This window comes from Capsicum annuum, chromosome 2 (genome assembly GCF_002878395.1).
Source record: "Capsicum annuum cultivar UCD-10X-F1 chromosome 2, UCD10Xv1.1, whole genome shotgun sequence".
NCBI classification, from domain to species: domain Eukaryota; kingdom Viridiplantae; phylum Streptophyta; class Magnoliopsida; order Solanales; family Solanaceae; genus Capsicum; species Capsicum annuum.
The window spans coordinates 138,596,579-138,659,034 of NC_061112.1; the positions used below are offsets into that span (position 1 = coordinate 138,596,579).

The 62,456-nt window shown below is 33.8% G+C and overlaps 7 protein-coding genes and 1 long non-coding RNA gene across 11 annotated transcripts in view; 1 reads left to right on the forward strand and 7 right to left on the reverse strand.

Annotated features, from left to right (window-relative positions):
- Positions 1-538, forward strand: part of LOC107859875 — a 3,790-nt gene extending 3,252 nt beyond the window's left edge. For 3 of the 4 annotated variants that reach the window (XR_007052443.1, XR_007052442.1, XR_007052444.1), the window contains exon 5: positions 1-538. This exon is cut by the window's left edge and continues 773 nt beyond it. This is a non-coding gene — a long non-coding RNA (uncharacterized LOC107859875). The other variant, XR_001671452.2, reaches the window with a different exon arrangement.
- Positions 539-14,208: 13,670 nt separating this feature from the next.
- Positions 14,209-17,248, reverse strand: LOC107859873 (pathogenesis-related thaumatin-like protein 3.5). Its single transcript, XM_016705019.2, has 3 exons — positions 16,785-17,248; positions 15,889-16,597; positions 14,209-14,840 (listed from the first exon to the last, which is right to left on the reverse strand). The coding sequence occupies exons 1-3, from the start codon at positions 16,843-16,845 to the stop codon at positions 14,699-14,701; spliced, it is 912 nt and encodes a 303-aa protein (XP_016560505.2). The 5' UTR covers positions 16,846-17,248; the 3' UTR covers positions 14,209-14,698.
- A 4,365-nt stretch (positions 17,249-21,613) lies between these two features.
- On the reverse strand, positions 21,614-23,280 carry LOC107859874 (cold shock domain-containing protein 3-like). The gene has a single exon (XM_016705020.2). The coding sequence runs from the start codon at positions 22,587-22,589 to the stop codon at positions 21,807-21,809; it is 783 nt and encodes a 260-aa protein (XP_016560506.2). The 5' UTR covers positions 22,590-23,280; the 3' UTR covers positions 21,614-21,806.
- Positions 23,281-23,894: 614 nt separating this feature from the next.
- LOC107859876 (ferredoxin--NADP reductase, leaf-type isozyme, chloroplastic) lies at positions 23,895-26,741 on the reverse strand. Its single transcript, NM_001324773.1, is given in 9 exon segments — positions 23,895-23,962; positions 24,169-24,403; positions 24,494-24,556; positions 24,958-25,035; positions 25,133-25,224; positions 25,363-25,441; positions 25,771-25,904; positions 26,323-26,557; positions 26,637-26,741. Coding segments are annotated over 9 exon segments (1,089 nt in total).
- A 3,177-nt stretch (positions 26,742-29,918) lies between these two features.
- LOC107859877 lies at positions 29,919-32,828 on the reverse strand. The gene has a single exon (XM_016705022.2). It carries the CDS (start codon positions 32,155-32,157, stop codon positions 30,181-30,183), a length of 1,977 nt encoding a protein of 658 aa, XP_016560508.2. The 5' UTR covers positions 32,158-32,828; the 3' UTR covers positions 29,919-30,180.
- Positions 32,829-48,504: 15,676 nt separating this feature from the next.
- On the reverse strand, positions 48,505-50,477 carry LOC107861312 (pectinesterase). Its single transcript, XM_016706655.2, has 3 exons — positions 50,361-50,477; positions 49,552-49,881; positions 48,505-49,391 (listed from the first exon to the last, which is right to left on the reverse strand). The coding sequence occupies exons 2-3, from the start codon at positions 49,874-49,876 to the stop codon at positions 48,700-48,702; spliced, it is 1,017 nt and encodes a 338-aa protein (XP_016562141.1). The 5' UTR covers positions 49,877-49,881; positions 50,361-50,477; the 3' UTR covers positions 48,505-48,699.
- Positions 50,478-51,444: 967 nt separating this feature from the next.
- On the reverse strand, positions 51,445-53,192 carry LOC107858277 (probable pectinesterase/pectinesterase inhibitor 58). Its single transcript, XM_016702957.2, has 2 exons — positions 52,907-53,192; positions 51,445-52,112 (listed from the first exon to the last, which is right to left on the reverse strand). Exons 1-2 carry the CDS (start codon positions 53,190-53,192, stop codon positions 51,445-51,447), a joined length of 954 nt encoding a protein of 317 aa, XP_016558443.1.
- A 3,058-nt stretch (positions 53,193-56,250) lies between these two features.
- On the reverse strand, positions 56,251-57,905 carry LOC107858278 (probable pectinesterase/pectinesterase inhibitor 46). The gene is made up of 2 exons (XM_047407842.1): positions 57,865-57,905; positions 56,251-56,764 (listed from the first exon to the last, which is right to left on the reverse strand). Exons 1-2 carry the CDS (start codon positions 57,903-57,905, stop codon positions 56,251-56,253), a joined length of 555 nt encoding a protein of 184 aa, XP_047263798.1.
- Positions 57,906-62,456: the final 4,551 nt, after the last annotated feature.

Consider the following 62,456-nt stretch of genomic DNA (forward strand, 5'->3'; position numbering starts at 1 on the left):
TAATCTCTTTTCGTTTTCTATTTCCATTATAACTGGGGCAGGAGGGTTCTATTTTGGCAGGAATGTTATATTTCCTCTAATTTTTACTAGTACATATTCCTTTAATTGCTTAGGATATGTGTATTAATCCTAGCTAAATGATCAAAGTAACACGAGTTACAGCAACTACAGTTTTACGTTTTCTTTTTACCATAGTAAACGACTGAGTTTGTTTGTACACTTTGTATTCCAATTTGATTTCTATGATCAGATAACCACTCATAATCTTATGCTAAAAAGGTATTCCTAAGATATTTGATCAACGATATCGGCTATGGAAGAGGCAAAAGGTATGGTGAATTTCTTTAGTTATGCATCATCTCCGGCCAGCAGTGGAGCTACTTTTGGTATCACTCTTCGCTGAATTTTATGTTTTTTTTTTTTTTTAATCTCCTTACTAAATTTCTGTCTCCGCTACTGACATCCTAGTGGCTAGCAATATATATAAAAACTTGAACTTAATGCACACTGATCTACAATATATGTAGCTTTTCTCTATCTTGTTTTTCTTGATTTGTTTATTTTGTTATTTGATACAGTTCATGAATGCTTGGAGCCCGTTTGGATAGGCTGAAAAAAAATGACTTTTAAATTTTATTTTTTTAAAAGTGCTGAAACTGAAAAAAAAAATTGTTGATGTGTTTGGTAAACAATTGCTATTAAGCATTTTTTTTTTGTCAAAATGTCTGAAATATCCTTAAAGTTGTTAATAATATGTAGAGTTGATTATTAGTATTAATTTTTATTTCTAAAATGATTTAAATTAAAATTAATATAGATTTTTAATTTAGTTTCAATATATATATATATATTCATGAATGACTATTAAATTTGTGCGCCAAAAAACTTTTTTTCTTGGTTAAAAGAGTTTAAATTATCAAGCAAAATATATATTACTAATCGTTATAATTACATTAATAAATAAATAGTTTGTCACAAATGATACTATTTGTTTGATACTAATCAAGCCAAGGATACACTTATTTCGGGTTATTTTTTAGAGGAAAAAAAATGTGTTGTGTAATAAAAGCGAACTAGGCTATAAGGATAAATTTGAAATAATGGACAATTATAAAGGATAGAATTGTCATTTGCTTGATCAACTATAATGACTTATAAGCCTACCAAAAAAAAATAAGGGAATGATAGCTTGTGGCTTTTGACTTTTAAAAAGTCAAAATTGACTTTTTTTAAGCAATTTAAAAAATTACCAAACAAGAAAATAAATTTATTCAAACACCCTCTTTCTTCAGAGTTGAGAAAAAGTTTCAACTCCCAATAGGAATTTCAGCCAGTGGCTGAAGCAATTTTGCCTTGTAATTAAACAATAGCGCTTTGGTGTTATATTTTTAAATTAAATTCTGATATCTGGATAAAAAGGTTCCTTGTTTGAATTGTTATCACTAATAATATTACCACTAAAGTGTTTCGTCAAGACGTCAACTAGGCAATCATAGCTAACACGAAATCGTTCTATCTCCAATTAATTAGTCCGATGCCATATTTTGAAAGGAATTGAAGTATTTTAAAAAATATAGTCCGGTGCATTAAAATTTTACTTAGCCTTCTCTTGTATATATGAAAAAAACTTGTTTCCAAGATTTGAACCTGTGATCTTCTGATCACATGACAACAGCTTTATCAGTTACTTCATTTCTTCTCTTCAACTGGAGGACAACAGCTTTATCAGTTACTTCATTTCTTCTCTTCAACTGGAGGCAATTTTTTTATGGCTAGTTTCACACTCTTTTTTTTTTTTTTTTTTGTAAAATAGCTTCTAGTCACCTTGCCTTTTCGTAGTACCGTACTACTAGTGTACGCAAATGGGAGAACAGGTGATTAGAACTCCTTTGAATGCTTATTAAACGCATTCGAACCTTGAAAACTGGACATGGGAGTCACATCCTCAAGCCATTGCATCCAACCATATGTTTGTTCTCTAGGTGCTTTTTAATAAATTATACCATTTATTCTGTGTTTCTTATATAATTATACCTAATCTACGTCGAATTCAGTGGGTGCCGAAGCACCCCAAAATAACACATGGGTTTGCCCCTGAATACAATAATACAATAGCTACTCTTATTAGACTGACTTGATTTAATTTCAGTTATGTCATCCACCCCCTTGTTTATTATCCTTTATCTTGAGTCGGGGTCTATCGGAAACACTCTCTCTACTTCTTCGGAGGTAGCGGTATGAACTGCGTACATTTTACCCTCCCCAAACCCCACGCTGTGGGATTTGTTGTTGTTGTATTCTCGAGCTAAAAATATCTTCCAATATGTGTTCTTTTGTTTTAAATGATTCAATTTCTTTCTGAAAGGGATTGATCAACTTCTTCCATTAAACTTAAATCTTGTCAAGGAACTCGTAATCCGATATTATATATCACACAAGGTCTTTTAATTTAGTCGTCTTGCAGGTTTAGGATTTGAAGAGCGCAAATCATGTTAATTTGTAGTGTAAATTTAGTTAATTCATTGCTCAAGTTAAGGGCATAATCTAACCAAAAGGAACTAAGACGACTATTCACACCCACACAGTTGGATTATAAAAAGTTTGTGGTGAAAATCACATTAATCCTCCGTAAATTACAATGAAAATTTTTTTTGTTACAGCCAAGAATGATTATTCAGACATTCGATCTTTTTCTAATTGTCATCATGACATCTATTGGCATTAGTTGCCTTGTGATTTAATATTTGGATAAAAAGGTTCCTGGTTTGAATTGTTATCACTAATAGTATTGCCATTAAAATGTTTCATCAAGACGTCAACCAGGCAATCATAGCTAACACGAATCTCCACTTAATTAAGGATGCCATATTTCGAAAGGAATTGAAGTAATTAAAAAGAAAGAAATCAACCTCGTGTATTAAAACTCCCGCTATGCGCAGAGTTCGGGGAAAGGGCTTCACTATAAGGGTATATTATACGCAACCTTACCTTGCTGCAAGAGGTTATTTTCAAGGGTTGAACCTGTGACCTCTAGATCACATGACAGTAACTTTATCGGTTATTTGAAGACTCCTCTTCAGTTGAAGTAATAAACGGAGGCCATTTTTTAAATGGCTAGTTTCACACTCATTTTTAAGTAAATTATAGCTTCTAGTCATGCCTTGCATTTTCGTAGCACGCAAATGGGAGAAAAGGTGATTAGGGACTCCTTCAAATGCTTATCAAACACACTCTCTTAACCAATACCAATTATTTAAGCAATAGCTACTCATATTAGTTTGACTTGATTTAATTTCTTTATTCTCGAGCTAAAAATATCTTTCAATTTGAGTTCTTTTGTATTAAATGGTGTTAGACGAAATAAATATTTGGGTAGAAATAAACATTTGGACAGCAACAAATAAGATCATGGGCCAACTTAGAATTAGAATAGAAGGTTCCTTATTTTTTAGCTTAGAAGAGAAGTTTCTTTTATTTTAGTATATTTAGTCTTTGTTTATCTTAGAGGAGAAGATTCTTTAGCTTGTATAAATAAAGATGATTAGCAAGGAATATACAGATAGAGAAAATTTCCATATACCGTGTCTTGTTTCCTAACATGGTATCAGAGAGGTAGGTCCTTGCATACAAATCATTTTCTCGATTATCAATTTCCTTCATCTGACCTATCTCTACAATGGCGGATGGAGTCACTACTTCTTCAGCATCTTCTGGTTCTACCACCAGACCTCTACTAACTATGGATCGCGCTCATGTTTATTATCTTTACTCTGTGGATTCACCTGGAATGCGCTTGGTTAATGCTCCATTTGATGGAAAAGGTTATCAAGCATGGAAGAGATCAGTACTTATAGCACTGTCAGCTAAGAACAAGCTTGGTTTTATCACTGGTGTTGATACTTCACCAGTTTCTCAGCTTCTCAATCTCCAGATCTGCAATTTTGAAACAGATGCAATGATATGATAATTTCTTGGCTTCTCAACTCTCTGTCCAAGGATATAGCTGACAGTGTTATCTACTTTAGGACTGCCAAAGATTTATCGCTCAGCCTAGAGCACAGATTTGGGCAGTCTAATGGAGCTAAGTTGTTTCACCTGATGAAGAAGGAACTAAACAAATTAGTTCAAGGTAACAATGATATTGTAGGGTACTTTACTAAGCTCAAAAGGCTATGAGATGAACTTGAATCCCTACATTCTAGAATAAAATACAGTTGTGTATGCACTTGTGAAGGAAAATTGAAACTAGAGAAGTCTCTAGAAGATGAAAAGCTTATACAATTCTTAATGGGTATGAATGATTTCCATGCTTAGGCAAGAGGAAGTATTTTAATGGTGAATCCTCTACCTAATATAAATTTGCTTATTTATTAGTTTTACAAGATGAGAATCAAAGAGAGACTTATATGAGTCCATTGGTGCCAACTGACTCTTCCTCTTTTATGGTAAGCAACACAAATCAATATAAGTTTGCTAGGAAAGTTTAGAAATCTCCAAATCCTATGTCAAATTATCCAAGAATTAACAACTTTACACAACAACCAAAATTCACAAAGACAAACCAGTAGGGCCAAAAGTTTAAGGTTAAGAAAAAATATAATCCTAATGTGTCTTGTGATTATTGTGGTAAGACAGGTCATGTAGATGATGATTGCTTTAGGTTACATAATTTTCCTGAAGATTTTCAGTTCACCAACAAAGAAAATCAACCACAAGTCAGGGGAAACAATGTGACAACGATGGAAGAAAGTGAGAATGAAAACACATTGACATAGACCTCATTAATCAACACATGACCAAGGAATAATTTAAGTACTTCATTCAGCTGGCAAAACAAAAATCCATTGAAGGAATAAGCATGAACAATCAGCTGAAAGTAATATCAATACAATGGCTGGTATTATTCTCAAATACTCAGGGTCTTGTTTTTCAGTTCTTAATACTAGTACCTGGATAATAGATTCTGGTATTTCAGAGCACATGTGTTTCAATTCTAACTCCTTTATTTCCATGACTTCTCTTAAGACTCCTATTTATATCAGTTTGCCTAATTCTCAATCAATCCTTGTCACTCGCATAGGTAGTGTTCAAATTCCTTATGATTTCACACTACAATGTTCTCTATGTTCCAAGTTTCAAGTATAACCTGCTCTCTGTTCATAAATTCAGTGTTCAATACAAAAGCACTTTGTCCTTTAAATCAGACGCTTGTCTATTACAGAGCCCTTTAATGAAGAGGCCACAAGATTTTGGTGAAGTAAAAGAAGGTCTCTACATCCTCCAATTCATCCCTAAGAAGTCTAGTGCTATCCAAGATGCTCACAAAGTTTCCCAGACACTTTCTAATTTTAGTAGTTCTATGTTTAGTCCTGCTTCTGCTTCTTATCCTATGTGTTTCAATGCTATTTCTGATGTAAGGCTATGGCATGTAAAACTTGGAAATTTGCCTTATTCATCAATGAAAAATGTCAATTTTCTCAATATTTCTTCTAATTGTGATTGTCATTGTGAAATTTGTCCCTCAGACAAGCTAGGCTATCTTTTCCTATCAGTCATATCAGTTCCAAACGCATCATTGACTTGATTCACATAGATACACGAGGGCCTTATAAATCAACTACTTATAATAATTACAAGTATTTCTTGACTATAGTGGATGATTATAGTAGAGGGACTTGGACATACTTGTTAAACACCAAAGGCAATGCATTCTTAATCATTCAATGTTTCCTACATATGATTGAGAGACAAATTGGAAAGAAGGTGAATATTATTAGATCTGATAATGCCATGAAATTAGGAAAAAGTCTTACTGCTTTTGATTTTTTTAGCTCTCAAGGAATTTTACACCAAACTTCAAGTGTTGCAACCCCACAACAAAATGGAGTTGTTGAAAGAAAACATAGACATTTGCTTGAAACTGCAAGAGCTCTAATGTTTTAGTCCAAGGTTCCTATGATTTATTGGGGTGAGTGCCTTACTGCCACCTACTTAATCAAAAGATTACCTTCTAAGGTTCTTCAAGGTAAAATACCCTATGAATTTTTGTTTGGAAAACCATCATCTTATCAGTTGTTAAAATGTTTTGGTTGTTTGTGCTTTGAAAACACCTTGTCACATGGGAGAGGAAAATTTGATCCTAGAGCCACTAGGCGTGTATTCTTAGGGTATCCCAATGATCAAAGGGTATACAAACTCTTTCACCTATCTTCTAAGAAGTTTTTTATGTCCAGAGATGTCCATTTCTTTGAAGATGTTTTTCCTTTTGCTGAAGATTGTTCACATGTCCCCTCTTCTGTTTTTCCTATTCCTACAGGGGAAGATTATTCTTTCATTCCCTCTCCTTCTAGTGATTCCACTCCACCACCTTCTAATTCTCAAGACCTATCCAGTTCTCCTGTTAGTTCATCGTCTGATTCATCCATACCAATACCTTTCAGTTCTGATTCTATTGCTTTACAACCTTCACCACCTCTTAGGAGATCTCAGAGAACAAATATTGAAAATTTACCTTCTCACTTAAGAGATTACATTTGCAACACTGTTTATCTGAGTGATGTTACTGACTCATGTTTTGCTATTCCTGGTGCCCCTGTTTGTCTGTCTGTCTCTGCCCTATAAGCTTCCAATCGGGTTGTTCTCAAATCTATTCCCTTTATTATTGAACCTAGCATATATTCACAAGCTTGCACTCATCCTAGTTGGGTACAAGCAATAAAGAATAAGATTGATGCCCTATTACTTAATCAAACCTGGGAAGTTGTTCATTTACCACAAAACAGATAAACACTATCTTGCAAATGGGTGTACAAAGTTAAACAACATGCAGATGGTACACTTGAGAGATTAAACGCTAAATTGGTGATTCTAGGTGATATTCAAAAGGAAGGGGTTGATTTCAATGAAACCTTCTCCCTAGTGGTCAAAATGACCACTATCAGATGTCTTTTGGCAATTGCAGCCAAAAAAGGTGGGATATTTCCCAATTTAATGTGAACAATGCCTTTTTGCAAGAAAATTTACAAGAAGAGGTCTATATGAAGTTTCCACCTAGTCTAGATCCACCTAAGCCTAACATGGTTTGTCACCTCAAGAAGTCTCTCTATGGGTTGAAGCAAGCTTTCAGACAATGGTACCGGCTGGCAGGGGCTTTGAATTTCAAAGGTTATACAGCTTCACTTAATGATTACTCCTTATTCTTTAAATGCTCAAGGGATTCCATTTCAATTGTTGAAGTATACGTTGATGACATCTTACTTACAAGAGATGCTATTGATGAAATAAAAAAACTCAAGGCTTTCCTTCAAACTGAGTTCAAGATTAAAAATCTAGGTCCTTTGCATTATTTTTTAGGAATGGAAGTTTTAAGAGAGGACCAAGAAATTATTCTGAGCCAACGGAAGTATACCTTATACTTGCTTAATGAGTTTGATGTTTCCCATTTTCCTCCAGCCTCCTCTCCGATGGATCCTACAGTGAAATTCCCTGCAAAATCAACCAATCTCATGTCAGATCCCAGTCTTTATAGACATCTCATTAGAAAGATCAATTATTTAACTCATACAAGATCAGATCTATGCTTTGTTGTATTGACCCTTAGTCAGTATATGCAACAGTCTAGTCTTGACCATTACAAAGCAGGCCTGAGAGTGCTCAGTTACTTGAGAACTTGCCCAAATCAAGGGATATTCCTTAATGCTTCTTCATCCTTTTCTCTTCATGCCTACTGCGATGCCAACTGGGCTTCTTGCCGGACTATACGCTGATCGGTTAGTGGGTTTTTCATCAGCTTGGGTGGTTCACCAATTTCTTGAAAGTCGAAGAAGCAATCCTCCGTCTCTCTTTCATCTGCAGAAGCAGAATATCGCTTAATGCGGCGATTGGTTTCTGAATTGACTTGGTTAACAAGATTACTCACTGATCTGGCAATCCCTCCACCAATTCCTATTCCAATTCACTCCGACAGTCAAGTAGCCTTACATATACCTCGAAATTCGATTTTCCATGAGCGAATGAAGCATGTCGAACTTGACTGTCACTTTGTTCGTCAGCAATATCTCTCAGGCTCGATATCTCTTTCTTTTGTTCCGTTCAAGAATCAACTCGCTCACATCTTCACCAAATCTATTGCCGGACCTCCTCACCATCAGAATTTGTGTAAATTGGGTGTCATTTCTTTCCCCTCCAACTTGAGGGGGGTGTTAGACGAAATAAACATTTGGGCAGCGGCAAACAAGACCATGGGCCAACTTAGAATTAGAATAGAAGGTTTCTTATTTTTTAGCTTAGAAGAAAAGTTTCTTTTATTTTAGTATATTTAGTCTTTGTTTAGCTTAGAAGAGAAGATTCTTTAGCTTGTATAAATAAAGATGATTGGTAAGGAATATAAGATAGAGAAAATTTCCATATAGTCTTGTTTCCTGACAAATGGTTCAATTTCTTTTGGAAAGGGATGGATCAACCTTTCCATTAAAATTAAATCTTGTTAAGGAACTCGTAATCCGATATTATATATCACCCAAGGTTTTTAATTTAGTCATCTTGCAGGTTTAGGTTCGGAAGAGCACAAATCATGTTAATTTGTAGGTAAATTTTGTTAATTAATTGCTTAAGGTAAGGTCATAATCAAACCAAAAGGAATTATGGCGACTATTTATACTCACACAGTTAGATTATAAAATGAGCTTTGTCTAAAACTTTAATCTCAAAGCTGAGGCCGCGCAAGCAACGATGACGGCAAAGTGAGACACCACTCAATTTTTCCCATACTATTTACTTAAAGGAGTATTTCTTAATAAAAACATAATAAAATTATTTTCTCTTACCAATGTGGGAGAAGTAGATTTTTCTTTAGTGAGTATACTTTCATTTTAAGTGAGAGCTCATTTTCCCTCCAAGAATTTCCTCCATTTTTCATTCACACATCCTATTGAACCCAACAGTTATTGTCAACTTCCGTATTGTTGTCTCGATGATACAGCGACGGATTAAGGATTTAGAAGTTATGGGTGTTCGGGAAGGTTCGAACACTTATATTAACACTCAAAATTTTAAGATTCCACCTGAAAATCAAAGCACCAAGTTATTTTTTAATTTTATAAGTGCATTTTTTCATCTTATATTATTATTTATACATGTGTATAAAATTATACTTATTCTATATCAAATTTAATAAATATCGAAACACCACATATTTAAACTTAGTTCCACTCCTGAGTTGATATCTGACTGCAAACTTGTCACTTGGACTAAGGAGTATCATATATATAACAAATTAAACACCAATATAGAACAACTAATTTACTACATTTTTTGAAGGACAAGAAGCATAGGAATTAATGTGACTTAGGTATGATAGTAATGGCTGAGCATGGGCGGTGCCTTAGCATTTTAATTTGGATCTACGCAACGTGAAAATCATAGTTTTTGTTTTGTTTTGTTTTTAAGATACGACACACAACTAATCGACTAGCTATGACTTATGAGGAAGTCGAGATATTATATGTCTAATGGAAGCTAATTTTTCGTAATTGAATATTTTCTATAATAATAATAATAATATATAAGAAAAGTTGAAATAAAAAGCAATGAAGAAACTTTGCCTGCGGACAAAAACGATGCTTCCTCCATTTTAATTTGCTTCTTCTACTTTTTATTTTTATTAGTCCGTTGTTAAAAATAATCTTTCCTTTTGATAGCTCATTAATTAATTTCAACTTTTCGTAATGATAATATTCTACATATCCTTAATTTGTAGATTAATTTTTTTTTTTCTTAAACTTGGTGTCAAATTAAAATAGGAACCAACGAGTATTCCTATTGATGATGGTTATAACTGAATTTTCGTTATTGAGCCAAATAAATTTGCGTTATTGTTAAATATACTTCAAAACTAAGGCATATGAGTAATACTGTAACAGCTTATATCAGATAGATACTGCTATAAATGGCTGATTTTACTAACTGAGCAGTATACCTTTTTACCTTTTTTTTTTTAAAAAAAAAAAGAAAAATCTTTTTGCATGTTTATCTCATCAGATAACCACTTAACGGTACATGGATAAAAAACCGCTAAAGATGCAGATCAGCAATATTGCAACTTTGATGACTTTATGAACTGGCATTAATTAGCTTTTCTATCTTATTTTTCTTGATCTATTAATTCATGTCATCTTTAGCTGAGTACGTAAAGATCGAATTGGGAATGCTGACTAGTCTCCAATGGGATTTCTTCTAGTATTATATTTAGGGGACACTTTCTCGTGGTTTTTTAACCCTTAATGGGAATTTTATAATACCGTTTTAGTAGAACAAAATTTTTACTTTTTATCCACATGGTAGTGGAGTATTTCAAAGCAAATTTAATTTTTACTTATTTCAAGTAAATTTTCTCATATCATCCTTTGAATTTATAATAAATTTAGTATTTTGAAACATATACTTCCTCCGTCCCGTTCTACTTAACTTGGTAAATTGATTAAAAAAAAAATTAATAACATCGTTAGTTTACCATATTACCCCTAGTAAATGATTTTCATATTTTAATTTGAAGAAAAAGTAATTAACGCAAGGGTAAAACATAAAAAAAAAAAATTTTTTTATCTCTTCTTGTAAAAAACGATAAGTAAAATGAGAAATCAAATTAGGAAATTTGGAACAAGTAAAATGGGACGGAAGGAGTATTACGAAATGACTATATTAATTGATAATATAAATTAAGAATTACATGATAAATTATCTCTTGATTATTAAAGCGAACAAATAATAGTGTGGCATATACTAATTTTAATAAGTAAAATGGATAAATAAAAATGGAGGGAGGAAGTGATAAAATTTGTAATGGTGGTTGTTTTGAAGTTGAATAATTGGATAAGAAGGGTGATTGGTTTGAATGATTACTATTTTGGTGCTAATTTCCAGTGTTTCGGCTATGAATGATTCTGATAGATTTAGTTCATATTCTGGTGTGGATGCATAATATATATATATATATATATGTTTCATTATCAAGGCAACCCAAACTAACACGAAATCATACTAATTCTAATTCATTAATGATGTTTGAAAGGCATTTATCATAAATGGAGGCATGATTCATTATGCCTGGTTTCACACTTAATTTTAGAAGCTTATTACTCTCTTATTCCTTATATTGGGTGCTTAAAAAATTAAAAAATTAAGAAAAATTAAAAAATTATCCCAATGAGGTTTAAATTCAGGACCTCCTTTAGTAAAGGACCTTAACACCAACCTAAATATCAATGTACTCACCCAACTTTTTGTTATAATGGGTGCTTTTATATATTTTTTACTTATTTTCCTATATTTTTTTATGTAACTATATCTATTCCGCATTGAGTTCAGTGGGTGCCGAAACACCCAAAAATCCTACATAGGTCCGCCCCTGTTGATACTATACTTGAGAAAAGAATTATTTTACTAAATTAACCTTATTAGATATGTTTTGAAAATATAAATTTGTGTATTATAAATTTTATGTAGTCATTTAATGGTACAGGAGATATTGGAAGAGCGTGGACAATATAACATGGGGGCTCAACACTGATGAACAAAGATTTGGGATGGACCTGACTCTAATATCATGATAAAGAATGGATCTTGAGCCTAACTCAACCCCAAAAGTTAACTCATGAGGGCAGGATTGCTCAGGTCTATATAAGGAAATTAATTACTCATTCCTTTTCTGATGTGAGACACTCAACAATATGATAAACTTCATTTAATTTCATAAATTGAAAAAATAAATTGGAATAGCAAAAGAGCCAAGTAAAATAAAATAGAGGAGAAACTAAATTAAATTTTCTTTAAAAAATCAAAATTTGATCTATTAGTACGTTGGGTATTTATTTAAGATAACAGTTGTATCCAAAGAAAAATAATGTTTTTTTTCTTTATTTGCTAAAACAAGTGAAAAAGATATTTTTAATATAAAAATCAAATAAAATAAAATGCCCAATCCATTCTTCACCTTTCACTTTTCAGATTCAGAATAAGTGATGTTAATCCTCACAGGCACAGTCACTCCAATCTTAACTTTGTCTTATAATTAATTAGGGTTCTCACTATGTTGATAATCGAAGAGGAAAATGTTCCTGCAAGGCGGTGTAATTTTATATATGGATTGTTTTATTATGAAATTCAGAACGATCGATATTTCCAATGTTAATCGTCCTGAACACATCTCTGCCAACGAAAAAAGGTATTTCAGCTTCCACATGGGCTGCAATACTCTTGCATTCATTTCTATTTTAGTACTTTTCTTTTTCCCTATATATGTCCATGAAACCATGACTCCATCTAACAGCTTGTTTGGATGATGGTTTGCCATGATTTAATAATGTATGATATAATATGGTATGATATAGTACAATGCATTATGGTATAATATCATGTTTGAATTGACTATGTGATTCACTATGGTTTAATTATAATTTTTTTGTTTGATTTGATGGTATGCTATTGTATAATAACAGGTAAGTTTACTAAAATATCCTTATTTGATTATTGCTAAAATTGACTATTCTCTTCTTGTTCTTGTAAACTTCACCATCGGTACCCTTCCAAGTTTGAACTTTTGAACTGAAATTCGAAGCCTCTTAGATCACTAGCAGAATTAATCGGAAGGGCCAAAGTTTTTCTTTTCTTGGGCTTACTGCAAAGAAAAGTCTCGCCATTATTTTTCTTTTCTTGAGCTTTTAGCAGAAGCCTCACCATTGTTGTTGTTGAAGCTGCTGGGAGATTACTGCAAAGAGCATAAAAGAGAATAAGAAAATAGGGTTGAGGGTAAAATAAGATTAAACAAAATTATACAGAGGCATAATTGGAAGAAAAAGAGGGAAACCATGGCATACCATCAAATTGATGGTTAAGGAAAATGGGGAATTCCATGGTTCCCAAATCATGAAATAGTATCAAACCATGTAACCATACCATACCATACCATCATTTTTAGGATACCATAAAAACAAATATGATTCTCATGGTAATCATACCATACCATATCATGAGAAACAACTATCCAAACAAGCTGTAATAGAAGGTGGTCATATAATTTGAGTATAACAGTGTAAAAAAATTCCATCCCAAATTATGTGTCGTCATTTGACGGGACACGATATTTAAGAAATAAATATTGAATTTGTTAAAGTTACAAAATTATCCTTCTTAAAAAAAGGAGTAATAATATTTAAAATCAAGTGGGACTATTTTTAATTGAAAAATAAATAAAAAAGGAGTAATAATATCTAAAATTAAGTGGAACCACCAATGGTAAAATTATAATTGTATTTTTAAAAACTTATCAAATAAGAAAAAATGATATTTTTTTTGACTCGAATCAAAAAAATAACGACACATAATTTAAAATTGAGGGAGTATTATATTTTTTTAAAAAAGATGAGTTCAGAATTTTCATATTAAAATATTTGTTACAAAGTGTAAAAATAACCTGGTGGTATAAAATAAATTTAAATTTATAGAGTTTGGCGGGCATGTTGTATAGTACTTCCTCCGTTTAAAAAAGAACAATCTATTTTTTTTTAATCCGTTAAAAAAAAAATGATCCCTTTTCTTTTGTTTACAATACTTTAATTTCAACTTCTACATGATATGTTTATGATCACAAGATTAAAACATATTTTGATACATTTAACGCTACTTTAATTTAAGGCCACAAGATTCAAAAATCTTTCTTTATTTTTTTAAATTTTGTTTCAAGTTAAAATAGGCCATTCTCTTTTAAACGGAAGAAGTACTTGTTTTTCCTTTAACTGCTTATGGTGGGATCCATTTAATTACTCCCTTCTTTCCATAATAAATGAATTGTTAAAGTATTTTTTTATATTTCAAAATAAGTGAATGATTCACAATTTAAGGTAGATGTTGAAATTTTTTTTCAAATTTACCCTTCATTAAATGTGCATTGGGAGTGATTTATCATGTGTCTTTACTTTTTGAAGAGGTTAAAAATAGAAAAATATGATAAATTTATGTCTTTACTTTTTTTTCTTAATATGTATATCAAATTCAAGAATTAATTTATTGTAAAACGGAGAGAGTTTAGGATAAGATAATATGTACTGCTTACATCATCAAAGCCAACGAATTACGGCGGTCAATTTTAAACTACTCATCTAGTCCAGATTACAAATATGTCAAAATTGTGCACCCATACTGATTCACGATAAGTTAAAAAGACAAAAAACTCGAGTAGATACATTCAACCCTTTTTAATGTCATCAATAAGGCATTACTTGAATAAAACTGATCCCTCCAACTCCAAGCCACTAAACCTTGTCTACACTTTATTTATTTACAAGAACTATTCTGAATGCTAATATAATTAAACTCAACCAACCATCTTTTTTAAGTAAAACAATTCCATTACATAGGCAATTTACAACTTGGCCTGTCCTCCTTCGTTCCATTTTGTCTATTATAGCCCTCTTTCATGCTGCTGCTTCTTTTTTATCAAAACAAGAAATCAAAGATTCCAACGTCACATGGATACCACTTCTTCAAACACTCCAAAAATAGGCCGACGTTGGGCTATTGTGTTCACATGCAAAAGTTTGGTATATTCTCTGTGCCGGCAACAATACCTTTGAAGTATAGTGGGCTAAATAATTTGTCTGACTAGTGGCCCACTTCAATACTCAAATGACCAAAATTACAACATCTATTGCAAAAGGACTGCTACAATGGAGATCATCAAACTTGTTAAGAATGGTAATGGAGCAGAGGTTGAAATGCCACTGCTACTCATCAATGATGAAACATTGCTGCCACCACCAGCGTATTGTCCTCCAAGCGATTTAACACTGCAACATTAGTGTTATATTATTAGCAAATAGGAGTAATAATAATAAGAAACATAATGGTGACATGATATAACATGGATAGTAGCGCATGGACGGTGCCTTAATTAATTTGTTAAGACATAAGTAAGCAATATGAATCTAACTAACGTGAAAACCATAGATAAATTAAAATAAAATAAAAAATGTAGGACACAACAAACCGACTATTAGAAGCCAAAGATGTAAGCCCTATGTATGGTGCAACGCACATGGGTCCCAAAACTCCCAACCCCTCCTTCCTCTCAACTAATCTAGGATTTCATAGTTTGCTTCAAATGGAACCAACAATCTTTTTTGGTGTGACATGTATGTTATAGATATATATGATCAAAAGGTAATATGAGACATCACATATGCTCCCATTTCCGACACCATGATAGACAACTTCAACTTCATCATTCTCAAATATTTGCATTCCATGTTACTTGTTCAACAAATGTCTACCTAAAATAGCTTTTTTGCATGCATATTACTACATCTTTACTTAACAAAGCACATGGGCACTCCTAATACAGTAATACTTACTATAGAATAAGAAACTTTGAATAAGAAGCTTGTTATAATCGATTAAAGTTCATTGTAAAAATGTTAGTATAGTTATTGAATATAATTGAAGTCTTCAGAGTTGTTTTCTATCACACATCTCAACTCATGTCAAATATTATCATCCTTAATTAGAAGAAGAAAAAATTCCCACAGAGGAAAGGGATACTAACGAGAAAAATTGAAGAGACATATACTAAAACTAACATTTTGGTAAAACGATTTCGAAGTTAAAACTTAAAATTTGACTTCTTTGAAGTACAACAAATAGAATCCTTTTTTTTAAAACTTCTAAATGGAAGTTCCAAAAATCCTAAGAACGGGTCTATGCTAGTTTTTGAGAATTTGAAAATATTTAACAATCTTGATCAAATTTCATGTCTAAGCAAGTAAATAAAGAAAAATTTAAAAATTTATGACCAATGCTTGATTAGGAAAATTGGAGAATCATAATGTATATATGTACCTAGTTGAAGGTGCAGGACAAAATGTGATGACATAATCTGCAGAAGCACAAGTGAAGGTGCTTGTTCCATCATCATACGCATAGCTGTATGCGCGTGGGCATGAACTCTTGAAAAACTCCGAGTAATCACTCGGCTTGCATGTATCCGGCGTAGCAAATGCCCCACTACAACAATACTTCGGATCTCCAAACGCTTCACACGCGCTTTTGCACGCCACGCACTCATCACCGCCTCCGCCGGTGCCGGTACTCATCAGCTTCAGCTCCGCCGGACACGGCCCGTTAAGTTCCACAACGCAACCAGTTGCCGTACAGTTTCCGGCGCCGGTACCACCTTGTGGGGTTACCAACACGGGTAAGTTGTAACCATCCACAAGGCTAACGTCGTAGAAATCCAGTCCATCGGCGCCGTTGAGTGTGAACTCAGCTAGTGTCGCTGGCGGAGCAGCTCCGCCGGTGCATTCTAGTGCTCCGGAGCCACAATCACCTGTTACGCAGGTGAATTTACCAGTGGTGGAATCTTGGGAGCAGAAAGTCCGACCCCAAAAACGACCGGACCAACCTGCCGGAACAGAAACGGGAATGGATTGACCTGGATTCAGCTGAAATCCAGTAGGAGAAAGCTGGGTTGTTCCTGCACCAGATAATATCCCCGGCCATACAGTATAACTGCACTGGTTTACTAATGTAAATGTTGCTGACGACACCCCTGTTTTTCAAAAATAAAATGAACACCAAAACTTCAAGATTTTACGACAACAATTATTAACCAAAACAATACTTGTCACATTTTAATCATCGAAGCTAAATTGAATCAGGTAAAATCAATATAGTGTTAGTCAAAACTTGTGGTTCTCAACATGACAAATAAAACTAAACGCGAACAAAAATCTCACCTGAAATTAGGAATATGAAGCATAAACCAAGCAGGGGAAGGAAAACTTGAGCTTTCTCCATTGTAATGATGGTACTCTGTTTTGCGTAAGTTGTTTTGAAGGAGTTGGGAGCTGAATCTTACGAGGATTCAGATATTTATAGGAAAAACTTTGGACCGACGTTGAAGGGGAAATGAAGTACCGCCACAGTGTAAGGTCGGCAACTGTGTCGGCTCCGGTTAAAACGGGTTAGAGATTATTTAAGAAGGAAGAGAGTATTGGGATTAGGATAGTTAATTCGTAATTTTCAAGTATTAGTTTAAACTTTAAGGTACTAAGTGTGGATGTGTTTGGGAGCGGGATTGCGGGAGTTTAAATAGAAGTTGGATTAAGCAGAGAAATCACTAATTACTGTGCCTAAAAAGTAAAAAGTTACAGAAAGGGTTAAATTAGACAAGTGACAATGGGACTTTTGGGTATGGAGAAGGGCTGTGAGGAAGTTAAAGACGGTTGAATTTAACGGCCCTGTGGGCCTTCCCAGCAATGACGGCTGATTGATGGGACCCATGATTATGAAAAGGTCAATTAGTAGCCAAGATCCCTGACCTTTGACAGAAGCAAGTTGAAACTAGTGAACTGAATCTCGGCGGCAAAACATTAATATTGCTTTTATCTTCTCTATTCTAGATAAGTAAAATGGAATTGATATTTCTAAATTATTTCACACTTTCTGTCCCAATAATAAAAACCAAATGCAGAAGAGTCGTGTTTATGATAGCCTTCTTAGATCAAGAGTTGTTTTTAATTTTGAGTTGGCCAAATTTTGTCGCATAACTTGAATCGACAAATTAGAACATTTACCATATGAACATTAAAAAGTGATCTATTATCATTTTAATTATATATATTTTTACCGATTTAAAAAAAATATAAAAAGTAAATTATTCTAATCATTTAGTAAGAAAATATGGTACACGCATCAAGGATTAAGGAATTTGAATCAGGAATCTTTAAACAGCAGCGAAGAAAAATTTGATCTCAAAAGATGGAATAGAAATTAAAAAGATGTGCCTAAACTTCAAATTACGCGTATAATTTAAGGAGACGCAAAGGTAGGGAGTTTAATTGTGTAGGCGTTAGCTTAGCTACCTGAAACTTGAAAGCTGTAATTATTTATGAAAAAAGTAGTATTTGAAGACCCACATGTGATTCTGATTCCTCTGTGCAAGTATGGGTTAACTTTTGGGTACGATGCAAAGCAAAAAGACTGGCTATCAACACACAATACTTGCCTCACAAGTGCCAAGAGAATAATCACTATAAACCATTCAACTAAAAGTTTTACCATTATTCATTAAGAATTTCCAATGATATACTGTTACGTCAAAACTCTCTTCAAATTGGAGTGCTAGAGCAAGCTCAACGGTTCTCCGCATCTTAGTTTTCCATTTGACCATATAGTTCCACGGTGAAACTTCAAAATTTGAGTTTGAACATGCATTTTAGTTGGAAATATTTAAAGATCGCATTTTCAAAATCTAATGAAATTTCAATGGCCAAACAAAAATTTGAAGATAAATCTTCAATAATCCAAAACTTATGACCAAACGCTAGCTTAATAAAATATTGACTTTTTGAGTGCCATCATGTTTTTAACTTCTTTTCAAAAAAAATGTTAGGGAGAAACTTAAAAAGTCAATAAAGCAGCATAAGTGATCAAATAGCAAATACAGGAAAGAGGAAATTTTCGTTTGCTGCATCGTGCTTTCAACTATACCCAACTCACCTCACTCTCATACACCCCCACCCAAAAAAAAAACCACCCACGAGATGGCCTGCAGAGACGTTCAGCAGAAATGCAGAAGGATCAAAACTTTAACGTGCAAGAGTTTCAGCTTCACCTTTGTTCAGTTTCTGTAAAAAACTACCTAAAAGGGGGAAAAAGTTTCTGCTTAAGCAGATAGTTCCTTGAGTATGCTGGTAACATTAATCAGACCAATTATTAGCTCAAAGCCATACTTCTGACTTGAACAAGAAATGAACAGAATAACGAATTAGCAACATGCTTCCAGTTCAATTAACTTTCTGCTACAGTTTACTAACACAGAATTCCAATACCCACCAGCCCAACAATATCTGATCACGTTCGAGAAATATTTCAAGGATGGGAGCACCTGACAATTCAAGGATCCGAGTTGTGAGCCACCTCCCAATAAGGAACAAAGCATGGTTAGAATGCGTAATAGGAAAGGCAATCCCAAAGGAGTAGAAAGCTGAGAGGCGGTGACAAAAGGCTCATCTCATTTCCTCAAGACAGTGATCAGATGGACAATCGCTGGCGTACGAGAAGCCGGATACCACTTCCCAATTGGGAATTCTATGGAAAATAATTACAAGTTCTACACAAAATCCTTGGCATTACATCCAATTTCAGTTAGCTGTTTATCGACTAGCAAAGTTTCAAAATTTTGTTCAAAGAAACCTGGTCGGTACTAGTATTAACTAATTTCCGACTCACTATTTCATCACTAGTAGTTCAATTATTCAGTAAAGGATCCAAATTCCATGCACCATAAAGACTAGACTAAGCCCATTTTCCCATGTCAGCCATTTATTACCAGAAAATGTCAAAAAACATAACCATTTCAAATCCAGAGGACCAAACAAACAGAGCTTAAACAGCCTACAAAGATTGCAGTGTGAAATTCTTCAAGGAGAAGATGACAGACCTAGCCCAAATCAGCATTAAAGAAGTGACATGCGAAGTCAAACTCCACTCTCCCTTCTCAGAAAACAAAATTAATGGCTTCATAATACCAATGGCCAAAGATCTTGAGAATTTGCTACACTAACGAACATCATTCAGTCAACATATAGTCCTTGAACCACTATCCCCTTTATATATTTTAAGAAAAATAGGCAAAAGTAAAATACAGCAAACAAACCTAAATAAGCCAAGTGGAAAGGAAAGGGATTATAAGTAGGAAATTTCTCATTATGCAGAGAGTCATAGCACCATTTATATTACAGAATTTGAAAGACCAAGAGATTCAACGACAAAAAGAATGTTAGGATGAGCTTATCCCATGTTTAGCTGGAATAAAATGCAGGAGGTAACTCCTCACGGGATTACTTATCCCGGGATTGTAGTGTTATTTTTATACTGCCTTGAGGGTGGGATAACTTGTTTCCAACCAAATGACCCCTAAATGCTAACTTATTCAAGCAAACCATAACAATTTTTAAAAAAGATAGCAATTGCCTAAAACTCAACCAAACTGCCTCAATTACAATCTCCCACATTTTTAGTGCAGTCCAACATCACAAGTCTCTCGCAAAAAGCCTAAAAGGAGAAACATGGTTTTATTTCAAGAAGTCAATCAACTATACACCAATCACAAGCTAGCTACGATAAGATGTTATTCCATAACTAACATTCACGGAAAACTGATTACCAAGCTAACACTTGAACTGGCACCTACGATACACTGGAAAATAAAAGAAAAAATAAAGAAAAAGGATGTTCCAATTTTTTTTTTAAATGATTTCCTATAATTCCCATAACCCGGGGGTGGGGTGCCTTCCCCTGCCAATCATTCCCTACCGTACCTACCAACAATACTTGATCAAATCTATTCTTCGACATATGCCGCATTGTCAAAAGGTCATTCTTAATCATTATGTTTCCATATATTACCAGGGGCGGAGCCGCGAGGGGGTTCCGAACCCCCATCGGCGAAAAATATTGTATATATAGTTGATGTTGAACCCTCTTTGACTAGTTCGTGTGCTTACTTTTCGATTTTGAACCTCCTTCTTGAAAATTCTAGCTATGCCCCGGCATATTACCTCATCTTTCCATTTCAATCCTTTTTACTTGTTTATTTGTTCGGTATTTCAACTTTCTTTCCGAAAACAAGACGGCAATAACATGAACGGCTTCTAATTCCATTAAGAACTCTGGTTTCTTAAAGTTGGAGTAGCTAAAGAAAGTAATAAAAGAGTATGAATTGTGCAAAATATGTTCAAGTACAAGGGTCTTGAATAGGTAATAGTCGTCAGTGTAAAAGAGATTGGAGGTACAAGGAATGTGCAGCGAGAGGTGTTTGGGAACGTAATCAACTATAAGGAAGGGTGGAGTGGGACTCATGGCGTACTTTTATGAGAGGTATATCTAAAGCGAAATAAATTCTAATAAGACATTAACTTCAGCAAGAAAAATTGAATTGTTCGCTTAGGAATGCTTCTCTAGATTACCTGTTTAAAGACTAAACTCTTAATATAAACGGGAAAACCACAAGCACTTTTCTGCTAAAGCAACACAACAGATGCCAATGAAAATACAAATTTGGAAATTAAACTAGTGTTTAGCTTGGAATATGACTAGTTACATTTAATAGGAAACTATTTCTAATTAGTATCTAGAAAGCACTGGTTAGAATATTTGACAGTTGATGAGATGAACCAACAAAGCAGCTTATTCCCGACAAACAGTATTGGATGGATTGATAAGATGAACCAACAAAGCAGCTTATTCACGACAAACATATTTGACGGGTTGATAAGATGAACCAACAAAGCAGCTTATTCACGACAAACAAATCAGTGAACGACAAGCAATACAAACACAAGCGGAGACCACAATGATTTCCGAATAGAGTGCATAGTGACAGACAAACTTGCGATCAGGATCAATGAGGTCATTTAACATGATCAGGTAGAGACTCAATTTTTACCATGCAGAACAAACATATGTCTGTGTGTGTTGTGTATATCTAGTGTTACTGTATTTACTTTACGTACATATATATATAACGATACGCATAAGAGATTTGCTAAAAATGCAAGAGTTGAACTTTCAGCATTTCTATATACTCACTGCATATAAACCAATCAAACAAAACTTCGCATCCAAAGCCATGAATTCCAAAAGAACATCCAGACATATAAAGCTAATCCAAACAACTAGGAAAACATGTCCATTGCTAACAAAAATAGTACTAAGAGGATTTAGAGTAAAAAAGAGAAAGATCATGTACATGATCACTTCACGGATTGGCTACTGCATTCCCTTGCAAAGTGCCCCGGCTCTCCACAGTTGTAACACTTGTTTCCTCCACTACCAGCTCCACCATATCTCCCAAAATTACCACCTCCCTCACCGGGACATTCCCTTGCCAAGTGTCCTTGTGCACCGCAGGTATAGCAAGCCCCGCTACCTCCACCACCACGACCACCACCAATACGTCCAGCACTCGGACAATCTCGAGCCATGTGGCCAAACCCACCACAAGTGTAACAACCACCACCACCACTTCCTCCTCCTACACCACCACCAACAGCAGCACGGTCACAATCCCTAGCTAAATGTCCAGGGATGCCACAGTTATAACACGCACCACCTCTTCCACCACCACCACCTCCACTGATCTGACTACACTCCCTAGCCAAATGTCCAGTCCTTCCACAGTTATAACACTCACCAGCACCACCATTCCTCCTATAACCATAACCACCATCACCATACCCATACCCACCACCACCACCACCACGGATGTTACCGCTTCCCCTGCCGCCATTACGGCCATTACTTAAAGGAGCACCATCAGGTCCAGTAACATCAATCGCCTGATACTTATCACCCTTCACAGTCATAGTAAACTCCACCTTCTGGCCTTCGTTGAGAGAACGGTAGCCGTCAGATTTGATCTCAGATTGATGAACAAACAGATCTTCGGATCCATCATCAGGTTTGATGAAGCCGTAACCCTTTTGGTTATTGAACTTGGAAACTGTACCAGTCATTCTCGAAGCTTCCACCGCCATTGTTAACCGAATCGATTGATCTCAAAGGTCCCAAACCCTTGAGAATGTAGCGATTTCACAGAGATTTTTGTTTATATAGAGAGAAGGGGAAACCCTAAATAGCTTTTCGGCGCCTAAAGCGTTTTAAAGGGCGACGTTACCGCTTTTCGGTTTTGGATCCAAACTTGGTAAATTTTATCCAATGTTTGTAAATTTGTATTCTAGAATTCGTTTATTTTGTATTATGAATTTCTTCCTTAGAAAAATCTAAATATAGAAAATTAAGTCCAAAATCCAACATCTATAATCAAGAGTAAGCAAATACGGACTAAACAGATGTTCACATTTTAGTTTTGTCAAGTGGAGGATTACACTAAGTATGTTATTATTATTCAGATGTTGATAAGTTTAGAATAAAAGTAATATTAGATAAATAATGTATTCAATTATCATTTGAAATGAATTTAAAAAAAAAAAAGATCAAGGATTTAATCTTGACATATTTTTTGAAGGATTTAAATTTATTTACTATTCTACCCTGGCTGGCTAATAAGGAAAATCGGAATTATTTTTGGTCAAAATATATTACTCCGTAAAAAGGAATTGTAGCTCAATAAATTTCTTCCCTCAAACAGTTCTGAATAATTCTTTCGGGATTTTGGCCACTTCTTTTCGAAAGTAATGCATAACCAAGAGCCATGCCTTTCTAATTCTCCAAACACCCCCACCCCCACCCCCACCCCCCACCAGAGAAATAGTGATTCTATATTACGAAATGCTCATAAAAATATAAAGGTTAGACAAATAAGGTTTTAAGAGAAAACACATAGAGGAACTATACAAAAAATCATTTTTAATAATGGCAAATTTTTCAATTTATAGTCGTTCATAATTTGAGTAAAAGAAAAACGGTTTGGTGTATGATTTTAGATCTTTTATGCGTAAAAAGAAATACTTTTTATTCAAAGAAAAACGTAATAATGAATTTGTAAAGAGCTACAAAACTAATTGACCATACCACAACAAGGAATAGAAGGATATTGTTGTATATAAGAAAACTAAAAAAAAACAGGTTCCTTAGGGATAAAGAGACTATGATTGAGGTTGATTCAGCTATGTGTTATTGATCCAGGCCCTCAAAATTCAACTTTGAGAAGGGCAAGGCCAATACACTGATTCATTAAGAGATACAGATGAAAGATTAAAAAAGGGAAGTCCCAAAAAATGAAAATAAAATATTAAAGGAAAATTTTTACCTATCTACATGGATGCAGGGAAGAGAAGCATAAAGTTGGCTCATATTTGTACAAACAAAAGTAAAAATATTTAGTAGACTTCCACATTCCATTGCTCTGCCTTCTTCAATTGCTTCTTGTAGTCTGCCCAGTCAATACCTTCAAAAGTACAACAAAATATAAGCCTCGGATCGATTGTTATATTGCAGTAACATGTCCTAGTCCCAAGCAAGTTAGGGTCGATTATAGAAGTTCCGACTGCTCAATGGATCGATACTTATACTGGATGAGTAAAGTATGATGTCGATGAGTGTGTGTGTATATATGTGTGGAAAAAATGACGAGATAGGTTGGACATATCTTACCCTCTTTGGCAGCAAGTGAAGACATAATGTCATCAATTCCTTGCTCCATGCCCTTGAGTCCACACATGTACACAAATGTGTTGTCTTTCTTGAGCAAAGTCCATAGTTCTTCAGCATATTGAGCCATTCTGGTTTGGATGTACATCTTTTCACCCTTTTCGTTTGTTTGCTCTCTGCTCACAGCAAAGTCCAATCGGAAGTTTTCTGGGGCCTTCTCCTTCATTTTCTCGAATTCCTACAACATAGCAACATGCAAATTCCCAAGTTGAAAATCTTAATCAACTTTACTGGAATCAAAGAGTTGCGGAGAATGCTAGAAAATTACCTCCTTGTAAAGTAGGGAGCTGCTGGTGGGAACACCCAAGAAAAGCCATGCCAAACCATTGAACTACATAACACCAAATCCAAGTCATTCAGCAGATTAATCATCAGAGGTAAGAATGCCACTGCATATGACTACGATGACATTCTGCTAAACCTTTGAATAAACTAATGTTCGAAATATTAAATGTTTAGTAACCATTCATCATCGACTCAAATAGTGCTTGATAGTTCACCATTTCATCCATTTAAAACTCTTACTTTGTGCCTAACTTGATCTCATTCGATACACTTATAAGACTCATCAGAGAGGGCCATAATTTCTTGAGTTTTAGTTCCTACAAGTAAAAGCTTTTGCATATAATCAAGCAGTGATCTTCTTTGTTCGTTTCATTTCTCTAGCATGTCCATGAAGCCAATCAAATTAAGAATGAAGAGAAACAATCAAACAAATGGTATTATGTGTACCTTGTAATCGTCGTGTTTCTCAAAGAACATTTTCCACAAGAATGATCGGAAAGGAGCAATTCCAGTTCCAGTACCAAGCTGAGAGACAAATCCAAATTAGAAAAAATGCATAGTCAAATTGAAAGGCAGCAGAAATATCTTATATGACAATAATATAGCTACAAGTAAAATTCACCATTATAACAGTGGCGTTTGGATCTTTTGGCATGAGCATTTCTTTGCCAACGGGTCCAGTAATCTTGACATCTGCTCCAGGCTTCAAGTCACCTGAAATATGTAACATTTGAAGTTACATAAGTACACGCCAAGCATAATCTAGTACTCCTATATTAGGAACAGTCAAACTAAAATAAAACAGATAAAGCTTAACATTGTCTATGAAATTAGGGAGTCGTCGATTCTTACACAAGAAGTTTGAGCAAACTCCTTTAACTTCTTCCCCTTTGTCATTGGTGTACACAAGCCTTTTGACACACAGGGAAACCTGAATAAAACCTCAAGTTCAGACACTTTTGTTCGCTGCAGAACTTGCAGTCCCCTAAACTATGAATATTATTAGAAATAAGTCTAATGTATCACCCTATTGTTGTCTAATCCTCAAATTCATACAGTTAAATTTGTTGGCAAACTTGCAGGCCCAACAAGAACTATGCGTATTATTGGAATTTATAGAATGTATCACCTATAGTTGTTGGTAGAAATGATAATTGCTAATATTAATCACGTTCTCTAGACATCAGCTTATCAATCTGTTAAAGAGTGAACTGTAATATGTGATTCCTTTTTTGGGATAAATAGGAATTAAAGGCTTACGGTTTTGGAGTCGCCGAAGTCACCAAGGGCACTGCTGGCAATGGAGTATAATCGAAGCTTGTGAGGCTTCCCATTGGCATCAACACCATCAGCAATCACACCAATGGATTGGCCTTCTCTATATGGGATCTCCCCTGATCAACCCATAAAAAATAATTCAGCTCCCACAAAAATCATCAATTTATTATAGGCATAATACATATACAAGCATTCAAACTTGGTCTTAGCCGGCAAGTAAGCACTTCAACTTTGAGAGTGCGCATTTAGACACCTCAACTTGATCTCAACTTGAAACAAAACACTCCAACTTGTTCCCACTGTGTCTCGTGTTCGTGTACACCCGACACTGACATAGCACATAAATTTGGATGCGTCTAGATAATCATTTTATACGTTGGAGTGTTCACTTGAAACATTGAAAACGAGTTGAGGTGTCTAGACGTGCACTTTCACTAAGGCCAAGTTTGGGCGTCCATTTATGTATTATGCCTTTATTATACAAAAACTAAAAAGAGACCAAAAAGATCAAATTATGTTAGATTAAGAGCATACCTTCAGTGCTAAAGACCATGTGCCAAGTTTCACCAGGTGCATCATCACCAGTGATCTTAGTGTTGAGTAGACATCTACCAATGTAAGGTTCCTTTGGCCTGAACTTGTTCACAACCACACCTTCGTCCTGTTTCTTTGAAATCTTCTCAACTTTAGCAGGAGCCTCTGTGGTCACTTGGGCTCTAATGGTAACCAATCTACTACCACCGGACACATTTCTGTAGTACAAAGGCACCTGTCATGACAAAATCAATAGTCAGTGTTGCAGTATATCAAAAATTTCCAAGAAAGAGAATTGACTTATTGAATTGTACCTTGTTGAAGTTGATTTTTTCAGGGGAGATGATGGATGTTCTAGTGGGAAAAGAAGTGGACTTGGATGAAGGAAGAGAGACTGCAGCACTTACTGCAGTAGCCATGTTTATGGAACAAGAAAATGAAGAAGTTGATAGTAAGGGAATGGTGAAGAAGGAAAAAATAAGGAGGAAGGGGAATTGTGATCTTTTTGAGAGAGTGGATTAAGAATTGGGTGGAGGAGATTGGTAGGAGAAAGGCAGTGGCAGATGTGAGGATAAGAGAAGTGTATGATTCTACAGCCTCAGCTTCTTGGTCTTTTGGCACTCAGTTTGAAAGTAATCTGTGGCCAATAACGACGTGCTTGATATTTGTTGATTCTTACCAAAACCAGATATTCCTGTAGAATTGAAATTATTAAGTCATATATGCACACAATATGACACTAAATAGTACTATCTTGGATGATATAACAAGTGTCAGGTCATTTATCAATTATTTACTATTCCAAATTAGTACTATTACATGTATAATAAATAATCTGATTGTAATTTGTGGTTTTGAAATTGATGTACCATTGGCAACAACATGATGTTAAGATCATATGACCCCCGTTTACTTCTTTAGCTAAGAAGTAGAAGGAAGTAAAATCACGCATTGAATTAGGTGAAACTCTTCGTGTGTAGTTTTTTGTTTTCCTTCGTCATCGTTTTACCTATTGAGTGCAAAAAAAAAAAAAAGACACTTAAATAATCATAAAATTAAACAGGTAAATAGATGCGACCTACATGACAAATCATGTCTTGTGTCTAACGTTTCAGAAATCAAAGAGGAACAAAAATGACTCATTGGATTGGATTTTAACCTGGGTTGGACCTGTTTCTGACCCAATTTTTAGCACCATCAATTATTATGTTATTGATGGCCTAGCGGCCTATACTATTGGGGGTTTCACAGTTTTGGGCTGGTTTGTTTTCAAAGCTTCTCCAATCAAGTAATCTAAGTACTTATATATTGTTAAATTTATTTTAAACATTTTCTACTGAAATTCGAAATCTCAATTATATTTTTCTGTTACATAAAACTATCAAAGTGCATTCGACCTCAAGTCCGTCATTCGATCTCTCCCAATTTTGAGACTTCGATTGTTCCTCATCTTTTTCCAATATGTTTAATTTCTCAAGAAGCTATAAGACCTTATAATATGCTGATCGTAGTGAAGATGATGAGTTTGTTCATCTAGCCCATAACTTCATGAGGCCATCATTTTGGCCCATCAATAATCAAATGTTCCATGAGTTGCATATACATCCTGTCAAAAGTTTGTAGCTTACCACTATTTTAGCTAACATCACAAGCAAACCAAGATTTGCAAGCGAATGTCCCCATCCACTAGTCACTAACCAGTGGCGGAGCCAAAAAGCTCATTAAGGGGTTCGAAACTACATACACGAACTAGCCGAAGGGAGTTCAACATATACAATATATACATAAAAAATAATTTTAATCATGTATAAATATTGTAATTTTTCGCCGAAGGGGGTTTATGCTTGATCCGCCACTGTCACTAACCACTAGCCACTAGCCACTGTCACTAACCACTAACCAGTCAATACTAAGAGTCTGTTTGAACTGGCATAGTTTTTAAGCATTTTTATAGTTCGGATAAGATAATAAAATATTTTTAAGCATTTATTTTAAATCAAAATAACAAAAATTATGTCATTTGCCTCTTGCGTGACTAGTTTTCGCATAGAAACTTCAGGACATAGTCTGGAATTATTGCCATAAGTTATTTCATGTATACAAATACTTCCCCTAGAATATATGTACAAGTACATAGACATGGATGGACCCAGATGAGACTGCTGAATGGACACACCATTTGATTTTGTTAGAGTTGTAACCGAATTTTGTTGGTCCGGCCCTAAAAATTTTGCGGTGCAACCATGTTTGTGATTTTCAATGGGGTTTGTGGTGGTAGTGTAGGGATCGGGCCTAGGACATATTTGTATACACATATTATATAAGTGCATTTAGTGAGTTGTTTTGTGTATTCAGAAAAATACGTCATTGAGACAATTTATCTCTATGTTGTACTCTCACTCTCCATTGTAGTGAATTCCTCTGCCTCTGCCCGTGGTTTTTCCCGTAAGAATTTCCACGTAAATCTATGTGTTTTTGTTTTTCCTTTTGCCTGTGGTTTGCTTATTCTGTTCGGATCATAACAGATTTTATTATCATATTCCTTAAACTTTTCTACTGCCTCATAATTTGGAACTTTAAAAAGTTTCTCAATATGTTTTCTCTAATCAAGCGAATAAAAATAATCATGCGGGGAAGATCTTCAATGATGACAGAAGTATAGATGTTCTTTTTTAATTAGTGCGATAATTAGTTAGGAGGAAAATAATTAGACGCCGATTTTTTCAGTTGCAAATTGTTTGTGAAAGCTGGCTTTAGTACCCTTTTCATAATGTATGTAGTCGCCAACCAAAAACAACTGTATAATAAAAGGACGGATTGCAAACGTCCAGGATCCAGCCCAGCCTGGGGTCTTTGGCATCCAATCCCATTTCTCACTATGCTAGAAGAACTCATTCTGCTTTTGAGAAAAAACACACACACAAGAGAAAAAACGGCGACCGGCAAGGGCTTGTACCTCACCCTGCATTTCTACAATAGGTTGTTTGAATTTGTGACTTGTTAACATGGTCCCCTCGAAGGCTGTCATTTCTTTGTTCAAATTTCATGGGTCAAGAAAGGTGTTTCTAGGTTGGAATCAGTTTTCTAGACCAGTCCAAATATTGAGTCTTCATTTTGTCAAATTCAGGGCTGTTTAGGCTGGGTCAATCACCTTAGCAAAAGTGGGTGGGTTTCAACCAAATCAGCCTTTTCAAAAGGAACAGAAAAAGTCATGAACCGAATCTACCAAATAATTAGATTCGTATTATTTTCCAAATCAAATCATTAGTAGATGTTAGAGAGATCATAGGGAGATAATACTACACTAATATATATGTTATATTGACATATTGACTTTTGGTCTCTTTTTCCTTTTATAACCAAGAAATTCTCGAGGATCATTGCCAATTACTTGGACCTCCTCCTCGAATTAGCAACTACAGAGCAAACCACTTTCTTCATACAAAGATATTGCGTCGCAATAGCTACACACAAAGGGGAAAAAAAGGATTATGTTGGCAACGGTACGGTCTTTCCAAGACCAATAGAGACAAGAGAGTTTCCCTTGCAAAATGAGAAATGCCCTTAAGCATCATGAACTAAAAAAACCGACTGAGTTGAGAAAATGAATATCAATATAACCAAAAGAATAAGGAATTCTGTGTCCTAGATACAATAATACACCTTGTAGAACTGAACAATATTACAATGGAGCAACAATGATGTAATTTTGTATGGGGGCGAAGAGGGTGTTCCACTATATCAGGCAAAAAGACCTATCTTATGTACACTCCCAAGACCATAGTAAACTGTAAATATAAATAGAAATTTTCATCTAACAACTTACAAATTCTGTAAATTGAGTTTTGATGATTGCAATTAATGGAATCCCCTTGATCCTCTGGACTGATAGAGTTCCAGCCTGCTTTTAGCTTCCTGCAGTAAGGACTCCACATCTTCATCTTGAATCAAGTATGACTGCTTTGATGCCCATTCAAGAACTGTAAGAACCTCAGCTTGAGCAAGCTCTTCGCTATCGGGGACGTGCAATGCAATGTAGCATAGCAAAAGCAATGCAGGACTCTGAACTATTTGTTCACCAAAGTAAACAAGTTGGATCAAATGTTTTGCCCCTCCAGCATTTATGATTGCCTTGGAATGATCAAGGTGAAGGTAATTCGTTGAGCTAGCAAACTTTGTGAGGGCAATGGCAGCTTCCTTAGAAATATCTGCTTCCCGCTCATCGAGAAGTTTTACTAGTGGAGCAATCATCCTTGTCTCTGTAGCTCGAAAAGTCCTAGCCAAACTCCCAATAGCTTTAACACATGGTACAAGCAGATCTGAATCATCTTGTTCAATGATTCTCAGCAATTGATCAACAACAGCTTTGCAGGCAGGGGAATTAGGCTTGAAGGCTGACCTTCTCAACTCAGCGTCTACTTCTGCAACCGATGTTATTTCCATTATTGCCATAGCAGAATTGTACTGAACATCCTCAGGTCCTTTCTCTAACAGTACTGCAAAGCAAAGCAATGCTCTTGATTCAGTGATACTACGACAAATGGGCGAATTCCCCTTGGCAAGTTTCCATAGTGCTCTTGCAGCCATTGCCTTCATATATTCCTTGGTAGCAGGGTCCTCTAATTCTCTCCCTTTGTTACTCATCCCCGATGACGAAATACTATGCTGACTGTGGTGGTGCACTTGATTTTGCTTCAGACTGTTATTTCCATTAACCTTGGTCTGACTTGTCTGGTTTAAGCCATTGATAAGATTCTGCTGAGGCTGCTTAATTTGACCCTTCATTGCCGTAGCAACCACGCTGTGCATATGACTAGGCTTCTTATTCCCCAAGGGATGTGGAAGAATATGACTTCTGTCTTCATCCTCAATAACCTTATTCACAGTATTAGCAGCATTACCATTGTTATTACTAGCCAAGACAACAGCGTGGTGCATCGATGTGGCTTTGCTGACAATAGCATACTTGCTATGCTCCTGAACGGTCTCGAAAGCAAGATGACTAACGAGCAATCGAATAGTATTATGCTGGTGAAAAAGATCTTGACATTTGGGATAATGAGCAGCAAGCTCAGATACTGCCCAAGCCACCACTGCTTGAACCTTCATAGGACCTTCTTTGAGAATTTTAGCGAACACTGAGCAAACCCCAGCATGTATCATGTGTTCAACGCTTTCCGGGTCACGTCCAAGAAGACCAATTGCCCTGGCAGCATTCTCCTGACCCTCTGATTTCCCTTCCTTCAACAACTTCAACAACGGCCCAACTCCACCTTCTTCAATAATCAATTTCCCATAGCGGTCATTGTCTCTAGCTAAAGAAACAAGCGAATTAGCAGCATCTGATCTGTCATCAACACTACCGGTATACAAAATCGCGATCTGCTCCCAAATAAGGCATAAGATGGGCTCATTAGCAGCAATAGGAGGCAAACCCAAACAGTCATCAGCTCGTTCATCAGCTGAAGCAGATACACGGAGAAGCCAAGAAACATCACCAATGGAATTCTCCAGCTGAGAAAACATTTTACGAAACTGTGCAGCAGGGATGATGGTAAAAACTCGCTTAACAAGTCCATGACCTCTACACTTTAGCACAAGGGCTAAAGTTTTTTCAAGAACTTGTTCAGTGTCATCAATGATTCGCCGTGTTGGCCGTTCATAAAGGTCGTTACCAGCACGTGCAGCCTGACGGAGAAGGGCTACAAGTTTCTCAGTTTTGGACCTGAGATCAGTACATTCTTGCTTGAATGAACTTGCTTCATCGGCAGCCTTTATCACCTGGTCTGCTAACTGGATCGGCTTTGTCAAGATCTGCTTCACTAGGTCCGCCATAAATTAACTCCCACAAATTCAAAAAACCTCTGAACTACAACAAAACCGTAGATCACAAGTCCTAAAAATTGAGTCTTTGAATCACCCCCCACCTCAAAATCTTGAGAAAAACTGATTCTTGAAAAAACCCCACCTGAAAATCTTGAGAAAAAATGAGTCTTGAACAACACCCACCTCAAAATGTTCAGAAAAATTGAGTCTTGAATCACACCCACTTCAAAATATTGAGAAAAATTGAATCTTGAACCACACCCACTTCAAAATATCGAGGAAAATGGAGTCTTGAATAACACCCACCTCAAAATATAGAGAAAAATTGAGTCTTGAATCACACCCACTTCAAAATATTGAGGAAAATTGAGTCTTGAATAACACCCACCTCAAAATCTTGAGAAAATTCAACACAAAAATCACTGACCAGAAAAGTTACAAAACTGAATCTTGAAAATAATCTTTTGCTGTAATGAGAAATGAAAGAGAGAAAAAAGGAATGAAGAGAGGAGAATTTGGTTTTGGGGTTTGTGGGTTTAAAAGGGATTTTGTTTACATAGAAATTTGAAAAGGTGAACTGGTATTGAAGGTTTGGCAATGGAGGAGGTGGTGTTGGGTGACTGACTTGGACAGTCTTACGATTTTTACGAGGTCAAATACGTGTTTTATTACTATATTCATTTTCCTTTTAGACTTACTTTTATAATGTTTGGCTATGGATGCTGTGTTGTAATTAGCTGTCTCTATCCATTTTTTCTTTAACTAATCACCATTAGCCAAAGTAATCATCTTGCCCAACAGTTTAAGAATTTTAGTAATAAATATCTTATGGGAATAAATTTTTACGTTATAACATCCTGCAATTACTTAACCAGCCAAATATTGGGTTGGAGTAAAAGATTAAGAAAAGGCATTTGAAACTATCACAAAGTGGCCCTATCACATTATTACGGTCGTTTGATTGGGAACAAGTTATTTCGAAATTAGTTATCTTATCATGTATAGGAAAATTTATTCTATCACTAAGATATAAATAATTTCTTGATTAACTAACGACTTCAATCAAACATTAAATAACTTCAATCAAACATTAAATAATATAATCTTACATTTTATTTCAAAATTACCTCACACCAAATGACCCATTAATACATGAACAGAAGGGTTGTTAGTTGTCACCTTAATTACCTACTATTGGAAATGGTCCAATAAATATAGACCAATAAAAAAAATGAAGGAACAAGACGGTCTAGGTGGATGCATAGGGGTGTGGAGGGAAAGGGATTTGGGTAAGAAATTGTAATGAGAAATTCATATCATAAGCTATGTGGGGTTTGTTATTGTCCCTTTAAGGACTAATCTATCACATGCCCTCTTCAATGGCAGATTAAACGGTTACCTTTTTTTAGATTAATTATTAGTATAAATATCATAAATATCTGGAAGTAATTATACTTTCTTCTATTTTTTTAATTACTTTACTCTCTCTATTAATATACTTAACATAGCCGACATATACATAGCATTATGTGTATATGTTGGAATTTTTGTAATATGTTTAGGGTGTTAAGATTTTTTCTAATATTAAAAATATAAATTATGTATTTATGTAATTTTTAGTAATTCGTATTCTTTCATGGCCCTAGATTTTCCTCTCCATTTTTCCTTTTCTCTCATATTTTTTGTTTATAAAGGTAATGGGCCAATATTGAGCTTTTGCCAAGTTGCACTATTTGTGGTTTTGTGAATTTAGAATATTTTGTCTTTGTAGTTTTGACATCTAATAGACCGATTGAAAGTACTTTTGAAATCTTGATGTTTAAATTTTATTAACTTAATTGAAATAATTATTTCATCAAATTTTGAGCAAAAATAAGACATGCTTCTCTCTCGGTTTACCTCTTGCCTTCGTCCATACCATTATTTAGGCACGGAGCTAGAATATCACTTAAAATTTAATTGAACTCAATTACTTTAGTTAATAATATATTCTATTTAAAAAATCACATAATATATATATAAATAATTTATTTAAAACTGAATAAATTTTTTCTCTATAATTCAGAATTCAAACTCACTTAGATTTTCCTCGATCACCGCTACTTTTCTTCCCTAACCACAAAATTCTAAAAATATAGCATTTAAACTATCTATACTCGATGTGAAAGGGATAAGATTGGAAAAATTCAATCACAAGAAGCACACATAAGTTTGAGGTTTGACTTGATAAGTATGAATATGTTAAACGTGTTAGCCTCACATAATCAGATGATTATTCTAATGAATACTATATTATAAAATTAATTGAGGCATGGTTCCACTATAGGTAGAAGTCAAGCAACACATACGAAATCATGTAGGCAAGTATGACGGCATCCAAAATTTTACTTACAAGTACTATATGGGAATTGCTAGTTGCTTGCAGGTTTCATTTAATTACCTCTGCGCCATCAATGCCTTGAAAGGGGCAAATATATCTATATATATATATATATATATATATATATATATATATATATATATATATATATATATATATACTTTTTTATTTTTTGAGTAGTCATAGTGGCTGCTTTTCCACAAATTATGCTAATATTCCCACTCACCTTTTCGTCCTAAAATATCTTGTGAATTATATTCCTATTCATTAGGTGTCATACAGGAATACAAAAGAAAACTAAGATTTAGGTTCTAGAACTTTATTGGTCCTCATTTTTTGGTTATCTAGTCATCATGCCAAGTAAATGTAACAAGAGTAATGCTCTTGTTACTAGAAAAGAAAGAAATGCTCAGTGAAGAGAGAAAAAGAGGAGAAAGAATCAGAAAATATTCTTTATTGTCTTCTCTTTTGGCAAAATTCATGCACATATAGATGGCATAATCATTCCCAATAGACTAGACAGCAGTTCCAACAGTAATTAAGCATAATTAACTTTAGGACTAAAGGAAAATCACGAAAATAATACTTAATAAACTTAAGGGACTAAAGTTAACAACTAAAAACTCTTAAAGTAAAAGTCACAATAGACAATTGTGACAATCCACCCCCTTAAGAAAAATCTTCCCTTCAAAATTCTGCAAAATCTAAAAACTGAGATTTGATAAACTGATAATCCCCCCAAATTGCTTCTTCTGGTAGTAAGTTCATCCACTGCACCAAGACTTGAGTAGCTGCTTTGTTCCCTTTTTTTATGATTCTTCTATTCAATATGGCTACAGGTTGCACTAGAGGTTGCCCTTCAGGTGAACAAATGGGAGGATCAACAGTAGGGATCACTTGACTCCCTATTTTCTTCTTCAGTTGTGAAATATGGAAAAATGAGTGTATTTTAGTTGTTGGTGTTAATGCCAATCTATAAGCAATTGGTCCAATCTTCCGCACAATCTGATAAGGACTATAAAATCTAGATGCTAGTTTGAGACTTTTCCTTACAGCTATTGATGTTTGTCTATAGGGTTGTAGCTTAAGGAATACTCAGTCTCCTTCTTCAAATTGTCTCTCAGCTCTTTTTTTGTCCACATATAACTTCACCCTGTTCTGAGCTTTGAGTAGATTCTCTTTCAACACCTTGGCCATGATTTGTCTTTCTTTGAGAACTTGATCAACAGTTTCCACTTTAGATTGAGCTATCAATTCAAAAGTTAATTATGGAGGGTCATATCCATATATAACTTTGAATGGTGCCACTTTCAGAGCACTATGATAGTTGTTGTTATACCCAAATTCTGCTAGGGAAATCCATTTGTGCCACTCTTTTGGTTTGTGCCTTGTCATACACCTCAAATAATTCTCCAAGCACCTATTCAATCTTTTTGTTTGCCCATCAGTTTGTGTGGGTGATATGCTGAACTATACATCAACTGCACCTGTAACATTTTGAAAAGTTCCTTCCAAAAATTGCTGATAAATACTTTATCTCTATTAGATACTATACTTTTAGGCAACCCATGCAATTTATAAATAGTGTCCAAGAATGCTCTAGTTACTTGTGAAGCAGTGAATGGATGAGATAGTGTGATGAAGTGTGCATTTTTACTATACCTGTCCACTACTACCAGGATAGTATTTTTCCCTTCAGAATTGGGTAATCCTTCAATGAAGTCCATGGATATGTGCCCCCATACCCTTTTGGGTACTGGGAAAGGTTGTAATAATCCAGGATAAGCCACTTGTTCATCCTTACACCTTTGACAACTATCACACTCTTAAACAACCACTTTCATTTGTTCCATCATAGCAGGCCAATAAAAAATAGCTTTTAACCTTCGATAAGTGGCCCAAACACCAGAATGACCTCCTAGACCTGAGGTGTGAATTGTAGTGACCAATTGTTGCCTTAACATCCTATGCTTTCCCACCCAAGCCTTTCCTTGATACCTCAAAATTCCTTGTTGAATGGATAAGTTCAAGGCTGGATCTGGATTGCTGCTTAGCATAGTAGTAGCTTGTAGGACCTCTTGATCACCTTCATAACTGTCTAATAATTCCTCAATCCATTTGGGTTGCAGTTGTGAGATTAGTAGACACTGTGAAGTATCACTCTTGGTCTGACTCAACCTTAGGGATTATCATTTTCAGCCTGTTGATCTAAATTTCTAGACAGTGCATCAACAATAATATTTTTTACTCCTTTCTTGTACTGAATTTCAAAACTCAAGCCTATGAGCTTAGTCAAGACTTTGTGTGTAACACCCCGTACTTAATTACGTGCATTAGCCATAGTTATATGTGTTGGAGTATATGTATTGATCATAAGTTAGTATATATGAGTTTAAGTATGAGTATTGATTATTTTGAGATGGTTTCAAGTGTATAGTTTGATTATATGTGTATAGAAATCGACTTTATTTATACCGGAATTTGCTCGTCAAAGTTCCTATGCGAAGTATATCGAGTTAGCTTTCCAACGATATAAAGATTTCTGAAAACAGATGAGTATCGGATATAAGCGAGCATGTTTGAAACTTGAAAATGGTGGACGCAATGAACAGTAAATGTGCAGAAATTTTCTGCACACAAAAGTACTGCAGCCAAACAGATTTTTGGGTCGACTTTAAACGATCATAACTCCTTGTAAAAAATGAACTGTGTGAGCTGCTATATATCGATGAGAATCCCTGAGAGTATTCTTTCTAATGCAATTGGTTTCATCCAAATCCGACATCTGAGTAATGAGTTATACTCATTTTACTTCAGCCTCTCAAAATAGATTTTTAGGGTCAACTTCAAACGATCATAACTCCTTGTACAGGACGAACTGGGTGGCCTAATTTATATGAAATGAAAGCCCTTTGAATTATCTTTCTAACGATACCAATTTCACCCAAATCCGATATCTGAGCAAAGAGTTTTGGTCGATCTACTTTAGCTTGTCAAAACAGTCCATCATGGACAGATTCGGATTTACTTAAAATTTTAAGGGCAATATGGTCATTTTCCATCACCTCATGAACGAAAATTGGTCATTATATACATATACTTAGCCTCATATCCATTATTTATCATCCATTATTGAAGACTAAGAAACCCTAGCCAAATTTCAACACCAATTATCTTGTGATTCAACCGTAGAAAATCCAAATTGATTTCGTAGTTGTGTTCACCGTCTCGAAGGCTTCGAGAAGCACCCCTTATTTGTGTCAACAGGACTTCGAAATCAAAAGGGCCATTTTATGGTAAGGATGTAAATTATGTTGGTGTTATTTATATGGATATGTATATATATATGCATGTGAGCATAAGAAGTATGTTATTTGATTGTTGTTGAAAGATGATTGGAAATGATGTTGGATTATTCTTGTGCATAGTTGGATTATGTTGAATTGTGAAGGGATTTGGTGTGATGATGTGGTATTGAAATGATGATTATATATATATATATACACATAAACCGATTGTTCAAGTTGGTTTTTGGAATGCTTTGCAAATATTGGTTGTATGGAATTATGGAAGAGAATTGTGGTGTTGGGTTGCTAATACTAGATGCCAAACATTTCATTGTAGATAAGTGATTTGTAAAGGCGGGAAGTTATGTTGAATTGGTATCCGAATCTACAACGAGGTATGTAAAGCATACTCTAACGATGTTCTTCGGCATGAAAACACCAATGTTCCATCAAGTAAGATTCCGAGGTTGTCCAAAAACATGTATTGTTCCACATTACCAACGAATTTGTTTCCATTCTATAAAGTGTCAAAATGTTTCATTGATATACCGAAAGGCTCCTATTTCATTGTTGTGATATTGATGATTCTGAAACACATTGTTGATGTACCAATGAGTCTTTATTACATCGTTATTGTATAGAAAGTCTATTACTTGGTTCCTATTGTTGTATCATTATTCCAAAGGTACTATATTGGCATGAACACTAATGTAATAATCTCAAAAGCTTTTGAACTAAGTTATTGGAAAGATCTCTTATGTGTGTTACTTGATATACGTGTGGGTGGTAGCTCAGGGGCTTAAGCCTAGCATGGGCCGATCCCGATATTTGATATGATTACAGTTGATATGTACTGGGGGCAGCCTAATGGTCATAGTACGGTACAATATTGATTATTGTTAGGTGGTTGGAGGTTCGGGAGGAGGAGGTAATGGCGAATGATAATTGTAAAGAATGAAATGAACGAATGTATACCGTTCCACAAATGTGTTTGAATTCAAGAACCCAATTCAGATTAATGATAAGATAATGTACATGATCCTAAAAGTGTTTATGAAGTGTGGTTCACTTCTATTATGATTTATTCACTTGCGTCTGATTTTCTTGATCCCCCATACCGCATATGATTATTTACAGCTTTACATACTCAGTACATATTTCGTACTGACGTCCCTCACGGGGGACCTGCATTTCATGCTGCAGGCACAGGTGCTTCAGCTCATTCACAGCATAGATAGGAGCTAGGTCATAAGCTATTGTTGGTGAGCTCCAGTTTGCTTCGGAGCTTTCCGAGTCGGTCCCTTATGTTTTGTTATTGTACAGGAGTCATGTGTGGGCGGGGGTTTGTCCCGACCCTAGTTATGCCATGTATATCCTAGAGGCTTTGTAGACATAAGGAAGGGTAAAGTCATGAAAGTTTATATAGTGATGTTATATTTGTATATGTGGTGGCCCCGACGGCCAAGTATTATATATATATATATATATTTGTGCGTGTTATGCTGATACAGATAGTTAGACCCTTCTATATACAACGAAGTGCTGTCCAAATTTTTGGTGACATGTAAGTGAAAGTACAGGTATTTGAACGGGTTCTCCCGGGCCTTCTCGGCTTCGGGTGCCAGTCCGGCCCGATGGGATTTTGGGGCGTGACATTGTGCTGTAGAGAGGTGGTGATTCTCTGTTCCTGCAAAAACTTTAAGCTAAAATGATCAGTTTTTATGATAAAATATTGCGGGTGGAGGTAGTGTCTCAATTTGTCCACAACTTGCAATAGAGCAATCAACTCTTTCTCATAGGTGGACATGCCCAAATGCTTTTTACTCAGGGATTGACTCATGAAAGCTACTGGTCTCTTATCTTGCATCAAAACAGCTTCAATCCCAGTGTTGCAAGCATCTACTTCCAAAATAAAAACCTTAGTAAAATTAGGTAGTGCCAGTACAGGGGTACTGGTCATAACTCTTTTTAATTCCTCAAAATCTTTAGTAGTTTTTTCAGTCCACTGGAATTCTTATTTCTTCAGTAAATTAGTTAGTGGTTTACTCCAATATGCGTACCCCTTTACAAATTTTCTGTAGTACCCAGTGAGCCCCATGAAACCTCTTAACTCCTTCACGGTTTTAGGTTGTGGCTAGTCCACCATTACTGTAACCTTAGACTGATCAGTACTCACTCCTGCATCATTAATTACGTACCCTAAATACTCAACCTGAGATTGACCAAAGTTACATTTGCTCAACTTGGCAAAGAGTTTGTTTTGCTTTAACAGTTTCAACACAATTTCCAGGTGCTCGATATGTTCTTCCATAGATTTACTATATACTAGTATATCATCAAAAAACACTAGTATGAATTTTCTCATTTGATCTTTAAAAATAGTATTCATCAAGGATTGGAAGGTAGCAAAGGCATTGGTTAAACCAAAAGGCATGACTTTGAATTCCCATAAACCATGATGGGTTCTAAAAGCTGCTTTATGCTCTTCCCTGACTTCATTCTCACTTGATGGTAACCAGCCCTTAAATCCACCTTAGAAAATACAGTAGCTCCAGATAACTCATCTAAAAGATCATCAATCATAGGTATAGGGTATTTATTCTTAACAGTAAGATTATTCAATAACCTGTAATCAACACAGAGTCTCCAGGTAGAGTCCTTCTTTTTAACCAACAAGGTTGGGGATGCAAAAGGGGATTGACTAGGTATAACTGTTGAGGCCTTATGCATATCATTGATTATAGATTCTATGGAATTCTTCTGATCATAAGAATACCTGTAAGGCCTGAGATTGAAAGGCTGAGCTCCTGGAATCAGATTGATCACATGATCATAAGGTCTTTCTGGTGGTAGTTCTTTGGGTTCCAAAAAGATAAGGGCATGAATCTTCAGCAACTTCTGGATACCAGGATGTACTGTTTCTTGATTTTTTCTAGTCACACCAACATTTACCATAGATAGCTTAGCCACCACCTCACATGTACCACATTGTAGCATTCTTTTCAAAGCTTCAGTATCCACATGTGTAACTACATGATTTTCTGTCATGCCATACAATGTTATCATTCTCCTATCCACCATGAAACTTATGCTATGTGGTCTTGTGTGTAGGATAACTGGAGCAATCATATCAATCCAATCCATCCCTAGGATCATGTCATAACCCCCAACTTTCATCAATCTCAACTTGAAATTGAACTGCTCACCTTACATTTTCCATCCCAAGGAGGGACTCTCATACTGACAACTCATTGTTTGACTATTAGCCACTATTACACTCATAGACCTCCTCATTGGTTGGACGGGTAACCTAAGCATCTTAACAATGTAAGGGTCGATGAAAGAGTGGGTTGAACCACTATCAATTAGTATTGTTATTGGCATCTTACAAGCATACCCTACAATTTTAATTGTGGAACTCTTTTCATTGTCTGAACTTAGCCCCAATAAGGCATTTAAGGAAATCTCAGCTTATTCTTCCCCTCCCTCTTCCAATGTTTCAGGTACATCCACAAACTCTTCTGGTTGTTCTACCTCAGGTTCTACTTCAATCCCTTCAATAGTATGTAAGGTTCTTTGTTTACATTGGTGTCCAGGAAAGTACCTCTCCTTACATATATAGCAAAGACCTTGTTCCCTCAATGCTTCCAGGTTAGGTGGTAATGCATTTGGTTTGAAATGAGCTTTAACTTGTGGTTTTCGATTTGGGTAAGTGAGCCTCAAAGGTTGGTTTTGTAGGTTTGCAGGTGGTTTAGTGATGTGGAGTTATGGATTTTTTTTAGTAAACAGTGTTATTTAATGGTTTTGGATTGGGGCTTTGGTAAGTTCTGGAAGGAATCAATGGGATGAGAGCTTGAAACGATTCTTCATGTAATTTTGCTACTTCATAAGCTTCCATTTTGGTAGATGGATTTGCCAACTTCACCAGTGGTTTCAGTTCTGGTTTAAGTCCACTAATGTTGCTTGCTACATAGTGAGATTCATTCAACATTAGGTTAATGATGATCATATAGCCAACCAACTCCTTAAACTTTTTTCTGGTATTGATCTACAGTTCCCACCTGCACAAGTTTGTTGAATTCATCCACAATATCTCATGGTCTCATACTACCAAACCTCCTAAAAATTTCAGTACAGAATTGTTGTCAAGTTACCCTCCCTCTTTGATTAACTACATATCTATCAAACCATAAATCCACTTTATCACCCAGGTGCACAGATGCATAGCTAAGTTTTTTCTGCTCAGGGATGTTATATAATTCAAAAAACTTCTCACATTTTCGTAGCTAGCTCCTTGGATTAATTCCATCGAACTTTGGGAAATTGATTTTTGGTTTCAAGGTTCTCTGATTGCTAGCATTTTTCGAAGTGTGAACTATGGGTTTGGGTAACAATGGAGGTGGAGATGAATACGCTGGATTTCAAAATAAGGTTGGACTTGAAAACAGTGGAGCTGGTGGGAAGGTAAAACCCTTACCTACCTCGAAGATTGGAGAAGTGTACTGAGCTTGAGCTCTAACCTGTGAGGATTTCGTGTTGGATGGTTGAACCGCATTCAATTTGTTCTGTAAACCCTGGGTTCCTTCAGGTGTAGCGTGAGGAGTTGAATCCACCGGATGTGATATCGGAGAAGAAGGAATCGCTGGTAGCCCCAAATTCGAGATAATAACTTCCAGTTTCTTATTAGTTTCTCAAATTTCAGATAGCTGGGTATGAAATTGATCCTGATTCGCTTCTAGGGTTTCAAATCGTTTGCTCACATCGTCAACGAAAACTGAGAGTTGGCTTCGAACAGCTCGCATATCATCTTGCAGAGCTTGGAATTTCGGTGAAGAAGCCGTCGTTGGCGAAGGAGCAACCTGTCTCTGAGATACTATTTGTAACAAGAGTAATGCTCTTGTTACTAGAGAAGAAAGAAATGTTCAGTGAAGAGAGAAAAGGAGAAGAGAGAATCAAAAAATATTCTTCATTGTCTTCTCTGTTGACAAAATTCATACACATATAGATGGCACAATCATTCCCAATAGACAGTTGTCCCAACAGTAATTAAGCATAACTAACTCTAGGGACTAAAGGAAAATTACGAAAATAATACTTAATAAACTCAAGAGACTAAAGTTAACAACTAAAAACTCTTAAAATAAAAGTCACAATTGACAATTGTGACAGTAAAACACCTAATATGGTTTGGGAAAATATATTGCATTTAAATTCTTATATAGGTGCATACAATTTAAATTCATTAAAATAATAGATAGATTTATTTTTGCATATTCTTATAACATGAAAATCACTCAGCTTTACTCAAGTATCAATGAAGTCATTAAACTAAATATTTTATGTGGAAATAATACAACTTTGCTAAGGATCAGACATGTCATTGAATAAATATTTAGCCAAAAAGTCATTCAATTTTATTTAATTATATATCATATAAATATCTTTTATGTTTCCTCCTAATAACTCTATGTGATTTTAAGGCAAAGTTGAGTAAATTTTTTTTGTTGCCTAAAATGGCTTGAGTAACTTTATGATACTTAGATAAAATCGAGTGATACTTTTATTGCAAAAGATAATTTAGTGACTTTAAGATATAAAATAAAAGTTGAGTGATCATTTATAAAAACAACCCAAGTTATTAACACGAAAATGCTGTAAATTTTTCAATCTTATTATAATAGCAGTGAAACACCATGATATCATTTTAGGTACTCCCATCAACTATTGCTTTCATCATTCATAATGCATTGTATAGTTGGAGTTATCATAATCTTTCTTGACAAAATTGGTCAGAAATTGGGAAACAATTGGCATATAATTATGGAATTGACGGCAATTTCTATCTACTTCTCCTATTAAATTAGATGAGAGTAGATGGATGCATAGAACTAATTTATCATAAATATTCCCAAGAAAAATGCATGTTGCATCGATTCAACTACGTTTTCACTATCACTTCATGTCAACTTACCCAAGTTCTTTTATTGTTTTTTCGCTTTGATTCCAGATTTATTAATTTGAGCTGGAGAATTGCCGATTCAAACTCCTATATTTTAATTGGTATACCTTTATTTAATCAGTTTGTACATAATATAATATATATCAACCAAATTTGACATGTTAAAAGAATAAAATTGAGTTGTCTCGGAAATTTTAGTGGCTCGGTTAGTTGACTATCTGTACTTTCACCTTATTGGTGACAGTGGCGGAGCTAGAATTTTGACTAAGGGGATTCAAACTCGAAAGAAGTAAGCACATGAACTAGTCGAAGGGGGTTCAAAACCGAAAGAAATAAGCACACGAACAAGTCGAAGGGAGTTCAAAGTCAAAAGAAGTAGGCACACGAACTAGTCGAAGTACATAAGAAATAATTTTATCCATGTATAAATAGTATAATTTTCCATCGAAAAGGATTCAGATGAACCCCTTAGCCACAAGAGGGCTCCGCCCCTAATTGGCAAGAGATCAATTCATCACCTTATAATCCCCTCCTATTAAAAGAATATATATCAGCCAAAATTCTACATGTTAAAAGAATAAAACTGAGTTGTCTCCTGTTGGAATTTTCCCTTTATTAGGTAAACTTGATGATAATAGTTTCCTTTTCTTTCAATGTTTCAAGTACCAAGTGAAACTAATGACGGAAATCATGCAAGGGACATAAGAATATTAAGACATGTATGCATGCCTCTCCTATCTTTGTTTCTTGTAATGCAAAAGGACATTATAATTAGTTAGCCCCAACAAAATCAAAACATAAAAAAATAGGTATTTTAATACAAAAAAAAGGAGAGGAAATTAACGAAGAAAGTCATATGGGATAAAAGGAGAAACAAAATAACTACTAGTACAAGTATATTATTGGTACTGCTAACTAGAGTATTGTTTAATACGTTGGTGAATCTTAATTATTAATTAGTTGGCAAACCATAAATTGGATGTGGCAAGCACGAATTAGGAGCGAATATATATGTTGAACTTGTCAAGTGTTGGCACTGACTAATGAAAAATTAGAAGAGTTTTTTTTTTTAAAATAAAAAAAAATAAAAAAGGTAGGAGAAGGGGGATCGATCCTGAAACTCATATAGTGAACCAATCGAGCTACTAAAATTGGACGAGTTGTTCTATCTTCATTTTGTTTTTACAGTTTTTAGATGTCAACCGACCATGACATTTTTTTTTTCTTTTGTTGAATTTTGGCCGAATAAATGAAGAATTAGTCATTTTAAAAATGAAAGAAGGCACTTCGAGTTGAATTTTATTTGTTTTCTCTACAAAGGATAAATGAAGAGGAAAAACAACAGTATATAAAAGTTTGATGAGTTATATTTTAACAGAAATAACGACCAGATGCTAGCAAAATCATAACCAGATCAAACACATAAAGAAAGAGAAACGAAGAACAAGGGAATGGAAGAAATGAATTAATTACTTCCTCTATCCAATTTTATATGCTATCATTTGAATTTCGTGAGTCAAACTTTTTAATTGTGATCATGAATTAAGACATAAAACCTTGATGCTTCCGGAAATTATATATTTTTAAAAATATAGTATAATTGGCAATCCAAAATATTTATAAGACATATAAAAAAGATGTAGTCGAAAAACTTGTTTAACTCTTAAAGTACGGAAAAGGCCACATAAATTGGACGAAATAAGTAATAAATATAAAATGATGGTCTTGCAAAATAAGCATAATCAACAAAATTAACCCAAATATCTGAGTATATGGCGTTAAATGATGACGTGTGCGCACATAATTGAGATTAATTTGTGGTAGCTCCAACGAATATTGTTACAAGTTTTGCTTATAGGATGATGAAAATATTTAGAAAAGCTGCATAAATTGGGGAAGTAATATATTTGCTTTGATAGTGTACTTACTATTCTTAAAAATATCAAATCTCCCACTTAGTTATTACTCGGATTGTGGCAAATTCTTTTAGGATTTTACAAAGAGGAAGAAGATAAAATTTCCTAATTTTCTTTTCTTAAAAATTAACTTGTATTAATTACGGCTATTTATTTGGCACAAGAGTTGTTTAAAAAATATTCTTATATTAGTACTTAGTAAAAACGTGAAGAAGCACGCAACATGCTGCTTCAACCGTGATTTATTATATCGGTCAAATTTTCTCTCACTCAAATATTAACCTATAAAACATTAATCAAGTGTATACGTTCGTTTGGATAAGAGTGCGCTCCTTTAAATGGAAAATGTTAGTCTAGATTTAAGCATGCTTTTATAGAATTGTTACCAACGGGTTTGCATCTAACTTTGTCCTCTCTCACATAAACAATTCTCTTCAATGATGAGCAACTATATTAGAGCCACTTGAGAACCTCAAATATTTTCTTTTAAAGAAGGGACTATATTGATGGAAAAATGGGTGAAACAAATTGCAAAGGGATTATATATGTCCCGATTAATGTCAAATATTGCTTCATTTGGAGAATTGACGGTGTAGCAAGGCATTCACAAAAATAAGTTACATATAATTTATTACGTTTTACAATCCAATTTATATGATATATATTTCTTTTTAATTCGTCCCTAAAAGAACTTCATTTTTTTATAATTAAAAATGACTTAAAACTTTAAAATTTTCTTTTACCCTTAGACCGCAAATTTTTAAAATCTTCTTTTATTTCTTGTAGGCCAAAGTCATCGACGGACACTCAAACTTATTGCGAAAATTCACTTAGGCCCCTAAACTAAGGTCTGTTCCTATCATACCCCTAACCCCCCAAATTTTGTTCCAATTGGGCATTTTATTCCCTATCAGCAAAAAGGTCAAAGGGTGTGTTGCACACACGCGATGATGTGGCAAGATGAGCTAATTGAAAGCTGACACGTGGCATTGTGGGTTCAATAATTATTAAAAATTAATTATAATTTTTTTAAAATAAGTATATAAAAATGGTATTGAGGATCCAAATTATTAAAAAATAATTCTAAATTTTTATTTAAAAAATAAAAAACTGATTATTTTTAAAAAAATTATAATTTTTTTAAAATTAAATAAATTATTAAAAAATTATTTTTAAAAAAAATTATAAATTTTTTTAAAATATGGCATTGAGGATATAAATTATGAAAAATAATTATTAAATTATTTTAAAAAAAATTGTTATTAAAAAATTTTTGAGGCCCTTAATGCCACTTGACAACTTTTTATTCGTTAATTAGTAAAAAGAAATGCTCCTCACGCGCCTTCCACAATGACACTGCACGCGCGGTGCCACATAGGCAAAAAATGTCCAATTGAAACAAAATTTGGGTGTTTAAGGGTCTGATAGGAACAGGCTTTTGTTTAAAGGTCTAAGTGAATTTTCGCAACAAGTTTAAGTGCGTATCGATGCCTTTTGCCTTACTTGTCCTGAGATTCCTTTCTCGAGGCAAATGCAACAAAAAAACAATAGATGAAAAGCTTGGTGAAGTGATATCAAAATTTTAAAGGTCCATTCTGGAAGGCATAATTAAAACAAAAGACAAGATTCATATTAGGCTAAGCAACAAAGAAGGAAGGAGATTGTGAAAGCGAGATGAAGTGTAATTTACTTTTGTCTATTCTTTCCACCCAAAATCTTCTTTGGACACTGGGAAACTAAACAAAAGAATAAAATAAAATCAGATTCATCAATTTTCTTCTAGAAAGAAAATTGATGTTTGAAAAGATAGCAGCCAAGTGTTATTGCAAATTGATTTGGAGTACCGTACTGTTATTTTAAATTTTTGTGGGATGAAAAAACTAGTCTATGCTCATCAAAATTGTATCAAATGTATCACGCAAATGCTTCTTGTAATGGTGATTGGAAATCAGTACCATTTTGACATCATTCAACTTCTGATCTTTCCAAGAAGGATCACAAGCAATGGCATGTAGTGTTGATGTATACTCGAATCGAATGCTGCTGAAGAGCCGTTCAACGATTGAAAGGACATCATTTGAACATAGTTGATATTGCAGGGTACATAAAAACAAATTAAATTCTTCCATGATAAAAAAAAAAAAAAAAAAACAGATTTATACTCGAAAAATTATTTGTATTCCTCGAACTTTATCTACCAATTCTCAATCAAAGTTCAGCTGTATTTTCTTATTCTCATGATCACATTCATACAAGAACTAGGACCACAAGATCCTGAGATGGTGAGACCATGAGAATATTTCCATGTATTTGAATCGTAACAAATTAGATTTCCCTATTTTTCTTGTGAGCACGCTAGAGTGTCCAACATTATTAATTAGAAGAATCAGTTGAACAGATCGTCGTTGTTTTTGGCGATCCTCAACTGATCATGACCTACTGTTTGAGGTTGAGTTAAGTTTGAGATAGATTTTTATCATGGTACAAAAGTTAAACTCATACTTACTCTTGATTTAATTATCCAATGTTGAGCCCCATGTTATATTGTACCAACTCCAAATATACAGTCATGGTTATGCAAGAGGATGTTAGATTGTCCTACATCAGTTGAGGGAATAAGTTGCTATATCTGATATCTCCTTATACATTTTTAAATAATTCTTAATTCATGAGCTAACTTTTGAAGTTAAGTTAGATTCAATGCCGAAAGAAGGGTGCATTATTTAGAAAATTAAATGTTTTCATGTCAATTCCTCGCAAAACTCTTATGAGAAAGTTATTCAAGCAATTCCAAAAGCATTTGTTAATCTCATTTCTTACCAAAACTTGCAATCTGCAAGTAAAGATGCTAAATAGTTAGATAAAATCAACAATACAAGCATCAACAGTACTTTTGTCTGCTAATTCTAAGACTAGGAAAGTAGAATATAGGAAGATAAGTGCTCTTAATCTATTGTGATTAGGCATCCTTCCTCTACTTATAGCAACACTTCAAACAACTTATATACTCTAAACAGAATCCTCAGCACCATCAAGATGATCTAGATTGTGTGGGATTATTTTCGGGATCCATTTCTCTCCTTGCAGAAAGTTACGCACAGTAAACTTGGATGCTTCATTTCCACTAATGACTTTCGACCATTTCACTCTACCTCTTGTATTGGACCCTCGTCCTCTATTCTTATACTCCGCCAAATATATGTTGGTCACTTCCGGGTTCGAAAGCCAACCTTTTGGGTCAATAAAATCATTAATATAACTCGACATAATTACCGCCTTCCCTTGATTTTTCCAGGGCCAGCCTAAGAAACTTGCCCCATCTGACCTATTAAAACCTGGTTCGGGATATATTTTACAATTCTGAAGAACTATCCCTGGATTTGAAGTAATGTTGTCTGCACCTGGTGCAAGTATTCTGATTTCTTGTCCATGTATAGGTTTTCTTGCTTCCACAGAACACTTTTGAAAAATGGCTCGTCCATTACCACTGATAAAATCGATCGTGCCAGAAATATGGCATCCTCGGAAAAATGCATAGTCTAGGGCAAAAATTGTATCCTGATAACCTTCAAAACGACATCGAAAAAATGAAGCATACCCTCGAAATGGAGCAGTGGTTAATGCAGCCGTTTGGCCATTTTTTGCCCCAGCGGTATTTCTGATTGTCATCAACATTCCAATGAAACCACTGCCGTATACTTCTGCGAACGAAATCAAAATTTTTGTTAAGAGCGTTCAAAATTTAATAGAGACCTAGGAAAAACACTTTTTGACCTTATTTTTGTAAAAATAAATTTAGTTTGTCAATATTTTGGTGAAGGGAGTAATTGATGAACAAGGAATAGGGAGAAATTTACATACCTAATGTGGCTGTGTTAGGCGTTGGAAATCTTTTACTACTTTTACTAGCTGAAATTATTGTGACTCCCATACCATCACCAACAAGTGCTATATTTGTTTTGTCATATGGAATTGTGACATTTTCATAGTAAATTCCTCGTTTGACATGTATATAGTATGGTTTGGTTCTCATTTTTGGAGCTGCATTTATCGCTGCAGCGATAGTTTTGTATTTCCCTGACCCATCTTTTGCTACTGTTGAATCGAATTTCAAACAATTCCCTGCACTCCACCATAGCATCACCATGATTGTCAAAATTCCCATCTCTTTCCATTCCATTACCATTTTTCCTACATTAATTTAAAAAAATTAATATACAAAAATACAAAGGAAAAAACTGGTGAATTGACTCATTTGAGTGCTAATTTAGGATGTGTTTGGGTTGACTGAAAAAAGTTCACAAAATTTGTGTCATTTTCCAGCTATAAAATAGACTTTTCTTTAGTACCAAACACATTCTCACAAGTAGATCTTAATTCATAATAATGGTCTTCATTCATAATATCAGGTCTTAATTCATAATAATGGTGAAAATCACAAAAGTAGAATCCATTAAATTATAGATCCACCTCTTTCCCCACCCCCAAAAATCTGAAAACCATTAAAGTAGATAACTAGTTTAGTGAAAAAAGAATTCACAGGAAAAAAAATACAAAGATTTATTAAGAGACTTTTATTGGGGCAAAAAAAATACTAAAGGACTAATATATCTGAACAATAGTACAGCAATTGGAGGACTAGTGTACTGAAATCATTAGCATCAACATACCACCGAATTTACAAACTTTGATGATTATGTGGACGTATATATGCAAAACTCGCAAATAATTATTTAGTGATAATTAAACAATACATTGCGAACCAACAAATAAATGTGATTATAGAAAACTGGTGAAAGTGAAATATGAAATTGTAAAGGCCTTCATCATCTTCATTATATAGGCACAAGTGACAGAAAGAGTAAATACGTCTGACTTCTGAGCTGACTTTTGATATTTAGATGTAACGGTATTAACTTATACATTAAAGTAGTAGCTACTAAGAAGTCAAAATTTCTTCAGATTTAGTTAATCAATTTTGTCTGGTAATGTCATATTGAATATCTCCTTCCGTTATTTTTTACTTGTGACCGTTTCCTTTTTGAAATCAAACACTTGAGCTTTGACCATTTTAAGAAGAATAAATTCATAATATTAGCACTTTAATGTAATCTAACCTAATTTAACTTTAAAAATAAGTTAAATGACTCTTGAAAATACGTGACAACTAAAAAAAACGAAAGTAGTGTTTTCTTAAGGAGGTCAATTCAAGTTTCAAGTAGTGACAAATCAAACTTATAATTTATGGGTTTAAATGAGTTTAGGTCCTATAATGATCTCTTTTTGATTGCTAATTATCCTACTGTGCTAAGCCCATCGTCACCATGCCGTCCCTCTTTCATTTCCAATAAACCAACCTACGTGAGAACATATAGCATTTGTTAATCTCATCTTTAACCATAGCTTGCAATCTGCAAGTGAAATGCTAGATGAGTTTCAAGCCCAAAACCATGGTCATTACAATCACAATCATAGGCATTTCTCGTATGTTTACTTCTTCATATTTTGAACTTTCTTAGTGAAAATTCTAATTCCACTACTTAAGCGTCACAAGGTTAGTGATAAAAGCAACAAAATTTTAGACTAATAATTCTAAGATTGAGAAAACAAGTGCTCGTAATTTATTGTGATGATACATCCTTTCTCGACTGATAGCATGTTGTCGAATCGATACACTTTAAATGACATATATATTCTAAAAAGAATCAAAAGAAAACAACACTTATGAATCGCTAAACAGAATCCTTAGCACCATCAAAGATCTAGATAGTAAGGGATTATTTCGGGGATCCATGTATCACCTTGCAGAAAGTTGCGCACAGTGAACTTGGATGCTTCTTCTTCATCAATGACTTTCGACCAATTTACTCTGTCTTTGGTATCGGAACCTGGTCCTCGATTATCATACTCCGCCATATATATGTCTGTCACTTCCGGGTGGGGAGCAAAGCCTTTCGGGTCAATAAAATCACCGATGTAACTCGACATGATTACTCCCTTTCCTTGATCTTTCCAGGGCCAGCCTAATACACTTGAAATTTCTTCCTTGTTAAAATCAGATACAGGGAGTATTGTACAATTCTGAAGAACTAGCCCTGGATTTGAAGTAATGTTATCTGCACCTGGGGCAAGTATCCTGATTCCTTGAGATTTCATGGGTGATCTTGCATTAACAGCACTATTCTGAACAATGAGTCGTCCACTACCAGTGATAAAATCGATCGTGCCAGAAATGTTGCATTCTCTGAAAAATGCATAGTCTAGGGCAAAAATTGTATCCTGGTAACCCTCAAAACTACATTGATAATATGAAGCAACACCATGATAAGGAGCACTCGTCAATGCAGCAGCTTGAGCACCTTCTGCTCCAGCCGTATTTCGGATTGTCATCGACATTCCAACGAAGCCACTGCCATATACTTCTGTTCATGAATCAAACTTAACTACATTAGACATCGTAACTCTTTGCCTTTAACCTGATTTATTTTGATTAGACTGTTGTTTACTGTTTACCATAATTTATTAAATATTTAAATCGTGGTCTAATGATTCTGAATTTTTAGATCCTGGTCGATCTAAATGGTTCATGAATCGCAATATAAATAGAAAAGAAGGCTTCATTTACTAAATTCTTGTTTCAATGGGTCCTCGCTTAAAAAATTAAAAAGCTGGAAAAAAAAATAAAAAAAATCACCTCAACAAGGTTCAAACCTAGGACGTCCCTTTAGTGGAAAAACTTAAGATCAACTTAAATGTCAGTGCACCCAAACAACTTTGTTTAGTTGGTGCATTTATATATTTTTTATGTAATTATATCTATTCCTCGTCGAGTTTAATGAATACCAGAGCACCCAAAAAATATATGTAGGTAGCCCCTGCCTCAGATAGGCGGGATAAGATGAAATATTTCAAAATTATGTCTGAAATTACACTTTTAATGTATTTGGATAACAGTATAAATTTATATTTTCAATCAAACAAAGTATGAATTTCAATTTGAACCCTGAATATCCCTCTTCCTGTTTGGGATTATTATTTTATTTCACCTCACGAGTGGGATACGGTATAAACTAGTTCAAAAATTATAGTCACAAAACTATAATTCCAGAATAATTCAATCCTCTTACTAAACTACATCTAAAAGTTTTTCCAAACTACTAATATTACAATGAAAGGGAATAATTGATAAATTTTGCAACAGGGAGAGATTATTTACCTAATGTAGCTGTGAAAGGGGTAGGCAATACTTTGCCACTTTTATTTGCTGCAATTATTGTGACTCCCATACCATCACCAACAAGGGAGATATTTGTTTTATCATCTGAAATGGTGACGTTTTCATTATATATTCCTCCTTTGACATGTATAAAATATTGTTGTGAACTCATTTTGGGAGCTGCATCTAACGCTTCAGCGATGGTTTTGTAATCGCCTGAACCATCTGTTGCAACTATTGTATCGAACGTAAAACAATTCCCTTCACTCCACCACAACATCACCATGATTGTGAAAATTCCCATATATTTGCATTCCATCTCGATTTTTCCCTACATTAAAAAAAATAAGTCATTTTATTTGAAAGAATAAGTCATTTTCTAGAAATAAAACACCATCACAAAATGATTTTATTGCCTTATTTATTTTCATTACGTTAATCTGATTAAAATAGTTTTTAAAAAATTTAATGAAACAAAATTTCTCCTAAAAATGTTTTTCTTTAGTACCAAATGCATTCTTAGTGTAGAATTGCTATAAGACATCCTAAAGTGCAAAATTTGATTTTGAACGGATTTTTCAGTTGTCCTTTCCCTTACCCACATTAGTTGAAGTACTCATTCAACTACAAGTTCATCTCACCTTATAACTTTCGACATTAAGTATAGTTATAGCCTGCATATATGTAAAAACTTATAAAATCTCAACAAATATTAAACCTAAATTCATAATAATGGTGAAAATCTCAAAATTTGAATCCATTAAATTATAGATCCACCTCTTTTCTACCCCAAAACTCTGAAAAATATTAGAAGTAGATAACTAGCTTAGTAAAGAAAAATCCACAGAAAAAAGTATAAAGATTCATCATGAAACTTTTTATTGAAAAACAAAACAGCTAAAGGATTAATACATGTGGACGATAGTATATCAATTATAGGACTAGTTCTGAAATCATTAACATCAACTTACAACGAAATTTATAGACTTTGATGCTTATATGGGCGTATGTATTCAAGACACAAATAATTATTTAATGATGAACTAAATGTATTGTGAACCCTCAACTCTAAATGTGATTATAGAAAACTCATGATAGTGAAATATGATATTGTAAATGCCTTCATCTTCATTAAATAGGCACAATTATAGATTGAGTAGATTCAACTGAAATGATTTTTAGTATATAAATGTACCCGTATTAAGACATACATTTAAGTAGCTACTTAAATACTCCCTACATTCCAAAATAAATGAATTGTTAAGCTATTTTTTATTGTCCAAAATAAATAAATTGTTCAATTTTATCCTTTTCATTTAATGAGGTTTGTAAGTGCTTCACATAAACTAGAAGAGTAATTTAAGAACCTTAACTATAATTTATGTCCCAAAATTTTTTTTAAAGGATGTGTTACACCCCAACAATTAAATTATTTTGAAATGGAGGAAGTATCAAATTTGCATCAGATTTAGTTAATAAATTTTGTTTGGTAATTTCACTCTAAAAATATTTGACATTAAAATTGGCAAATTTAAATATAATAACCTCGTCAAGTTTGGAGTCAATCAAAATATGCCCTCAAACTAAAAAAAGTACTAATCTATGCCATATAAAAAGAAGTATCAAAATAGGCTTTGTGCACTTAATAAGTGCACAATACCTTTAGATTTTGACGGAAATCTTACCAAAGGCGTCAAAAAGGAGAAGATCAAATTGTGCACTAAATAAGTGGTGCACAATTCATTTTTTTTATGGATTCAATTCAATTTTTTATGAATTGTGCACTTATTTAGTGCACAATTCTTTTTATTCAACATTGTGCACTTATTTATGAAACAACTCTTTTTTAATTAAAAAAAAAAACATTGTGCACTTATTTAGTGCACAATTTATTTATTTCATATGCCAATTTTTTTAAAGACTATTTATTTCACACAAGATTATATTTGTTTGGTTCCACAATTTTTTTACATTTTTAGTCTTTAAACACAAAAAAATAGCTTAAGTTATATGTATGTAAGTATGAATATATACTTGATGATGTAACAAGTGTTTGAATCTGTGAGCCTGGTAACTATTTGTGCTAGTAGCACCCTACAACAATGAAGTATACTTGCAATAAGGAGATTGGCTGCTATCTCGTTTTTTATGGTCTTTTATGTTTACTAAAGCATGAAGGCAAATACATATTTAGTTCCATGCTTCTGGGCTATTTCTGCTTGGAAAGCGTAGTACGTGTAACTGCAGTAGTTTTCATTTCATGTTTAAAGAGTAAATTCGATCATTCCTTGTCTTTCTTATCGTGTTGAGTATTTTGTTCTCTTTGATGTTCTTCAATTTCTATTCAAACGGGATTTGGTGCTGAGTAGTTTATAGTGCAGGTACACTAAATATTACTAGTACTATTTTCTTTCTATGACCGGAAAATTTGTTTGGAGTCGATCTTTGAACCAATCATAGATCACTTGGCACGTGAAATATAATCTTGGATCACTTGTGTTTACAAAAGCATGAAGGCACGTGAAGTATAACTTAAGCTGTTTTTTTTTTGTGTATAAGACTAAAAATATAAAAAAAAATAGTGGAGCCACAAATAAATATAAACTTGTGTGAAATAAATACAATCTTTAAAAAAATTGGCACGTGAAATAAATAAATTGTACACTTATTTAGTGCACAATCTATTTATTAATAGATTGTGCACCAAATAAGTGTACAATATTGAATAAAAAGAATTGGGCACTAAATAAGTGCACAATTCATAAAAAATGAATTGTGCACTTATTTAGTGCACAATCTGATCTTTACCTTTTTTAACGCTGTTGGTAAGACTTCCGTTAAAATCTAAAGGTATTGTGCACTTAATAAGTGCACAAAGCCTATTTTGGTACTTCTTTTTTTATATGGCATAAATTGATACTTTTTCTAGTTTTAGGGCATATTTTGGTTCCGAACTCTAAAGTTTCAAATAGTGACCAATCTAACTTATAAATTATAAATTTATGTGAATTTAATAGCTTTTTTCCTCACATCTTACGAATTCATGTGAATTCATAAGATTTTGGCAAGAGAGCGGGGGGATGGTGGAGGGTGCTCAGAACATTACGAGGATAAAGATTTAAAAAATTAAAAAAACTACAATATTTTGGTCTAACGATAATTCTAAGATTGAGAACTCGAATAGTAGCATATAGGAAGATAGGTGCTCTTAATCTATTGTGATGAGACATATCCTTTCTCGCCTTATAGCATTTTGTCGAATCGATACACTTCAAATGACACACATATTCTATGAAGAATCAAAATTCAAAATCAAACATGCATGTCTAGCCATTCATGAATTCCTAAGCAGAATCCTCGGAGTCATCAAGATGATCTAGATAGTGAGAGATTATTTTCGAGATCCATTTATCACCTTGCAGAAAGTTGTACACAGTAAACTTGAACGTTTCTTCTTTATCAATCACTTTCGACCATTTTACTCTGTCTTTGGTATCTAACCCTGGTCCTCTATTATTATACTCCGCCATATATATGTCCGTCACTTTCGGGTGCGGAGCCCAGCCTTGCGGGTCAGTAAAACCACTTATATAACTCGACAGGCTTACTCCCTTCCCCTGATTTTTCCATGGCCAGCCTAGGACACCAGAAAATTCTGTCCTATTAAAACCTGATACAGGGAATAATTCACAATTCTGAAGAACTAGCCCTGGATTCGGAGTATTCTGATCTGCACCTGGGGCAAGTATCCTGATTCCTTGCCCTTCCATGGGTGATCTTGCTTTAACAAAACTATTCTGAAAAATGACTCGTCCACTGCCACTGATAAAATCAACAGTGCCGGAAACGTTGCATTCTCTGAAAAATGCAAATTCGGAACCATTCTATGCCACCAAATTAAAAAAGGCACCAAACTATGTCATATATTTAAAAGAGTACCAAACTATGTTTAACTCACAAAAATTGTGAGTTATGCACAAATATTTTTAACGGAAGGCAGCTGACAATGTTAAATTTTTAGAAAAATGCATAACTCATGTGAGTTATTCATTCTTATTTTAGCATAACTCAGAAAAATTGTGAGTTACACATTTTATTTTAAATATCTCACAAAAATTGTGAGTTATGCATTTTTATTTTAACATAACTTACAAAAAATTGTGAGTTATGCATTTTATTATAACATAACTCACAATTTTTGTGATTTATGCCTTTTATTTTAATATAACTCAGATAAATTATGAGTTATCCATTCTTTTGTGAGTAATACGTTCAATGGCTGAATCATAGTTAATACGTTCATTGTGATTCTCAATTATCTACTCCAAAATTGCTAAGAGAGCATTACTGGCTTAGAAAGAACTTCTAGACAGTTTATCTAGCAGGTGAAAAGTAAACAAATCGTATAAAGAAGTGCAACCGAAATTTCCATTAACAGATCATTTAGGCATACCATCCAAACCGTAGAATTGTTAGGGTTTTTGCCCTGATTTTTTTACTATATTTAAATTTTATTTTTTCTTAGAAGGAAAATAAAAGTTATCATAATTACTTTTACTTTTTCTGAAAGAAAAAGTAAAATTCTTTTCCATATTTGGCTACATCTATAAATAAAAGACCCCCCTTCTCATACCATAACACAATAGCATCCACAATGTAGTCATTAAAGGGTCTTTGTTTAGGAGGAGATTTCTCCCAATAGGTTTAATGTGCTTTGATATTAAACTTTATAATATGTAGGCCGATTGGCCAAAACATATAATAATTTAATCCTTTTAGTATTGTTTTTCGTTGTCATTTTATTTATCGTCTCATAGTTTGCAACTAATAGCTTCCGCATGACGCCCTCTCAATTTCGAACCCAACAAATGGTATCAGAGATTACGGTTCAATGGTCCAATGGTATGATGAGACGAGATTAAACAGGTTCAAAGCGGTTCCCACATTAGTTGACATACCCTTTCGTTACGCGTTCATCTGCCCGTATAACTTTCGACATGAAGGATAGTCACAACCAACATAGGTAAAAACTTACTAAAATCTCAACAAATTAAATATTAGTCTGAATTCATAGTAATGATAAAAATATCTTAAGCTGAATCTATTAAATTAAAGATCCACCTCTTTTCCCACCCCCAAAAAACAGAAAAACATTAAAGTAAATAACTAGTTTGCTAAAGACAAATTCACATAAAATACAAAGATTCACTAAGAGACTTTTATTTTAAAAAGCAGCTAAATGACTAATATATCTGAGCAATAGTATAGCAATTTTAGGGCTAACGTACTGAAATCATGACCATCAACTTACAAGAAAATTGATAAACTTTGATGCTTAAGTGGGCATATATGTTCAAGATACACAAATAATTATTTAATCATGAACTAAATACATTGTGAACCTTCAACTATAAATGTTATTATAGAAAACTGATGAAAGTAAAAATATGAAACTGTAAATGCCTTCATGTAGATTCCTATGAAATGATTTCTTGGTATATAGATGTACCGGTATTAATACATACATTAAAGTATCTACTTAGATGTAAAATTTGCCTTTAGCATTAAATATGATTTATCATTCAATGTATTTCCTAAAATATTAAATTTATTATATTCAAAAGATAATATGATAAAATCATCTATATCATTTACTATTTCTAAATCTATGTATCAAGTCAATAATGGACAACTATTAATGAACGAATGAGTAATTAATAAATTTTGTTTGGTAGCTTCACTCTGAATATATTTGACATTATTTAAAATAGGCAAATTTAAATATAATAACCTCGTCAAGTTTCAAATAGTGACAAATCTAACTTATGACTTTTTAAGAATTCAATAGCTTTTTTTCATACCTTATGAATTTATGTGAATTCAATAGCTTTTTCCTCATATTTTATGAATTTATGTGAATTTAATAGTTTTTCCCTCATATTCCCTCCGTTTCATTTTACTTGAGTTTTTTTTACTTTGCACAATCATTAAGAAAAACATCAATTAGAAGTATATTTTACAAAATTAACTCTATTAATGATGTTTTGAAACTCTAAAGATAACTATTACTATATTAGTTAGTTATTTAATCTTGAGGATAATTTGGGAAAGAAGTAATAAAACACTCTTGATTTGTGAAAATGAAAAACTAATTTGAAATAAACATATTTAGAATGAAGGTAAAATAAAATAGAACGAAAAGGAGTACTTACTAATATTTTCTTTTCCTCTCAATTGTTAACTATCAGGTTTTTCTCTACCCATCGTCACCATGACATTACTCTTCTAATTTCCAATCAAACAACCTACATGGAGCATTTAATTTGTTAATCTCATTTTTTTTATCAAAGCTTGCAATCTGCAAGTAAGATGCTACATGAGTTTCTAGCCCAAAGCCTGGTTACAACAAGGCACTTTGGGGGGAGAAGGTGGGGGGGGGGGGGGGGGGGAGCAACACGATTTTGGTCTAATAATAATTCTTCGATTGGGAAATTGGATAGTGGCATATGGGAAGCTAGGTGCTCTAAATCTATTGTGATGAGACATATCCTTTCCCGACTTACAGCATTTTGTCGAATCGATGATACACTTCAAAATGACATATATATTTTGTGAAAAATCAAAATCAAACATGCACGTCTAAACACTCATGAATTCGTAAGCAGAATCCTTAGAGTCATCAAGATGATCTACATAGTGCGGGATTATTTTGGGATTTATCTATCACCTTGCAGAAAATTGCGTACAGTAAACTTGAACGCTTCTTCTTTATCAATGACTATCGACCATTTTACTCGGTGTTTGGTATTGGAACCTGGTCCTCTATGTTTATACTCTGCCAAATACTTGTCAATCCCGGGTTTGGAGCCCAGCCTTTCGGGTCAATAAAGCCACTTATATAAATCGACATGATTGCTCCCTTTTGGTGGCCAGCCCAACAAACTTGAAAACTCTGACCTATTAAAACATGATATTTTACAATTCTGAATAACTAGCCCTGGGGCAAGTATTCTGATTCCTTGCCATTTCATTGGTGATCTTGCTTTAACAATAATAATTTACGTCGATAGTTGTCCACTATTGAATTGACATACATATTAAGCAACTATAAATAATAAGAATAATTTTACTTTTTAATATAATAAATTTGTTGTCATGTGAAATGCGTTGACTAGTGAATAGTATAAAAAACAAAGATAAAATGAGTTGAAAAGAATAAATTATGCATTGATTTTTCAAACTGTATAAGTATTGCTGAGCATCTATTTTTATAATAGTGAACAAGTATTGTTGGACAGATGGAGTATTTTAAAATCAACCGTGCCAGAAACATCACATTCTCTGAAAAATGCAGAGTCTGTTTGGGCAAAATTTGTGTCACTGTAATGCCATTTGTTTACAATTCATGATTCATTGGAACCGACTTTTAATGGCTATAACTGAAATACTGAAATTTGTGTCAGAAAAAAATGTAATGTGTTTTGTAACATTGAATAGTTGTATATAGTTCTCGTTGTTTATTGTTGATTTGGGTCATATGGTTTGGTTATTTTGAGCAAGTATAAATGGAAAAAGAGAAAATGGCCAAAAGCCCCAACCTTTAACCAAAATCTCAACTACACACTTATATTTTGCAGTAAAGGTTGGAAGGGTTTTCGGTCATTTTCTCATGGAAAAATGAAAATGGGCATGGTATTTGGGCTTAGTGAAGAGGAAAATATTTGGGCCACAATTTGTTCCTTCTTTAACACAGATACATTTATGTACTTTTTTTTCGGAAAGATACAACTGTGTACTTAAAAACGTTATGATTATTTTATGAAAATTACATGAATATAATCTTTTAAATATTTAATTATACTGTGTATAACTTTTATATTTCAATATATATTTTCTAATTAAATTCACAATAAATAAGAAAATATTCATCCTTCATCACATTTTTTTGATTTGATACTTTTGATTGTACGTTTCTTCCTCATTCTTTCAAGTTAATTTATAAAATTCTACTCAATCGTTTTAAAAAGTTTGATTTATTTTTTGAAACGAGCAGTTCTAGTCATTTTAGTTAACTAGTTTAGGTGTACGCGCCTTACCCGTGTAACTCACTTTAGTGAGTTTACACGTTACATTAAATAGAATATTTGTTTAATTAAATCTAACATATACAAACAAAATTCTCAACGCCAATCAAAATTTATCTACCACTTGTAAACTACAACAAAACAATACGATGATAGAGATATCAAAATAATACAATTAAACCTAACTTTTGCAAAAGATTTTTCTCAAAGTCGATTGACATTCATCTGTCACTTGTCAACTACAATTAATAATACGATAATAGTGATATCAAAACAATACAACTAAATCTAACCTTTACACACACAAAAAAAATTCTCAAAGTAGAGACATCAAAACAATACAATTAAATCTAAACTTTTCCTAAAAAAAAAAATTCAAAGCCGACCTACATTTATCTACCATCTGTAAATTACAACAAAATAATACGGTAATAAAAATATCAAAATAATATAATTAAATTTAATCTTTACACAAAAAATTCATAACAAAACTTTGTGTAAAGGTTATGATCAATAAAATCAAAACATAATATAAATAGAAATTTGAAATTCAAAAATCACAAAGTTACCCAATAACAAAGCTATGATCACAAAATGTTATTACTCAAATAAAGTATTCTTACAAACCTAAAAACGGACTTATAAAATTAAAAAAAAAATAAAAATATAAAGACTATTAAACTAAAACATTATAACAAAAGCATAATAGTGATACCTAAAAAAGAAAAAGCAATACCTTTTCTCTGGGGTGAAATCCAGTACCTTTTTTAATTGAAATACACGAATTGCATTTATATTTTGGAAGATTTTTTTTCTTTGTTCTTCCTTTAGAAGTCTTAACCTAATTTATGTAAAATAGTTTTTCAATTTTTTAAAAATATTTAGAACTTTACCTTATATAGAAATTTTCTTATATAATAATTTCTTTGAAGTTGGATTTTCTTGCCATAAATTTAGGAATTCAACTAAATGTAGAAAATCTTCTTTATAATATATATATATATATAGTCAATATTCAATATTAAAAATTGATTAAAAAAATATGAAAAGACGATTTTGTCTATTACGAAATCTTTTAATGAAGGGCAAAAAGTTCAAATCACTTTTCTAAAGATTTTCACACTTTTAATATATTATAGATTATTGATTTTGAGTAATTTTGTAAGATGAAACAATTTTGTGTACATTTTAACTTATTTTATATATTTTTAAAAAAATATATAATTTTATCTATTTTATTATATTAATTATAAAATTTTTAAGAGTTTCAAGATTCACGTGATTTATGCCCAATGCCTGGCTTCGTATCAAGTAAAGTATTTCATTTGCGATCTTATCTCTTAAAATACTAAATATACAATATGTTGGACATGTACATTTAACACTACTTCATAGCTAATGCTTATTTAAGTTTAGACATATGTATCGATATAAAATACTCCCTCCGTTTAAAAAAAAATGACCTA

What these genes read in the sequence shown, in the direction of transcription:
- LOC107859877 (XM_016705022.2), bottom strand. Translation starts at nt 32,157, where the DNA reads ATGGCGGACCTAGTGAAGCAGATCTTGACAAAGCCGATCCAGTTAGCA.
- LOC107858278 (XM_047407842.1), bottom strand. Translation starts at nt 57,905, where the DNA reads ATGTCGAAAGTTATACGGGCAGATGAACGCGTAACGAAAGG. An exon ending in GATGAACGCGTAACGAAAGG is followed by an intron (nt 56,765 to 57,864) that starts GTATGTCAACTA and finishes TGCATTTTTCAG; the next exon opens with AGAATGCAACGTTTCCGGCA.
- LOC107859874 (XM_016705020.2), bottom strand. Translation starts at nt 22,589, where the DNA reads ATGGCGGTGGAAGCTTCGAGAATGACTGGTACAGTTTCCAAGTTCAAT.
- LOC107861312 (XM_016706655.2), bottom strand. Translation starts at nt 49,876, where the DNA reads ATGGTAATGGAATGGAAAGAGATGGGAATTTTGACAATCATGGTGATG. An exon ending in GCCTAACACAGCCACATTAG is followed by an intron (nt 49,392 to 49,551) that starts GTATGTAAATTT and finishes TTTCGTTCGCAG; the next exon opens with AAGTATACGGCAGTGGTTTC.
- LOC107859873 (XM_016705019.2), bottom strand. Translation starts at nt 16,845, where the DNA reads ATGGAGAAAGCTCAAGTTTTCCTTCCCCTGCTTGGTTTATGCTTCATA. An exon ending in CTTCATATTCCTAATTTCAG is followed by an intron (nt 16,598 to 16,784) that starts GTGAGATTTTTG and finishes TTTGAAAAACAG; the next exon opens with GGGTGTCGTCAGCAACATTT. An exon ending in TGTCCTGCACCTTCAACTAG is followed by an intron (nt 14,841 to 15,888) that starts GTACATATATAC and finishes CTAATGTTGCAG; the next exon opens with TGTTAAATCGCTTGGAGGAC.
- LOC107858277 (XM_016702957.2), bottom strand. Translation starts at nt 53,192, where the DNA reads ATGGTGATGTTGTGGTGGAGTGAAGGGAATTGTTTTACGTTCGATACA. An exon ending in CCCTTTCACAGCTACATTAG is followed by an intron (nt 52,113 to 52,906) that starts GTAAATAATCTC and finishes ATTCATGAACAG; the next exon opens with AAGTATATGGCAGTGGCTTC.